Here is a 52,950-nt window from a genome sequence, read left to right as displayed (position 1 = left end):
CAGCGTCATTTCTGTTGATTTATACTGACTAGGAGCGGCCAGGTGCATTTCCCATCGCGTGTTATGGGTCAAAAATCAAGTGTGATATTACACTAAGAAAAAAAATATCAAGTCGGATACCCATTTTCATGAGAATATCAATAGGATTGGTGATTATTTTAATTAAAGGCTATCGATTTAAGTAATAATCAGAATACGCTAATTTACCATATATAATATATTAAAAAACTCATAATAATCACATCAAATTATATTATAATATAGAAGTTATATTTTATAACGTTCGATATATTTATATTTAAATAGATTTAAGGTAATCAAAACATGCTAATAAATTAATTTTAATTGTGTCAAATCTCAAAATTTCAGAGAACACTGCCGAGTATTGATTATTAAGAAAAAGTATATAATGTAAAATTATTACAAGCGTCAATGTAGTTTTTATAATTATTCAAATCAATATGCCTCACAGATATATTAAGAGAATATTAATGATCCATCAACCCTGAAGGGCACTAGGTGATTAAAGATGGGGTTTCTAGTTCTTGGGGTCTAGTTTGAGTTCTAAAAATAACTGTCTTTGATCAATGGAAGTTGGGCACTAGTAAAACCAACGCATCTTATGCATCTTTTAAATAACTCTTCTTAGTCTTTTGAACTTAACTGTTTAAGCGTTGAGACATCTTAAACTTCATTTTTAAAAAGCTAAAATATTTTGTCTTCATTAAACGAAGTTTTTAATCTAATTGAGATTCGCATAATCATGTTTTTTAATTTCAATAATTAACCACTTTAACCTTATAAAATATTTTTTCATTCTAGTTTTTTTATATAAAATATTTATAAAAATAAATTAAAATAAATATTTTTTTACAATATTAAACACCCAAAGGTTTTTAAACTTTTAAAAACTAAAATGCCTAACCCTATAATCTCGAGAATTAATATAAACATTTACATTTAATTGGTTGCTATATCTCACATCAATAGTACACAATTAGTTTTCTCCCTTTCTATTGTTTTAAACGAGTGCATGAACGGATGGACTTGAATGTCTTCCATCTCTAGGAAATCCGGAATGGGTTTAGTGCTCAATTTATTTAAAGCTTTGTAGAATTTTTTTATTAAAATCAATTTAAAATTAATAAAAATAATTGAGACATATATATATAAATCAATTTTTTATTAAAATGCATGTTTTTTTTTTAGTTGAAGATGCAAAAATTATTATTTTTAACTGTAACACAAATATGTTTTTAGCCTACATTTGTTTTTTTTTATTTGAGTCAAAAATCACTTTTGTAGTCTTTGTCTAAATTTTAGATTAGAGATTTCAAATTGAAAATATAAAATAAAATTCATATAAGTAAATTTATTTTGAAAATTTGTAGTATAATTGTGTATGTTGTTAACTTTTGACTTTTTCTTAAGATGTTTTCCAGTTTCGTTAGGAAAGGAATAACTTTTTACGCGATCAGATTCGATACTTTATTACCTCTGTTGGTTTAGAATATTGTCATCAATGTTTGAAATTAATCTAGATTGTTGGTTCAAATCCTTCAGCAATTAGATTACAATACGGATTATTTTTTGGAATGTTTAATAATTTTACTACAGTGACTGCAGATATAATTCTAGTTAAACCATTAGTTTTGTCAAATTAATTAATTAAACGAAACATCAAAATGCTTACAGGCTCAATCAATCTCTAATTTACTTTTTAAAACATTAATTATGCTACCTTTCTTGGATGGATGAAGACTAGAAAAACAACGAAAAAGCTTAAACTCAAAGATTATCAATGATTATTTGGCTCAAATCGTCAAAACTCGGGCGGAAATGTGTTAATCGCATATAAAGTAACCAAATTATAGAAAGCAAAACTAAAATTTTTAACTGATGGTCATTATTTTTTTTCTGTGTGTGTCTCTCCCAATGTCCTCGTGCATTTATTGACGAGGAAAAAAGTAAGAGGTACTCTATGTATTAATACCACCTAGTAGGGTCACCATGGACCCATAAATACCTGACGGGCATGCATGTAGAAGCTCGTTCCGTAAGTTTTGCAAGCTCATAGGTTCTGTTATGGGCAGGTCAAAAGTTGAAGATATCATACACCTAACCTAAACAATTTCACCTCCTAAAAGAGAAAAGAATAACCCATCAAATAATTGGTTTGTGCAATGAACCGATGCACATGGGGATAAGAGAGCGTTATCTATTTGCTATTCTAGAGAGTGAGAACAAAACACATGCATGTCCAATTTGCTATTCTACAGAGTGGGAACAATGTACATGTGTAGTTATACCCAACTTCAACCACGTTGAAATTGCGCTTTCCTCAATTTTCAACTAAGCAATCAAGCTAAATTGGCCTAGGTAATTGCCTCTTAAATGTTAGATACCGACAATAACCTAGTTTGTTTTGCCTTCAAATCAGGTTTATCTCAGATGTTGGACAATGAAAGCTAATGATTATCAAAATATTTGTCATCTTCAGCAAAAGATCATAAACATATGATCCTGGGTTTAGGATATATCACCGTTACGTGATTTCAACAACAAGAAAAGTAGCACCACGCCTCCACCCAACCCATGTTCTGTGGACAGTCTTTTCCCAAAGGCTAAAAGCTTATTCCTAGTTTGTCCACTACGTGACAAATTTAAATTCGGCACGCTTATTATCCCCTAGTCAATCCTTTTGCACATTCTTTGACTATTTGGATCATGTACGTACACTCTTCCCCTATTTCGTTGCTTCGTTTGACCACTTCATCATTCAATCTCAATTCTAGATCCCTGCTTCTTTCTTTCTTGCTTACTTACTACTTCCCTAATCTATATCCCACGTTTAAATATTTTGTTTTTTTCTTATTATTTGCAAGACTATTTACTCCAAAACTATGGTTTGAATCACTAAAATAAAGAGAAGTGCCCACTTGTAATATCTAATCGTGGCCCCAAAAACTTATGATAAATAAAAAAATTACAGAATAGCTTTGTTATAAATCTATTACACAAATGGATCATACACTATTTATGGCGTGAACACGTGGGCAGCAAGCAATAAGAGTAATTATTTGGATCATAAGGTGTTTTCTGTTTTTACCGGGCCAGCTCATCTCCCTAATTGCGATGAAATATGTTGCTAGCAATTATATGTATATCATTTTCCAGAATTGAAAGAAGATAAGTGAAAAATGAAATTGAATCTTACTAATTCGACCACATTATGTGTGATACATAAAGTAGTTAATGGGTAACATCATTTGTTATAATTGTAAGTGTTGGGACCACGCATAAATATAAGCGACTCTCCGCTCTCCCCTCTGCCCCCACCACCACCCATTTCCCCACCCAAAAAATTAAGAAAAAAGGGAAATAATGAAAACGAAAATATGAAAAGGAAGGGTGTCACAAATTAAATTTATAGCTTCGAGTCATCAGTTTCATCTGTGGATTTTCTGCTGCATTTATCAGAGTCCTGTGAAGCTTTTTTGTTCATTGAAGGCCAACGTGGTCCATAAGGTCCAACCCTGAGGTGGATTGGATGGTCATGATTCATGGACTAAGCTACTTTTATTCATTAATGGACCACAGTTAAAGAGGACCACTCATCCAGGGACTAAACTGTCAGAGTCTGTTTACCTGTGTCCGTTGGGGTCCAATTTCTGGTGACATTGACTTGTTTGTAAGCCCTGCGCTAGATTCATTTCATATACTAAAGCCCAACATTTTCTAGAATCAATTTTGTTCACCAAATTTGTTTTTATCTGAGTCGGATTGAATAATCTACACTGTCATTTTGTTCTTAATGGCATGCTTTGACTAGAAAACAACAAATCAAAATATCATTTGGGATTTCAGCATGATCCTACGAAGATGTAAACATGATATAGATGTTTTCTTTGGATGTCAATAACTTTCATTTTCCTTCTCTCAACTCTCACGGAGTTTATTTTTAAAATGAAGTGGGTAATTGAATTGCTTAGTCTAAGAATACTTAACGATCATTTATATTTTAATTTGTTTCGTAAAACATCCTTTTCACAATCTATAAATCTCTTTTCTCCTCTCCAATGAAGTGGTGAGAACGACAAGGATGACTGAAGATGCATTACAATTGTTAAAAGATTACCAGTTACACATGCGTTGGCCTTCTCATCAGCAACAAAATGAGGAGGTATAAACTACCAATTAAAGGTAAAACTATAAGTCCGGAATGACAGATTCTACAAGAACGTGGCATTTTAATTAATTTAATGACAAATTAATTATCTAATTCATTATCCATCCCTTTCTTAAGAATGTGGGCGTTGTAAAAATAATAATCCTGAGAATTTCAAACTTCTTTTTCAAAAAAAAATGAAGAAAACAAGGATTCTTAATCCAAAGCTACTAGGCCCGTGTAGGTTTTTTAGTGGGCCCTGGAATCCTTCGAGTCTAAAAGATGGGCTGCAGAAAGTGAGTAAGCCCAACAAGGTCTCGTACGACGTCGCAGCAAACGTTTTTTCTCGTGCTAGTTAAAGAGACCAGTGTTATCGTCGCAGGGAGCGCTTGATGAAGCCCTAACTGGCTTCGCCGTTACGAGCAAGTGGTTGCGAGAGAGAGGAATATCGATTTTTATTGTGGTTGATGGTAAGTGAAGTAATTTTGTTTTTATAGAATATGGCTTTGGTTGTTAATATTATTATTTGTAAATTGAGGAGTGAATTGAAATTTGAGTCGAAGTGTAGAAGAAGTAGCTGATGATGAGAGTATTATTGGCATGAGCTGCGACAACACTCTGCGCACCGTGTGGTTTTCCGACACGGGTTGTTGTGGCGATGAAGAATGTGCCAAAATGCTAATCTGAGGCATTTTATTTTCATTTTAAAATATCGGTCACTAACTACCCTAACCTTTTCCTTTCATGCTTTTCTTTCGTCCCCTGAATTATTGAATTGGGATTTCGATCTCGTCGCTGCTCTTTTCATTCGCTTGTAAATTATGATCTCACTGAATCCTGATTTGTTATGTTTTTGGATTAAAAGTATGTTTTCCTTATTAAAATTTGCTTCTTAAATTAAAATAAAATAAGGATTTTGTTAAAGTTTATGAAAAAATATATAAATTATAAAAATATAATAAATACTTTTTTTCTAGTAAAATTTTACTATCATTAGCTATACCTTAACAAAGTATTTTTCACTTAAAAGAAATAAAAATTTTAAATTAAAAGATAAAAATTAAAATGATAAGTTATTGAAATTTAATAATTGGAAATTAAGTTAAGATAATAATAATAAATTTAGTTTTTTTTATAAAATAAAGATATTTGCAACGTGATATAATGTTTTTACATTTAAAATTAAAAATAATGTTTGAAAGGAGAATGAATAAAAGATAAAATTAAGTGTTTAATGTTGAAATTATTTAATTTTAATTTAAAATAATCAACTTTAGATAAAAATTGGGAATAATAATTAAAATATAAGTAATTTTTTGTATTATATATTTATCTTTAAATTTATTATTGAATTAAATTTAAAAATAGTTATATAAAAATATTGAAAGGCAAGAACGTAAAAATATTAAAAGTTCATTGACCAAAAAGGACCAATAAGAAGGCTATAAGCCCAACTCAGAAGCACTGCAGATAATTCACAGTTAACGCTTTGGACCTGGGCTTCAAAATCTTTCTCGTTAATGCTGTTACAAGGCACTCTACCTGTTCACTGTTAATTACGATTCTTTTGACCACGACTGTGATCTAATTCACTCCTACGAAAGTAGCTTATAAATAGATGGAGTGAATCATAATGACACAAGCCAATTAACTTGGAATCGAAAAGGATATATACTAAGGAATTTCTGTTCCTAGTAACTTCTATAACCTCACATTTTTGGTTTGATCGGTAGGTTTGACATGTAGTTAACCATGGCATGCATTGACCGGTAGTTTTCACTTATTGTTAGAGCTTAAAAATTGGTGAAGCGTGCTGTTCTATGACTTAAGAATGAAGGAAAGTTGTTGAATATTAGAAGCTCTATATAGGAGCCAGTTTCCCTCCCAAAAATTCATTAGCCTCTGTAGCTCCCCTTATTGTGGTGTTCATTTTTCGGTGCTGTAAAGAGGTAGCAACTTAACCATGGGACCTGGCGGACCAGGGGGTCCTGGTCCTGGAGGACCCGGACCTGGCGGGCCTGGTTGGGGCCCTGGACCCGGCGGGCCTGGTTGGGCTCCTTTCCCTGGTGGACCTGGTTTCTCTGGACCGGGTGGCTTCTTTGGTGGATTTGCAAATGGTTTATGTAGCCTCATATCATCATGGTGAGTCCTAACGTTTTAAAAAAAACAGCGATAACATGATTCAACTATAATGTTGTTTTGTAGAAATCACTGTAAATTTAACACGATATAATGCTTGTTATGATTTTCATGTTGGATCTGATTTCTAATGTTTATTGCATCGTGTCCGGGAAATGCAGCTTCTATTGCTTGTGCTGTTGTTGGTTGCTGCAAGATTGTTTTGGTGGTCCACCCGGCCCAGGCCTAGGCCCAGTTGGGCCTCCTCGTTTCTGATTAGCGGAGTTCAAAGATTTGGATGCTGCTCTGGGTGCCAATTGCCAAGCCCGTTGAGGGAGTTGTGGAATTTGTCTTTCATTTTGACAAAAAAAAAGTTTGTCTTTCCTTGTAGCAATGTGAGGAGGCTATCGTTGTTGTGTATGTCTTATCTATAATTGGTCTTTATTTTGATTACTATATAGTAGATCTTGATTAATGATCATGATTATGGTGTGATTGATTTGCTTGTTCAAGAAGATTTTGAATCTACTCTAATTTGGATAAATTATACTTTACTTAGTCATCTTTATATAAATATTTTTTGTTTCATTTAAACATCTTGAAATACTGCATTTTTTGTATCATTTTATTTCCCATGTCTAAACTTATCAGTAAAAAATGTATAGCTGAAGCTTTCTTTTTTTTGCTTTTCATTTCACTTGCTAATGGTATTTTTTTTAGCAACTACCCGTGAGATCAAAACATAATAATCGCAATTGACAAAAACATTAACGAAATTTTGTACATTTTTTTAAGAACTAAACTCACTTTTTGCTGCCTTCCCTCTTTGATTTCTCAAAGGCTTTGTAAGGATTTATAACTAAGGAGTAAAAATAATAAAACATAAATCCCATCAGTTTACCTAAAGTGTGTGTTTGAACTATAATTTAATTTTAAGTGACCACTATTTTGTGACCTTAATCTTAATAAAACAATAAGTTCACGATGAAATATTTATATTTCAAAATTTTACCCGAAAAATAAAATTGCTGGAGCTAATATTACTTGAATGCTATTGACGAATATCTTTATTGAATATATAATTGCTAAAAGATATAACTTTTATACTTTTCTATCCAAGTTAATCTTATTCTATTCTAATTCGTGATTTTTAAGATGCATAACAACGCATGAAACAAATGTTATAACAGTATTATTATAGTGAATTTAATCAATTAAAAACTTTAACTTGTAGAATAGAAAATACCTATTCGCACGAGAGGTGAAAGGCAAAATACGAGGAAACAAAACAAGGGGAGAACTAAGTTATGGATGGCAATTAAAGTTAAACTCAAACGTGTGTCTGCAAAATAAGAGACCAACTTATTTTCTTTGAATCAGCATAAAGTATAACTTAATTACGGTGCGTATTAGTGTGTCCAGATTCAATTATAAGCTTGGGAATTAAAATTAAAATAGTACAATATAAAGTGAGTGCATGCATTTCAGATAGCGATTCTGACCGTTGCACTGTACCAAAATCTTGGCCATCGTTATGTACGCTCTGTCACGTTTCTAGTCAACGATCCAACACCCACATCATCCATGTGTTTTTCAAATCTTATTTAAGACAAAATTTAACTACAATACTGTACGTATATTTTTTAATCAAAGTTAAAATTTTACCTTAATAATCTACCTAATACAAAAATAAGCATTAAAAATGAGCACATCAAACGTTAAGATGAGGCTCTAACTCTAATAAAACAACCATGCACTTAAATTTTTTTATCTTATTATTTATTATTTCTTATTGATTGACCAAATCATGAGCTTCGTTTTATCAAACCATCTTGTCATTAAAAAAAGGAAGGGTCGTTACATAGTAGTTTCATCGAGTAGTGAAAATATCCTCTCTTTTTTTATCATTGGGCCGAGGAGTATTGGGCCCTGATATTCTTACACGTGGAAGAATATGATAGGTGGAGAGTTGAGAATAGAGACAAAGAAATTCAAAACGAGAGAGAAAGAGAGTATTAATGGTGTAACTCTGGCTATCTGTGTCCCTGGAGTGGACGCTACTCCACCACAGTTGCAGCACAACACAAACACAGTGTGTGTGTGTATGTGTGTGTGAGGTAGGTTCAGAAAGCGATCCCTTTACTTACCCACCACCTTAAAACCACTCTCTCTCACCACTTCAATCAGGTACACTTCTACCCTCTTCGTTTGTACATTCATTTCTGTCATGGGTGTTGCAAAGTCTGAGTCTTTTCTTCCTTCGGTGACGGTTTGCGCAGTGTTAGTATATACTGGGATAACGTTAAAACGATGAAATCTTAAATTTTTTCTAGTCAAAGTTTTTGCAACTCGTGGATTTTTCTCTATTTTATTAAATCTTAAGTTTTTCTCTCACGGGTGGTGGTAGCAATAGTGTTGAAATTACGGGAATGACCTTGCTCTATGAGGTTATGTGTTTGTGTGTTTTTGTGCTGTGTTGGAAATACCGAAGAGGTAGTGTCAGATTCTTAGTCGGTGATGAGTTTGGTGTTTTTTTACCTTTCTTATCTTCTTGCTATTTATTGAGTATGTGATTGGTGCTTTGATACTACTAGTTGATCGTTATGCTTCCGCAATTTTGGCTTGGAGGTCGAGCTTTTTTACTTTTAATTGTATGTTTTGTGATACGTAGGTTGTTGGGGATTACCAAGAAAAGATTGAAGAAGGAGAAGATGGGTGAAGTGATAAAGAATCAAACGTCACACTGGTGGTGGCTTGATAGCCACACTACAGCTAAACGATCACCATGGCTTCAATCCACTCTCGCTGGTATACACTTTTCCTTATCAATTTGCTATCAGAATTAACTAGCTGAAAAGTGGAAAATAACCGTGTTTCTTAGAAGAAAAAGTGAAACACAAGTGCAAAAACATAAAAAGGTTATGGGGGCACCGTTATGAATTATTCGTGTCTTACTTTTCTAGTTCTTTATCTTTTCTATCTTTTCCCCTGTGGATTTAGCCGTTGGAGCAACCCATGATTTAACCTTTTTTGTGCACATTATTGTTGAGAAAAAAAAAGGGATTGTTCATGTCTGTTTGAGAATATACATATATCACTGGAGATGAAAGGAGTTAATATTGCTCTTATAATTTATATATAAATTATATAAATTATTTTAGTTAAATGTAATCTTGACTATTTATATTAATTATACGATTAAGATTTTCTCATGCCATTATGTCTCACTCAATACATGTCCTATATATATGAAATTTGCAAATATACAACTAAGGTGTAATTTGCTAAATACTCATTCTAAAAAAAATAAGTGGCCGTGGTTGCTGACATACAACCACTTATTTGTTTTCTAGAAGGAGTATGTTATCAAGCTATAACTTTTATTTTTTTAAAATATACTTACGGTGTAGCTTGCTAAAACACTCCTTTTAAAAAATAGGTGGATATATGTTAGCAAACCTCTATATATATCCATTTGTATTTGTTGTTTATGGTAAGTGAAGTAATGAAAGGAACTAAGTGCTTTTGTTTGGTTTGTTTTTTTACTTTTATAAATTGATGAGTGCATTGAAATTTGAGTTGAAGTGTAGTAGGAGTAGCTGATGACGAGAGCACTATCGCATGAGCCGTGATAACATTCTGCTCACTTTGGCTTGATGGTTCTGTTTCACAGGCCTGAGCACTAACAGAGAGTTTTCCTCTCTCAAACATACAATCAGAAAAAATGTTTCCTGGAAAACAATTTTCAGAAATGAAAAACATTCTACATATTAAATGCTCCTTTAATGTTATCAATGATAAACTTTCTATTTATTGATTTTGCAAAACAGTGAAAGGTATCTCCCAAAAAGTGATTAGTTCTTCGGAATAAGTTAATCCAACATACAACAAATTTATGTGTGATTGTCTGTTGCATATTTACTGCAGAGTTGAATGAGAAGACAAAGGCAATGCTAAAATTAATTGAAGAAGATGCAGATTCCTTTGCTCAACGTGCAGAGATGTATTACAAGAAGAGACCAGAGCTTGTGAGCATGGTTGAGGATTTCTACCGGACCCACCGCTCTCTAGCTGAGCGCTATGATCAAGTCAAACCTGATAATGGAATTGGACACCTTGTTTCTGGGGGATCCCCTTTTGCTTCTGCCAAGTATCAGTTTGAGAAGTTGATGAGTTTTGCAGATAATGGATATGATACCTATTCTGAGCATTGTGATGTGTACGAGTCTGAGGAATCTGATGTTGATGATCCTGAGCAGGAGGAAGAGGGGACTGAGTTTCTTAACTACACAAAAGAAGAGCAGCAAGCTTCGGTCATGGCTACGAGTGATGAAGTGATGAGGCTTAGGGATGAAATCAAGAGGCTCAATGAAGAGAACAGGGCTCATAGGGATCAACTCAAGCAGAAAGATACCATCTGTGATGAAGTAATGATGTTGAGGGAAGAAATAGGAAGGCTTAGAGATGAGAATGAGGCACAGAAGGAACAACTCAAGCAGAAGGATGAAGAGAAGATTGAGGTGATAAGGCACCTGAGTTTAGCAATTGATGTGCTGAAGCAGGAGAATGTAAAGATGAGAAACTTCATTTCTAAGGAGTCCACCAAGAAATGGAAGAACCCTTTTGAGTTTAACAAACTTGTTGGAGCATTGTCAATGAAGCTGTTCAATGGGACACCAAGGAATCAGCCCAGCGTTGAGCTCTCTAGATGTGGTTAACAAAGTTTGCAAATAGCGTAATTATGTACAACAATCTTACCAAGATGTCTATATTTGTGTTAGGGACTTACCCAAGTAACTTAGGCTAGAGTATACAATATGTTTATGTCTTTTCCATTCCTAGTCTTAGATTCCTAGTGTGCGTACTTATGATATTCTTTATATGTTTATGTCTTTTCCTTTGCAAGTTGTATTTGCTTATTTAAATTCCAATTGTTTCAATTTTTTATTCTCACATGACTGTATTGTACCCCACCCCAATTTCCATTAGTCTTTTACATGCCTCTCTCTTTCATAATGTTAAGTGCATTCTAAAGCAGAGCCATCAAAATAATTTGTGGTCCTGGGGGAAAGGGACTCACTCAGCTTTAGTTTAATAAATTGTCAAGTTGAGAAGAATACTATACAGACACTTCAAAAAAATTGATACTAGGCACCATTCTCTCATCATAAGATGTCTAATATCAAGAAATATCTATATATATATAGTTTCCTAGCACATCATGTACCAATATTAAAGGTTGAAATGGCATGCATATAGTACAACTACACAAGTAGAAATACCAACACCAATCTATTCACAAAACATGAAGCCACATTATGTAAATTACAGGTAAAGTCAGACATGAAATTGAATATAGGGTCTGATATGTATGCTGGAAAGCAGGAGCCAGAGATGGCAAATAAGCCAATACAGTGCCTGGAGTACCCAATACATCTGGGTTTGGAGGGCTGGGACTTGAAGGAATTGTGGGCAGTGAAGAATATGAGGGGGAGTAAGAAACTTCACCAGCACCTGGGGTAGGAAACAGTGGCTCAATATCTGGTGATTGAGTAGGGGAATCCAGAGGAGCACCTGGTAAGATAGATGGCGCTACTGAGATGGTGGAAACTTGCTTATTTTGCTGAGAACTAGAAGCCAAGACTACAGAACAATTGCATGCCACTAAGGCCATCATCAACATTGCCCAGAGTGACCAAAAGGAAGCCATAAATGATAGCAGAATAAATATATTGCCTTGTAATGAACTTAATAAATATGTCTTGAAGAGAAAGAGGAAACTGTTCCCGGAGAAGCTGTGGAGGTGCATGATTGATGCATAAAACAACATAAAAAGAATAATGTTTCTGGATGAGAGGATATTAAGTACATGTATTTTTATTTTTTTATTTATTAAAATTTTAAAAATGTAGCATCATTCAAATAAAAAGGGTCTACCAGAAATGGTGGTGGGCTTCGAATTGGCAATGACAATTGATGACTGGGACCTCTTAAGCATTGTTACTTTCTGGAGTGAATGAATACAAGGTGTCCTTGGCATCTAAATGAACCCCAAAAAGAAGGATAAAAAGTAAACATGGTGAGGGTTGAGAGGGAAAACAAACAAAGGGCTTCAGAAATTCCAAGGCATAAAGTAAACTAACAATTGCTGACAACTGCTTAACCTTACTTGTTTCTACTATTTTTCAGACTGCATACCCAAATATATCACACCTCACACATGATTCAATCATTGTATTTACTGTGCACTATTTTTCATGCAAAATGTCACCGTTTTAATCCAATAATAGATTAGTAAAAAGTGGATACTGATCATAAGAAAGTATGATTAAAGAAAAAGCTTCTCAGTTTGGCGAGGCAATTTTGTAATGTTTTAAAAATATTTTATTTTAATTTCATAATATTTATGAAATATCAAAAAATACTAACTTTAATAATTATAAATTAAAAATTTCTTGATCCAAAAAAAATTGCTACCAAACCAAGTGAAAAATGAATAAGCACGACTAACAGAAAAAAAAGAGACCTCGAACCCAGAGATGAGAAACACGTGGAAAAGGGGGCCGAATAAACGGTAAAAAAACAAACCATAGGTGAGACTGCAGGGTCATTTTTTTTTATATGGGATTTTTTTTACTTAATTACCATAATATGGACTTTAGAAAAAAATTACATAAATATGAGAAATTTTAAAAATTGTCAGTGACGATTTTTGAATGTCAGAAAAAGTAATTTTATATGATGGTAAAAATTGCCAGTGACAATTTTTGAATGTTAGAAAAAATAATTTTATATGATGGTAAAAATTGTCATTGGCGAGTTTTCAAAAATTTTTGAAAGTAAAAATCGTTTATGGAGATTTTTAAGAAGTAAAATTGCCACTGACATTTTTTAAAATCTCGTTCTATATATAGTCATTGCAATTTGTAATAAATTGCACCGTAACCATATTCTCTCCACTCTCTAAAGCTTTTCTATTGCATTTCTGCTGTTTGCATTTTTTTGTTTATCAAATTTGGCTATTCTTTTATAGTTGAAGAAAGAAATGAGTACAAATATAGTGGTGTACTTTAATGGTGAAATTATTACAAACACATGTGAAGGTGTGAGATTTACATGTGAGAAGCCAATTTGTATGCATATTCCTTATAATATATCATATGAAGCACTAAAATATTGGCTTTGTCAATATATTGAAGTGGAGACTCCAAAAATAGTAGAGAGTATAACGTATAGGTGTCCGATTTCTATTTTTGGAGGTTTCATGCAATACCAAGGAGTTGCAATAACAACTGACGATATTCAACAAATGTTTCAAATACATAATGAGCGTCGGGCCCCAACTCCTACCATTGAGCTGTATATTTTTTTTAAACAAATTACAGCTGATACATGTGCAGAAGGTAGCGATGAGGAAGATGAAGCCTATGTGAGCATCGTTCCCAACAGAGAGATTGAATGAGAACAAAACAGCACTGAAAGTGATGACCCTGACTTTGATGAAGACGGTGATGATGAGGAATCAGAAGATGAGGGAGTTGATGAAGACTTTGGGGCGGCAGAGGAATAGGTTGAGCAAATCCATATTGCCACATCACACGGTCAGTTGCATGCCACTCTACAACCTCAAAGCATATCAATGGGCTTACAGTTGACCACAATAAACGTTCTCCTCTCAAATCATGTGGAACAACGGCATCAATCGCTTCATCCTCATATGGTCGCCACATGAACTGCATTTTCAAAAATAATTATTCATAAATAATTTCAAACATGTATAAAAATAGTTAAGAAATGTATAAATATATTAACAAGTACCTCATGTAGTGCCATTTTATCTAATGCTAGTCTAACATTTCCAAGATCCCTATATGGAGTCTTGGTTGGATATCAAAGACGTCTCCATCTGAGTATAAGTGGAAATACTACTGGTTCACCAGGTATTGGAGCCAACCACAGGAGCCTGTGCCATGCCCATACCTGCAATAATATTATGCATCCACAAATTTCTTTGGCATCATGTCGTGAACCACGATCCAAACCTCTATACAGAAAAGCAAGGCATGCTGAACCCCAACTATACATTCCAATTTCATAGACATTTACCAACAATTGGAAGAATTTTCCATCTACCAGGGAGTTGCTCTTGTTTGGCATTAAAACATGTCCCAACAAAGAAAGTACATATCCTCGAGCATGTTGAGCTATCCTAATGTCTGAATTAGCAGGAAGCCAACCAAGGTGTTGTGTGATCCACTTTAATCTTATTTCAGAACCTTCAACATCATTTGATTCGGGCCGACTTCCGAGTAACTGTTCACACATATTCTGCAATGCCAAAGTATTTGGATTAGTAGAACCAGTAACTGCTATACCATTGCATCGCAATCCAAGCAACATCTTCTAATGTTATTGTGCATTCTCCACAAGGAAGATGAAATGTATGTGTTTCTGGTCTTCAACGTTCAACAAGTGCATTTATAAGGCCACCGTTTATATGCATTTGACATAATTGTGCAATACGATCAAAACTAGCATTTCATAAAATTTCATTTATTTCAGGCTTAGGTGACATTATAGATAAGTAACGTAGTCGTAATACTCTCATTACCTGAAATTTAAAAATAGTAATTTATCAGTAATCTATGAATTAAATATATATCAAAATATAAAAAAACTAACTATAAAAAAATGATATGTTTCTACTTAATTATACCCACACATAATATTATTATTATTTTAATATAAATTATGCTTTACTTATTTTTACATCTATTATTATCATTATTATTATTATTTTAATACTATACAATGGCTAATATTAACACTTAGTACGAATAATTTATTATATATTTTTCAATGATAATAATTTTTATTAAAAGTAAATAATATAATAAAATTATCCAATACTAAAATTTTATAAATTTTATTATGTTTTTACTTAGACTAAAATAATTATCTTTATTTTATACAAACTTAAAATAAATTGCATTAATTAAAAAATAAATAACTCAAATAAAATTAAGAAAAAAATTTATTATACTACATTGCATGTATTAAAAAATAAATATTTACTTACATTTTGAGTACGAATACGTTGTGAAATATGTTTGTGCGATTCCATAATCACGTCTTGAGCCATTTTATTCCCCTCTTTGATATTGTTATTCTGTAAGATCCTTCCTCTTTAGCGATTTTCATATTTCCCTTTCTCATTTGCGCATACAGCATGGTGCAATTCTTATTTATAAGCATAGTTCCAATTCAATTCGCGACATTTCAATATGTTACTGTGTTAGTAAAAATCGTCACTCACGATTTTTCAGTTGTAGGACAATGTATTATTGTGCTAATAAAAGTCGTCACTTGCGATTTTACTGACTTTGCATAGTATCTGTACCCAATTAAATATGCGTGCTTGTTTGTATTTTTGCCTGACAAATAAGTCAAAATTAAATATTGAAAAGTCAAAATTAATGGCTTCCAGACATTGCAAACTGGCGATTTTTCAAATACCACACATTCGTAATTATACAGAAAAGTCCATCGATAAATATATCATAAAAACACCATATTAAAATTAAATTCCCGAGACTGCACTAATAACTTTTTTTTATAGATAAATTATCTTAAATTTAATCATTAAATTTAAAGTTATTATTATATATGTTATATTTTTAAAATAAATAAATATTGCTGTATATAATTATAGTCAACAGTAAATTGTAAAATTGTGCAGTATAAAAGAATGGTTCGAATGGATGTTTTGAGAAAATAAAATGAAAAACTTAAATTAGATTAAAGAAATAAAAAGTTGATTTTTGTTTGAATAAAAAATTAAACATATTATTTTATGTTTTTATTAAAAATAATTATGGAAATATAATATAATAGTTGTGAAAATATTTTTTTATTTAATAACTAGTTGACAGATGAATAATGTTAACTTAGTTAAGTGAAAATGAAGAGAAAATTAAATATAAAATAAAGCTCTAAAACTTTAGCCTTATTATTTTTTTATTACTCAGAAAATGCAATCATACCAATCACTACTTTCGGTATTTTTTTACTGAAAATAATTGCTAATATTTTTAATTATAAAAATTTTGTTTTTAAATATATTACTCAGAAAAAATTACCGTATTTTTATTTTGATTGTAAAAAATAAATTGTTACCTTTATATGTATATTTATTGTTATTTTTATATTTTTATTTTTTATAAACATTATAATAATAAAATATTCACCAGTTATTTATATATAAAATATTTTTATTTATTGAATATATAATTTAGAAATTTAAATATTTAATATGATATATATTTTAAAATTATAATATAAATTTATGAGGCTCTTTTTATGGAAATTTTTTTAAAATATTAAAATATTAAAATATAAAATTTTATAAAAAATTATGAAAATATGAAAAATTTTCAAAAATTACTAATGAGAAATTATAGTATTTAATATTCTTTTAAAATATCATTAACAGTTTTTATTTTTATTTTAAAAATTAATAATAATAATTTTTAATATTTTATAATTTTAGTTGTTCCAAACTGATGCAATAAAAATCATTATCAGTAATTTTTAAATTCTTATATTTATATAATTTTTCAAAAATTTAATATTTTAATGTTATTTTTAAATACTGTACTAAAATAAACAAACCAATTTATGACATAATAATAAACTGTTTACTTATTTTTTATAGAAAAATAGAGATAATGAATTGGAAGTATAGCTGTCAGCCTAGGAACAGGTTTCCTATTTGTCACCATCAAACGACGTGTCGTGGACATCAATAACTTCTTGATGCTTCTAAATCCATTCTGATCAAATGGCCACATAATTTTATTGCAATTTTCATGATATTTTTCTTCAATCAAACAGTAATAATATAAAGATTTGTTTTGTTTTAAGAAATTTATGTTTTTATTTATAAATGATCACTTTTTACTTAAAATAAAAACAAAAACAAAATGTTCATGCATATGCAAATCCTTACAAAATATGAAAAATGAAACTTTTAAAATTTATTTTTAGAGGTATTATTCCAAATCAAACAATTTCGTGTTTTTCTTATGTATTCTTCCAACCATCGTAGATACGATTGCTACCGGAAAATGACCAAACAACACAAAGGAGAAAAGCAAACATCGATGACGATAAAAAAAAAAAAAACTAAAAACAAGTAATTTATCATTTCATTACCTCTAAATATTTCATAGAAGACACATTATTATTAAATTAATAAACTAAATTTATTATTAATAATAAATATTTCATCATATTAAATAAGAGTGAATTAAAAAATTAAAAAGATGTTAATTTTAAATTTTAATATTTAAATTAAGATAATTTTTTTAATAAAGTCAATGCTCAATGTGTTAAAAATCACGTGACAAAATAAAATAAAATAAACATTTAAAATACTCTTGTTTTAAGATAAGTTTTTAAAATATTTTTATTTAAGAAATAAAATTTATAAATTATACATATAAAAAATAATTTATAAAATATAAATAAATAAAACAAATACTAAGAGCTTGTTTGATTTAGTTTAAATTTTAAAAAATTACATTTCAAAACAATTTGATAAAATTATTTTAAAAAATAAAATAAATTTTTTTGATAATTTAATTTTTAAAATTATTTTTAGTTAAAATTTTATTAGTTTTAGAAAAAATAGAAAAATAAAAAAAACACCCAAACAATAAGTCTGATTTTTAATTTTAAAAACTAAAATAAAAAATATTTTTAAATTTATGTTAACAAATAATTTTTTCTGTTTTTTTAAATTAAAAATTATATCTAAAAAAAGAAAATAAACAAGTCCTAAAATTATACTTTTTCTTTTTCATTTATGTGTTTTTTCTTTTTTTCACGGTCTAAGTTAAACATAAGAACTTTTTGAGTTTTACAAATTTTTCTATTTTAAACTTGACATATGATTTTTTTTTTCCTAAAATTTTGTAATAAAAAAAAGTTAACCAAAATAAAGTACAGTTTCTTTCATAAAGTCTCTTACTCTTTTTTTTTTTATCACATCTAATCATGTAGCTTGCTATCTTTTACCTTTTTTTATTTATGATTTTAATTTATATACATTGATTTTATACTGTTATTCAATTATAAATTATTATATTAATAAATATTGTTTACTTTTATAATAATTAATATAAAATTATAATAATATATTCTAATTTATTGACAGTATAAAATAATATATTAAAATTAAATGTACTATTTATTATGTAATGACATTTCAACACTTCGTTAAAGTATTTGATTTAAGTATAAAATAAAAATGAAAAACAAAAAAAACAGGGATGCATTAAATAATATAATATAAAAAAGAGTAAATAAAAATTGAATATAAAGAAATAACAAGAAAAATATTATAAATTTAACTTAAATTTTTTATATTATCATTTAATAATAAATTATTCTTTTAGGAATGATTATTAATTTTTATAATAGTTAATATTAAAATATATTTATTATATATTTTAATTAATTAATAGTATAAAAAATTTTAGACTGAAAATATACTAAAAATAAATTTAATATTATTACTGTTTCTTTTTCTTCTCTGCTCTGCGTGGAAACTCCTCAACCACAAAAACAGATCAGGGAACGAACCTCCTCAGTTAATCTAATGGCAGCAAACCACACTTCAGTCATGAAATGACACAAACCATTGATCATCTCTTTTATCTAACCATTCCAAAATCGTCGTTCCTGCAACAAAACCCAGAAAAAAGAAAAGAAAAGAGAAAAATAACATAATGCAAGAAATACCCGTGATAGTAGTTGGAGCTGGAACTTCAGGTATAGCCGCAGCTGCGTGCTTAACCAAGCAATCAATCCCTTACATAATCATCGAGAGAGAAGAATGTTTCGCTTCTTTGTGGCAGAAATACACCTACGATCGTCTTCATCTTCACCTAAGAAAGCAAGTGTGTGAGTTGCCATACTTTCCATTTCCAAAGTCTTATCCTCACTACGTGCCGCGGAAGCAGTTCATAGAGTACTTGGGCACCTACGTGAAGCACTTCAACATCGACCCTTTGTACCAAAGAGCCGTGGAGTTAGTGGAACGTGATGATGAGAAAGGGAAGTGGAAAGTCATGGCTAAGAATAGAAGCTCTGGTGAGGTAGAGGAGTATGGTTGTAGGTTCTTGGTGGTGGCTAGTGGTGAAACGGCTGAACCTCGAGTGCCTCAGGTTTTGGGGTTAGAGAGTTTCAAAGGGAAAGTGATTCATTCAACAGGGTACAAAAATGGGAACGAGTTTGAAGATGAACATGTTTTGGTTGTTGGATCTGGAAATTCTGGCATGGAGATTGCATTAGACTTGGCCAATTTTGGTGCCAAACCTTCCATAATTGTTCGCAGCCCGGTACTTAATTTGTTTAATTATATCTGATTTTGCTAATTCTAGTGTAGAGTTTGGCTATTTAAAATGTTTTTACATATAAGTTTCTTATTTTTATACGCTTAAATCTAACTTTAAAGAGTAAAGTTAACAAAATTGAATTACATGTTGGGGGTATCCATTATTTGGCTTTTAAATTAATTACTTAACTATGACTGGCTATGCTTGTTTTGTACTTCCTTTATCTCCCGTTATGTTATTTAAAAACAAATTATTTATCTCTACTTATTTACTATTTTAGAATATAAAAATATTAATTACTTTTTTTAATAATATTTTTAGTTATTAAGGACAATTTTTGCACAGTAAGTACTCTACTAGTTCTTGGATTAATTCTTATTATCTAATTATTACAATAACTTAAAGATTTTTAATAAAAACATTTTAGTAAAATGATTTATTTAATCATAATAATGAATTATATTTTTTAAAATATATGTATTAGAACTAATTGATATTCAAAATAAGACCAAGAAAGTGTGTGTGAGGAAATGTTTTTGGTTTTACTGATTGAAAGATTGTTTTTATTATTACATATGTAGGTTCATTTTCTTTCGAGGGATATGATGCATTATGCGTCGGTTTTGTTGAAGTATTTGTCGCTAAGCACGGTAGAGAAATTGTTAGTGTTGGTAAGCAGGATCGTCTATGGAGATATGAGCAAGTATGGTGTACCTATGCCCAGTGAAGGCCCTTTCACCATGAAGCTCAAGTACGGTAAGTTCCCAATCATTGACTTGGGAACGGTCAAGAAAATCAAAGCCGGAGAGATCAAGGTACCACCATTTGAAACACAGCAATCCTACCTCTTTCTTCTTCTAAATATGATGAAAGTTTTTATGACAATCAATTACTAGAGTAAACATAAGAATTTATACAAAAATAATAATAATTTTAAATAGGATGACAATTATTATTTTTACATCTCTCTATTTTATTTGTCTTTAATCCTGTTATTGCTCTTTTAAATCCTTGTATTCGATGGACTTTCTTTAATTCTTATTAAAGTAATCGTAAATTATATTAATTTTAATGATAAAATTTACATCAAAACCTATATTGCTATTTTGATTTTGGTCCTAAAGCAAATGCCCACCGAATCACCAAAGGAATCATTTGTGTCTTGTAAGGTTGCATTTCGTGTTTATGAATTTGGCCAATCACTGTAGAACACGTGATTACATTTTTATTAAGAAGAAAAACTAAATTTTATTATATATTGTTTGGTGATTGATAACATTAGAGACGTGTGATAGTTTTGAATCACGATAATTTATATCAGCATAAGCGTGGATGATGGAAGGAAGTGTTTTTCTGAGTGGCATTCTATTATGCTAAGTAGGTGTTGCCAGCAGAAATAGAAAGCATAAGAGGCAACGAAGTGTTTTTTCAAGACGGCAAGTCGCACCCATTTGATTCAATTATTTTCTGCACGGGCTTCAAGAGATCAACTCAAAAGTGGCTTAAGGTTTGTCTCATAATAATAGTTTATGTGACAATTAGTATTGTTCACACTTGTGAAGAGCTATTATGCAAGAGAGTTTAGAATGATACAACAATGTAATTTGTTTGGAACAGGAGGGTGAGGGTGATGATGATCTTCTGAATGAGGATGGTTTTCCAAAGCGTAGTTTCCCAAACCATTGGAAGGGTCAGAACGGTTTGTATTGCGTTGGACTTTCAAGGAGGGGATTTTATGGAGCTAACATGGATGCCCAAAACGTAGCAAATGATATTGCCTCGTTAATTTCTCAAGAAGAAAAAAATGCAATTTGTGTCATGCAAAGCTAGTGCTGTTTGGGATAAATGTTTTAAATGATTTGTTCAAAATAAGGTTTTTAATTTAATTGTGTTTGAGCTATTAAAGTTGAAAAATACAAAGTGAAAAATGTATTGCACTTTTTCAAAATATAATGTGTATGTTGTATGTAACCTAAGTATATGACTTTTATTTATAGCCTAAGTGTATATTTTGATTAAAATTTTGTATCACTTAGTTTCACATGATTTTCTCACCTTTTTTTTTTACAAGCTTTTAATGAAAAGATGATGATCAAAGAAAACATAAAATTATTAATAAAAGAAAACCAATAAATAAATATATATAACTAATTTTCATAAAAAACTTATGATTAAAAAATTATAATTTTTTAATCGAAATATAACATTTTAATAAGTTTTTGACAAATCATAAATAATTTTTCGATAAAATTATAAAGTAAAAAAATGTCAAAATTAATAAAAAAAAAGTTTTGAAGTGCTTTTAAAAAATATTATCTTAACTTTAGTTAATAATTGGTCGACTGTTTCCTTAAAATTGGATCAAATTATTTTTACACGAAAAATTTCAAATATAAATATTTTAAAAAATAGAATATCTGTGTTAATGTTAATACATTATGAGCAGTTATAAATAAAGATACTTGGTAAAAAATCGTACATGATAATAATTATAAGTAAAAATTACAGGCAACTATATTGTAAAATATGTATTTTAAGCAAATATATTATATTTATCTATAAATACGATTTCAAAATATAATTTAAAGGTTTCAATTCTCAACTTAAATATTTATATTTAAAATTTCAATAACTGCGAACATTCTATTAGACTCTGACAAAAACAAATATATTAACAATATTCTATTTTATTAAAAGTTATACATTCATTTTAACTACAATTCAGTCATTTTTTTTAATCTTTCATTATTGTTAAATAGTCATTTCTTTTTACTATTACTTTACTTTAATATTTCTTTTTAATTATTCATTTTTGTCTCTTTCTATTTTATTTCTTTTACATTCTATTTATGACATTATTACTATATTTCATTAAGAAGACGCTATATAAAATTATTTAAAATTTATTTATTTACTAAAAAATTCATTATAAAAAAATAAATTTATTTATTATGTTTGACTGTAAAGTAACCTAATTAGCAACAGAAGCATTAAATATGTAATATGCTGCAATTATTTATTTAAATCATAAGTATCATTTTGAGAAAACAAATTTTATTCGACTTTCATGAAAATTGTCAAAATAATAAAAATTAATAAAGTTGGTTAAATATGATTAATATATTAGACTTCAAACTGAACTAAATTAATAAAGCTCAATCATGTTGATTCGAGAAATAATTTTGTGATTTAAAACCATTAATATATTACTCGAACTAATCGAAGAGTTAAACGGTTGGGAAAAAATTGTTTAGTGAAAAATAACATAGAAAGAAATTGAAAAAAAATAAAAATACAAAGATTTGTCATTTGTGCTTCGTGAAAGTGCCATTTTATCCCTCATTATTTTTTAAAAACAAATTATTATAAGGATAAAACTTCAAATTATATATAATTTATTTATATCTTTTTACTTTTTGGCTATCCATCTTAAAAAACCAAGAACAATTTTATCTTTTATTCTTATTTATCACAGACAAAATGTTTTCTTCATTTTAGTGTATATGTTAAGACATATCAATTAACTGAAATTTTATTTTATTAGATAAAAAATTATTTAATAAAAACAACATTGGCAAAATAGTTGAAATAAATAATTGTTAGTATTTTATAACGCTAGTCGTACATTTTTTAATATTTTTTTATTTTCAATTACTAGCTAATTGAGAATGATTTTTATTTTATTTTTGTCTTTATTATTTTTAAGTAATTCCTTCTTTATCTCTTCAATCTGTTAGACTCTATTTATTTTATTTTATTTTATTACATTAAAAAATGTCACAATCTATCCGAATATATATAGCCAATGGGGTGTTATGAACTATTTTCTATAAATAGCTACATTTAGTCGCATTTACGACAAACTTTTAGGGAAATTACTTTAATTTTTAATGACGTTGAAATCATAAAAAAATATTAAATTTGATTTATTTTTTTATCAAACACATATTTATCAATGTTTTATTAGGATATATAAATATAATTGATTTTATTAATTAACCAATTTTTACACATTAAACGATTACCCTATTAAGAAATAATATGTATACATAGATTTTTATAAAAGATGCTAATATTTAAATTCTAATATATTAAAATATTAATTTTTAAATATTATTGATTGTTAAGTCTTTTAAAGATTAATTTTAATTTTTTATAAAAGTGGAATTATAGACTGAAGTAGATGAGAATCTTACGAGAGAAAAAATTATTTGGTTCCAAAAGTCCCGTTGTAAATGGCTTATGCATGGAGGATAGAAATACTCAATAATATTTTCATGGCAATACCATTGCTCAACCAAGAAGAAGCAAGGTAGATAAGCTAATAAATGATGATGGGGAATGGGTGGAGCAACTAACTGATTTGGAGAGAATGGTAACTTCCTTCTATTCATCTCTTTTCTTTTCTTTTTTTATGCAGGGGCACTTGAACTGTTCTTTGTAAAGACTTATGACAGGTTGAAGTGGGACTTTGTGAAGGACACACTACTTGATATTGGCTTAACAAGACAGTTTGTGGATATTGTGTGGGCAAGCATTTCTTCTCCAAGAATGCGCATGCTTTGGAATGGGGAAGTCCTGTATGAATTTTTACCCTCTCGAGGTATTTGTTAGGATGATCCACTCTCACCATATCTTTTTGTCCTTTGTATGGAGAGACTTTTTCAGCTTATTTCAATGGAGGTCGAAGTAAGCAGATGGCAACCTATCAGACTAGCTAGGGACAGTCCTTCCCTTTCACATCTTGTATTTATCGATGATCTCATTTTGTTCATCAAGGCTTCAATGGATCAAGTAGAGGTAATTCAGGCTTGCCTTGATCGCTTCTGTGCTAGCTCTAGTCAAAAGATTAGCTTGAAAAATACTAGGATATTTTTCTCTAAGAATGTGTCCCATACCGAGAGGAACGATATTGGCTTAGCCTTAGGATTCCAACGTACTAATAATCTAGGGAAGTACTTGGGAATTCCTAATCATCATTTGCTAATTTCGCAGAGTGACTCCCAAAGTGTGATCAATAAAGTAACTAAACGGTTAAGTGGATAGAAAGCCTCTACCCTTTACTTTGCAGGTCAGCTCACGTTATGAAAATCAGTCATTGCAGCTATTCCATCTTACACCATGCAAATGGTTCGTATGCTTTAGAGTATATGTGATGAAGTGGATAAATTATGCCGCAATTTTCTATGGGGTGATAGCTCTATTCAGAAGAAAATTCACACCATTAGTTGGGATACTATATGCATGCCTAAGGAGTGTAGTGAATTAGGACTATGGTCTATGAGAGATGTCAACAACTCCTTCATGATGAGGAATTGTTGGAGCTTACTTACAGAACTTAATAAGCTTTGGGTGAAAGTAGTACGCTCGAAGTATAAATGCCTGGAAGGTACAATATCACGAATTGAGAAGAAAGCTAGTATGTCTAATTTGTGAAAGGTATTTGTTTGAACTAGAAACACACTATTCAGCATGTCCAGTAGCGGGTGAAGGACAGATGTACTACACGTTTTTGGTTTGACACCTGGTTGCCACAACGTTCTCCTCTCATTCAACATACTACTGCTTTTATCCCACTTGTTGAGCTCTTTCGGAAGGTCCATGATTATATAACCGAACAGGGAACATGGAATATTTATTATATTACACCATGGATATCTTAGGAGTTTTTTTAATGGTATTGTATCTCAAACTCCTCCCATGATAAATGCCAGGCCAGATGAAATTCATTGGAGACTTACTACTGATGGTTCGTTAACTATTAGAACTGTCTTTGCAAGCTTGTCATCAGTTGAACCAGTACCCTGTGCTCCAATTTTTAAAGTCATATGGAAATGGCAAGGCTCGAAAAGGATTAGGCTATTCCTTTGGCGTGCTGCACACGAAAGTCTCATGACGAATGGTGCACGTACTAAACGAGGTTTAGAGGTAATTCCTATGTGTCCCATCTACACGTAGGGTTCCAAAGATACCATGCATGTTCTCTGAGATTATAATTTTGCACATGAAGTTTGGAGCAACATGCCTGGTGGCATTACTATTGACCAACCCGTGGAAAGTAATGTTCAAGAATAGATGGTGTTCCACCTAACAAGAAGTCGTACTGGGGAACGAATTGGCCCCTTATTTTTGCTGTCACCATTGATGCGCTATGGCACAGAAAGAATACAACAGTGTTTCAACATTCATTCTCATCGGCAAATCAAATAGTATCTGAGGTAATGGGTCATGCGAAGTCAATAGTCAACACATGCAGAAGATGGCCTAGAATACAACATAATCTGAGGAAATGGAGTTGTCCTCCTACGAGGTTTATCAAGTTGAATGGAGATGGTGTTGTGTCACATGCGGGAGTAAGCTCTTGCCGCGGTATAATTCGAGATTCAAATGGTAGATTTATTATAGCATTTTCAAGAAAACTATACCATTGTTCTGTTATTCAGGCTGAGTTGTGGGCTATTAAATAAAGCCTTCAACTAATTCGTCTTAGAAACTTGGGTACCCGCATTTTGATAGAATCTAATTCCTTGGAGGCAATCACTCCGCTGAAGAATGGATGTCCTCGTCAAAGAGTATAATTCGAGATTCAAATGGTAAATTTATTATGGCATTTTCAAGAAAACTATATCATTATTCTGTCATTCAGGCTAAGTTGTGGGCTATTAAATAAAGCCTTCAGCTAATTCGTCTTAGAAACTTGAATACTCGTATTTTGATAGAATCTGATTCCTTAGAGGCAATCACTCTGCTGAAGAATGGATGTCCCTGTCAAAGAGTATAATTAAAGATTCAAATGGTAAATTTATTATGGTATTTTCAAGAAAATTATACTATTGTTCTGTCATTCATGCTGAGTTGTAGGCTATTAAATAAAGCCTTCAGCTAATTCATCTTAGAAACTTGGGCACCTGCATTTTGATAGAATCTGATTCTGTGGAGGCAATTACTCTGCTGAAGAATGGATGTCCCCATCAAAACACCTGTTTTGATTTGGTACAAGAGATATCTGAGTTAGCAGCTTCATGTGCGGCAGTTTCGTATATTCATATAGGTAGGGAAAGCAACCTAGTGTGAGACTTGTTAGCTAAACATCGTTTCTTAAAGGAGAATATAATTGTTTATGATTCGCCTCCTATTTTGATATACCATTTGTTAGCTGCCAACTTTGCGAAAGTTATGTAATTTTTTGTTTTTGGACTGTTAGCTCCCTCACTCACTAAAAAAAAAAGATTAACAAACACACTAATGGTAATTTTTACAATAACTTTGATAACATTAGTCTTTAAAAATAATTTTAAGCATTTAAAATAATAATTTTAAAAAATATTATACTTCCATATTTTTAACATAATATATTTTTAAAAGTAAGTATTAATTAATATTTAACTTCTTCTATGATTTTTATGCATTTTAAACATGATATCTAGTATTTTTTTAAATTTAATAAGTATCCTTAAATGTATTAGTTGCATAAAATCAGTCTAAAAAAACTGACTTTAACATGTTCCTTTTTTCAAAGCAAAAAAATATCGATTAACTGAGTTCCGTTTTAGAAAAAAGAACACAAACAGGTTCGTCCAGCAGAGTTAAGGAGTTAATTCACAACGTTCAACGTCACTCTTTAATTTCTTTGATTAATTGACTTCTTCAGTTGCCTTAAACAGAAACCCAACCACCAATCAAAGCAGAGAATTAAGGAGTTGGAAATATAGCTCAACGATTTCAACATATTTATTATATATCTTTTCCCTTTTTTCTTCTCAGTGATTCTCTGTGTACTTCCATTATCATTTTCATTATCGATCAAAGTCATATGATAGGTTACGTATCATGAGTATTAATAATGTCTTGTAGTGTAAAAAGTGACTAATTAATGAGTAAATAGGTAATTTAATTCTTAAAAAATAATAAGTTTAAACAAAGATGAAATTTTTAGAAAAGTATAACTTACAATTATTTAGTAACTGAATAATGATAATTACAGATGTAATGTTCTAACTATGCATTTAGTCATTAAATTAATTCTTAAACGGGTCACCTTTGGATTTTAACAGGATTGTGGTTAAGCTGCTTAGAATGTTTTGAAGAACAAGTGTTTAAGATTGTCATCATTTGTATTTATCGAGGGGAGACAGCTTTACACGGAGTCAATATTAATGTATAGGTGTACAAGATTGAGGGGCTTCAAATTCCAGCATGCGTGCCAGTCTTCAGGGACTGAGCAAATAAACAGCAAAATAGAAACCTTCACATGCAAGCAGCATTGATATTGCTTCACTTTTTAGCTTTTGAGTTGCTTATAAAGGAGCTAGCAAGGAAGATCAGGTTCCCCTCAATTAGCATCCTCAATAGGAGACACTAGCTTTTATTGTAACTTTTTTTAGGTATAAAGAGTAGTGTCCCACAAGAACAAGATCTTAATAAGTGAAAAGAAAAAACCTCTTCCAAGCTAACAGAAATCATTCATTTGATGTGATGGGATTATGGCAGGTAAAGATTTACATCATATGTTTAGAGAAATTTTAACAATGTATTTTATGGGATTAATTTATTTTTTTTTAAATTATAACATTTGACTTAAAATTTATCATGTTTTAAAATCTATTATAACTTTTTTTTAAAAATTAAACAACTATGAAAACATATGTTAAAAAATGTATCACTAAAATATTAACATGCTTATGCATAGTAGTGATCATAAAGAGTATAGTATTACCATGCACATCAGTCAAACAAAAATTTCCACTTTGGCCGGTAGATCAATTGAATGGAATTAAATGTATATACAAAGGGAAAAGAGAGAAGCAAAGAAGAAATGATCAGTTTGTTTGTGTTGAATCTTGATTGCTATAATGTAAAGAGAAAGTACTTTTGTTTCCTTTAAAGTAATCAAATAAATGAGGAAGAACCAGTGTTTCTTCTCATATCTGCTTCATTTATTCTTTTCATTGTTATTTGTTTTCATTCTACTTCTATTTTTAAAGTAAATAAGAGTAATATTGTTACATAAAAATTAATTTAATGAGATTAAGTTAGACTGGAATAATTCATGCATCCAAAAATAAATAAGTAACCCAACCCATTTTGTTAAAAAAACTAGTTTTATATAATTGAAATAAATGGTACTAGAGAAAGTCAACTAAGAAAAAATTATAAATAGAAACTGAAGATTTAGTTTGAGTTTATTTATAGTTGCATTTTTTCAGTTTATTGGTTGGCACGATTTATGGGGTTTTTTCATTTACATGGAATATTTTCCTTTAAAGTTTATTAAACTAGTATAACTTTTAAAAAATAAATACTAAAATAGAGAATGACTTATTTTATATATACAAATTTGTGGCGGCTTTTAAATGGTAAAAAATTACTTTATAAATATCGTATCTCTTTATCTTTCTCCTCATCTTGTGAATATCGTAACATTAACTATCAGATTTAATTTCCATTTTTCTAGTGTCCAAATTGAGCCTAACTTTCAATTGTTTATCTTAATCTTATTTTCAATTTGAGAAAGCTGCGTGGAAATTCACAGCACTTTTGAAAGTCTAAACCATATGCATTGGATAACCTCAAATGTCATATACTGTCCCAAAAATTCAAAGGCACAACTTACGGTTCCCAAAAGCAAGCGTGTTTATGATTTATTTCTTCAACTCGAAGAAATCTTGATTAAGGATAGATATGCCATCTGGTCTACTATTTCAAATTCTAATCCTTTATGTCCACAAACACTTTATTTTTCTCTGTCACATGTTTTCTTGTATGTATTAGCCAGTGGGAACACGTATTTCTCATCAACATCGCCAATAAATATCACGAGGAGAAATAAATCATATTTGACTTTTTCTTTCTGTAAAAACGATGTTAAGGATATAATTCCTTTTAATTAATGATAGACCCGATTATTATAGTGTTTTATAAGTTAATCCTCATGAAACATTACAGTTTATGTTTTTGCCTTGTTAGAGTAGACAAATCATATTGTGTCATGAAAAAACCTTTTCATATATTTAATCATCTAATTTGAGCTCATCAAATTAATGAATCTTAACATTATTATCAATAATGTGTTTGAAAGAAAAGAAAAAACTGAGTTTGAATGTGTTACACAAGAATATAAAGTGCCCCACTTTATAACTGATTACATATCTCTACTTTTCTTTTATTTAGTCTTAATATGTTTTTTTTTATGAGTTTTATTAACCCCAACTCTATAATAAGTAGTTAATAATAATAAAATTTTGTTAAAAAAATTTTATTATATTTTTATAACTTTAATATAATAATTATATATTTTTTTATAAATTTTTTTATTTATATATATTTAAACTCAGCACTAAAAGCTGAAGTTTGAAAAAAAAATTAAAACAAGCACTGTATATTAATTTCTCGTTGCTTAATACTTGCAACTTGGCTATTATTCTTTTGTTACCTTTACATATATTTATACATATATACACAAGGATTTGTTTATATTTTTTATTAAATATTATTTTTTTTAAATAATTAAAATTTATATTATAAATATATCAATACACTTTTTAAAAAATTATGCATTTTTATTTATCAAATAAAAAATATTATTAATTTAAATAACATCAGACAAAATTACTGAATAGAAATATAAAATACTTTATTATATACAACATTTTACATATTTTCATATTAAATTCAATTGATTCTCATTATTTTTTAGTTAGTTTTTATAAATTTATAAATTATAAATAAATTTATACATAATTAAACCATATCAATATAAATATGTAAAATATTAAATTATAATTTTTAGTAAATTTTACATGAATATATCAATATAGATAAATATTTGTTTAAACTAATTTTATAAAAAAGTAAATATATATTTAAAATATAATGATTAATAAATATTTAAATAAATAAATAAATAAAAATAAATCTTAAAAAGTAAATTATATTTTAGTAATAATTTATATATAACATATAACTAAGTATTTTAATTGATGATATAAGATTAATGTTATAGTGTAGTTAATTTTATATATATTTATAGTTAATCAATTGCTATTATTTTTTTAGAAAATTTTTATGAATATTAAAATTATAAATTTAATATTAATAATTATTTAAAATTATTATTAATTCTATTTTTTATGAATTAAGTCTGATTTATTTTTATTATTTTTTAATTAATCTTTTGAAAATATTGACAGTTATAAAATAAATATATTTAACTCTAGTTATTTCATTTACTATTATTTTTATAAATTATAAGTGCAGTTAATTTAACATATTTTTAAAAAAATATTTATAATTAGAAAATAAATAAATTTAACTCTCACTATTTAATTTATTTTTATTTTATATATATAACCTTTCCTTGGTCTTAATTTCTCTGCGTCATCCTTACCTTGTCTTTGTTTTGTAATAATCATACAGATCCATAAAACAGTGAGGAGAATGCAGGAACAGAAGCAGGTAGTGATAATCGTTGGAGCAGGCCCTTCTGGGCTTTCAGCTGCTGCATGCTTCACAAAGCATTCTATTCCTTACATAGTTCTCGAAAGAGAAGATTGTTTTGCTTCTCTGTGGAAGAAATATTCCTATGATCGTCTTCACCTTCACCTTAGGAAGCAGTTCTGTGAGCTTCCTCACAAGCCATTCCCACCATCTTTCCCTTCGTATGTGCCAAAGAAGCAGTTTTTGCAGTACCTTGATGAGTACGTGTCCCACTTCGGAATCACCCCTTTGTACCGAAGAACAGTGGAATATGCAGAGTACGATGAAGGGTGTGAGAAATGGAGGGTGAAGGCTATTAATGGGGAAACTGATGAGGTTGAGGAATATTTTGGGAGGTTTTTGGTGGTGGCTACCGGAGAAACTACTGACCCTTTTGTGCCTCAGGTCAAAGGGTTGAGTAGCTTCCCTGGGAGAGTGCTTCATTCAACTGGCTTTTCTTCGGGGAAGGAGTTCAAAGATGAACATGTTCTGGTTGTTGGGTCTGGGAATTCTGGCATGGAAATCGCATTGGATCTTGTCAACCATGGTGCCAAAACTTCCATTGTTGTTCGAAGCCCGGTAATTCATATATAAAAATTGTTAATTAATTTTATATATGATTTTATCAACATCATTTTAAAGTCTTTTATTTTCAATTAAAAACAATTATTTTAAATATTTAAACCCATCATCAAAAGTTTAAACATACAAAATTATAATAAATGTTCTATTTTTCAAAGAACTAACCTTAACAAAGCGGTTAATATATTGATCAAGGTTAGTTTAAGTTATCATAGGATAAATAATTTTATTTTAAGTAAACTAATAAAGTTAAAACATTTTATTAAAAGCTGTATTAATTTTTTATAGGCAAAATATCATTAGTCTGGTTAAAATATGATTATTTACCCAATGAGATAAATATTACACAAATCATATATATTAATCATGTCATGTTTATAAGAATGGGCACCGCGAGGAAAGAGATTAGTTAAAATTTTATTTTAAAAAACTCATCACATAATAGAGTAATCATAACTTAATGATGCATGATTTTGTGAGTATAAATAAATTATGTGTAAGCTTGGTCTTTCTGTCGGTGTTTTGACTTGGTAATCTTGTTTTCTGTTTGTATTGAGGTAAAGGAAATTAAAAGCAAATATAATTATGATTAAATTTGGATTGACTTCAATGGGTGTGTCTGTGACGTATGCTAACACAGTGCAGACAATACAATGTTTTTACAAATAGGTTCATTTTCTGTCGAGGGAAATGGTAAGTTTGGGGTTGTTTCTTCTGAAGTATTTGTCGTTGAGGAGCGTGGACTCGTTAATGGTGATGCTTAGCAGAATGGTTTATGGGGATGTAACAAAATATGGGGTTGCAAGGCCCAAAGAGGGACCCTTTTATATGAAGGTCAAATACGGCAAGTATCCAGTCATTGACGTTGGAACCTACCGCAAAATCAAGTCTCGAGAGCTAAAGGTACCTTTAAAGATAGGTTCTTGTTGGTGTAATTTCAACATGGCATGTTGGAACTTCAAACTTCAATTAAAGCAAAAAATTGCCAAATCATGGTTTGGTAGTACCTATCTTCTTTTAAAATATTTTTTTCATGTTAAAAAATAAAAACACCTAATATTTATATGTTAATTTTATGTTTGCTTGTTGATATTTTGGCTAATTTAGCATCTGCATGTCTGTTTGAACTAAATAAATTTTTTTCATAAGTTATATACTGTTTATGTTTCTTTATTTTATGAAAAAAGATAAATTTATTTTTAAGTTACTAAAGAAGTTTATTTATTTTTATATTATTTTTAAAAAAATTTCTAAACTGGATTATGTTAATAAAAATAATTAATAAGTTAGTCAAATATAATTATGTTTTCCTAAAACTGAGAATAGTTGATAATTTTCTGAGAGGTAGTATAAAATCTGAAATAATAATTACTTAATAATAAATAAAAAAACACTACTAAAAGTTAAACGTACTTTTCAATCTAGTTGAACTTTAGCACCAATAGAGAAAATTAAAGTATCTTTATTCGTGACATATGTCAAAGTTGTTTATCTTTGTCTTTTATAATTTTTAAATGGATATAAATGTCCTTTTATTTAAAAAAATTTATACAAGATAATAAATTATCTTTATTACTAGTGAATTTTTTAAAAAAAATTATTAAATTAATTTCACATAAATTACCCTAAAATTTTATGTCTCACTGATGTTTATTTTTATTCCATCAAGTTGTCCACTTTTACGAAGGTAAGTGCCAAATTTTTTTATTTGGGTTGATTACTTGTAGAATGTAGCGTTCTTTAAACGGAGATCTAACAAATTAGGTTATTTAATTCCTTCAAGTTGGACTATAAAAAGCCCATAATTTTATTTGGGCTACAAAATAAAACTTTAAATCTGATTGAAACTTGTTTTTTATACTTAAAAATTAGATTGGATTAGACCAAACAAAAAAAAGGGACTAATTTAGAATTCAATTTAAAAAGTTTGAATGAGCTAAAAAATTTAAATTTATAATTTATACTTTAGTAAACTTAATCACATTATTTTGATCCTTTCTATTTTTTCTACTTACAAGTGTAGCAAACAAATTGTCTCTAACTTGTGTGTTGTCCCTCAATATATTATATACATCCATATGAACCATAGTTAGGTTAACTGTTTGGTTTTCTAGCTAAAATTAAGTCACTTACACTTTAAGATTCATATGAGGTATAAAGATGGTTTCAGATATTGTTCACCTATTTTAACACAGAAAAGTGCTTGATGTTTATGTTACGTGACAAAACAGCATTGTATTGTGTTTTGTAGGTATTGCCAGCAGAAGTAGAAAGCGTACGAGGCAAGGATGTCCTATTCAAAAATGGTGAATTGCACTCATTTGACTCCATTGTTTTCTGCACTGGCTTCAAGAGATCAACCAATAAGTGGCTTAAGGTTTGTAATTCAATTTAGTACCCCGTAATAATAAAAAAAAGTGTTAACTTCAACTATTTGACTTATATTTATAAACCCATAATTAATTATATAATGATATAGCTAACAATGAATTAATGTTAATGGTAGGGGGATGATTACCTTCTGAATGATGATGGTCTTCCAAAGCCGAGTTACCCCATCCATTGGAAGGGAAATAATGGTCTGTACTGTATTGGACTATCAAGAAGAGGTTTCTATGGCGCTGCCACAGATGCTGAAAATATAGCAAATGATGTAATAAGCTCCATCATGCAACATCCCTGAGAAGAAATTCAACCAACATTTTTGCTAAATGCATGAAGTTTTCAAACATAATTATTATTACCATAAATCATTAATATTTTCCACATTCTCTTGGTTATTTTTTAGCTGCCCATTGATGTTAGATCCTATAATCTGGAAATAATGTGGGCACAGTATATTTATGTATAATCTCAATATACAGATTTATATATGTTAAAAAGTTGTATGTTTTTACACTCTACATTTTACAACACCTTTTTATATCTCTTTTTTTATTCTTTATTAATTTCATTTGCACACTTTTTTTTTTAAATATAAAAATATAATTTTCCCATATCAAGGTATTTGACAATTAAACAGATGTCAATATATACTTGTAACTTTTTCCCGCCTCATTTTTTTTCATTGACAATTGGAATTATATGGAGTATTGTTTTCTTTTTTCCTTTCATTCTTGAATTATTGCCAATAATAAACTTTGATTTTACTACAGCTTAATTTGGAATGTATTTTGGCGCAACCAAATTGATGCCTTACAAAGACTAATTTAACCCAATTCAGACCCTCACTCTCTCCTCATAAACTCACTCAGGAAATGTAGGTCCCTGGCTGCAGGGTGTTAATGGAATGGGTGGCAGAACTATTCCACCTCTGGCCTGTGGTTTCTGAACATAAAAGAGAACAGAATAAAAAGGAGTTTTCCTGTGAGAAATGAATGCACAGATCACAAAATCAATGCATTTAAAGAGCTAACCTGCGGATCAAAATGCTTTTAATTAATGTGTCCTATGATCAATTTCCTCCCAGGATAGATATTCTATTTTAATACTTCTTCCTATCTTTTTATAATAAATATACAAATAATTCATAAAGATGAATAAAAATTAATTGTATATCATAACTTTGTTATCTATTTAAAAATTGAGTTTGCATGTGTGAAGCTTAAACATTTACGCTTATTTATAATTTGTGTATAAAAAAATTGACTAGTTTAATTATTGAATTATCTTATATTATATTTATGATAGTATATATCAAATTTAACATAATTTGTATATTTGTGTGAATATTATTTAAAAGTTGATATTTATTTATATTTTAAAAATATATTAGACGTTAAAATAAAATAATGCAATGAAATAATTATTATTTTTAATAAAAATTTACAAAATTAATTTATATATAAATTAATCAATTTTATATTATATAAAGAAAATATTAAAAATATATGTTTAAGTTTAATACTTAATGTCAATAAATTTTAACTTTTAAAAATAACTGACAATAAATGATCAAATTAAGGACTTACATGTTAAATAAATGAATATACTTCCTTATTACTATAAATATTATAATAAATAAAAATATAAAAATAACTTAATAATTTGTATATATAAGAATGTGTTTGTTTCCTATAATTTTGATAAAAAAAATTGCGATATATAGTTGTTTTTCATTAGAAGTAAAAACAAAAAATATTATAAAAATATTTTTTTATATTTTATTAAATTTATTGAAAATTATAAATATATAAATATAAATTATTAAATTAAAAATAAATTTAATAATTTTTTATATTTTTTAATAATTTTTAAGTAATAATAAAAAATATATAGCTAATAAATTTTTGTTATCTCCTATAGTGATTTTGCTAATTTTTCTAATGTCACCTACATAGGACTTTTGGTGTTAGTTTCACTTGGTAGCTTTCTAAATATTCTACAACTAGAAAATGTTTATCATAATTCCACATGCTAGTGCAGACATGTTATTTAAACATTTTAATTTTAATTATACTCATTTTTTTATCATAATAGTTTGGAAAATATATTTTAAAAATAGGTGAAAACAAAAGCCTAAACAAAAACGTAAAAAAAATAATCACAATTACTGTTCCTATAATTAAACATAAATCGTTTATAGACTAATCAACCGTGGAACTTGCTGTATTCTAAAAAAATTGATTAATATCTTATAAGTCAATAATTGTTAAATGACCACATAATTATTTAGAAAATAACACAAGTAAAATAATCTGCCTGACATTAGTTGATCATTGGTCAATATCTATTGGATTACAATAATTATATTAAAGTATTTTTAAGAGGGTGATTAATTAAGTTAATTATGTTTTTATTTATTTATTTTGACATGTACAGCATTGTACATAACAATAAATTAATTTTTTTTATTAAAAATAATAAAATTTAATGAAATTTCAAATATTAATATTATTAAATATTATAATTTTTAATAAAAAATGAATCAAAGCTTCTTATTCTGTATAATATTGTATCAATTAAATTTTATTCTTTTATTTGATATAATAATTATTTTATTTTATTTTAATTTAACTTTTTTTTTATAATATCATCTATAGTTAATATATATTTTTAAAATTACACCTTTAATAATTAAATAAATTTTTTAAGAGAAAAATTAATATAATATAAGATATACTATAAAATTTTACCATCAAACATGAATTAATAGATACGAAATAATTTTAAGTTCAAATCACATTAAATGTAGATATAATTAAGTAAATGGAGATGTAATTAATTATCTAGAGGAGTGAACTTTGTTAGTTAAAAAAATATATATTATAAATTTTTATCAATAAATTTTATAAGAAAAATTTAATTGTAACTTTTAATTTTTATGTCATAATCTTAAGTAATAAATAAATAATATAAAGAATAATATTTACAGTAAAAATTAAATCAAAATTAAAATTAATATCATGCATTCATTGCATTGCATACCAATACTTGAATCTTTTGCAGTTAAATTTTAATTACACTAAATTCAATATTAACTTTAATAATTTATTATTAGATTTATATTTTTCAAATAAAAAATTACTTATTTGAATAATTAATATTAAAGGAAAGCAAAACACCAAAAACGTAAAGTGACAGCACAAACATATATTAAGGGTTGAATGACGTGTCTGTGAGCGTTGAAAACCGAATAACATCAGGTACGGTCGGACTGCGGCTAAAGGAATTAGTTCTGTCATTTTTGTCTTTTCTCGAATGCTTCAGGCTCTCAATGTTGTGCTATTTCTTTCATTTATAACTGAATTTAAAGAATAAAAATAATATTTTTTATTAAAAATATATTTATTATATTTTATAATTTGAATATAGTAAATTTATTTTTTAATAAATTTTATTATTTTTGTATATTTAAATTACCTTTATGAATTAAATTTAAAAATATTTTTTTATGAAAATTATATTTATTATATTAAAATTATAGAAATATGATGAATGTATTTTTAATGATTTTTTACTACTTAAGTTTTAACCCTAAAATATTTTATGTTATTACTTTTAGTTTTTTTAATGGTAATATTGTTTTCTAATTATAAAAATAAAATTTTAATTTTTAAAATGTTTATTATTATTTGTTATAAGATATATGTTAAAAAGACATTTCTATACTACTCATATTATAATTAAATATATTTGTATTATATGAATATATTTTTAAATTTATTATATCTAATTACTTTTTATTAGTTTTGATAAAAAAATTATTTTTGTTTATAAAAATCAAAGAGAATAGTAGATATCGATTGAACATTTTTAATTTATCAACAATTTCAGATACAAAGAAAGTATTAATCATTTTTTAATAATGAATTTATTTATTTTTACTAATTATCTATTATAATAGCTTTATTATTATTCTAAAATTATTTTTTATCAACTAATTACTGCAATATTCTTAGCACTTTTAACAAATATATTTGAATAAAATTTATTTATTTAGCACAATAATGTGTGTGTGAGTACTATTTTTATTTTATATGTAATTTTAATTCATTTTATATATAATATTGTTATTTTAAATTTAGCTTAAATTTTTATTTTTATTTATTTTTGTTTTGGATTAAATTCTTTATTTTTTTATTTTGTTAACTTTTTTAATATGATTCACATTTTTTAGAAATAAAAAATATATAATGTGATTAGACAATAACAATTATCAAATTAATGAGCTTGATTTGGTTCAAATAATATTAAATATATTTTAATATAAATTCTATCAGAAGTATGATATTAGTGTAAGGCTGAGTTTGGGATCGTTGTTTTAATAAATCGAATAGTTTCAGTTTTTTCAACTTGGACCACATGGGCACAAAGTCTGCATGGAATAGGACCAGGCCAGATAACTCAAATTAACAACTTTAACCAGTCATGTTTATATTATAATCTCACTGATAGCAATTGTTGATCCCGAAACAAAAATGACATTGATTGCCAACTCTGCCATGCTAGATCTTAGGTGGCTACTTTTTTGTATTTACTTCCCATTCTAGATAAGATTTTGCCCCAGGCAAGGTAAAGAAAAGCATAACACACACGTTGATATCAAACTAAAAAGTCCAATTGTCTTTTGAGTTTTTGTTGATCAAAGTTGTATTGATGTTATGTGTTTCAGTGTTTCTTAACACCAAAAAGGCTAAATACATAATAGTTGTAATATAGGTTAGTCCAATCTTGCAACTTAGTTAATGGTTAATCCCAGCACTAGCTAGCTAATAAAAATAACAGTGGAGGAAAACTGACTAAAAGAGGTGAAAAACTAAATTACAACATTCACCTGGTCTTTTATCTGCTACTTGCTTTACACTTCAACCGAATGCTTTCATTTATAGTTATCTTTTAGTAGCTTGGGAACTTCTTTTATCTAGAGGACAAAGATTCTATTCCTTGGTATGATCGTCTCATTAAAAAGAGAATCTTTGTGTTGTGCTTATACTCACTTTACTCTAATATGTTAATCTATTGTATACCCATCAACTTGTAGATAGTCCAGCTTTTCTAAAGCTCATAAAATTAGCAAATAGTTTTGATAACAGCGATTGCGGTGTTGGTGATCATAATGGTTAGGGGTGGGGCAAATTTCATGTCTCGTATAAATAGAATGGAGAAAAATGAGTCCAGATTAGATCTTGGGTCAGGTAAAAGAAAGCAATTTTGATTGAATAATAATCATCAGATTGGGTTCCTGGAATTGTCGTTCATCAGAATTTGAACCCGACCAGAAAGGAATGCTCAATGCCCCCCAGTGAGATTTTTAAAAAGTCATGAAAAAAATATCATTTTGAAATTGAAACTAAAAAAAGTGTTCTCTTTCAATATTTCACTTTGTCTCTTGCCCTCTTGGTCTTCCCTCTCGATTTCTCACCCTCTAGCAATCTCACTTTTCTCTCGTCCACCAACATGATGTTCTTCCCTTTTCTTACGTTGTTGCACCATCATGTTATTCCTTGTCCTTGCATAGTTGTTATGTTATAAGTCTGTGGTGAGAGAGGGCTAGCAAGGATGATCAGTGACAACTAATGGTGGTACAATTTTGGGTGACAGGTACAACGATGATGCTAAGTGTGACTAGGTAGTTGACATTTTCGGTGGTTGACAGTGGCTTAGGGAGGCCGTGACGATGGTTGCTGATGCATATATAGTTGCCAACCTGTTTCAACCCACCAGCAAACCTGTTCAAATGCCACCTAATCAACCGAAGGCACAATTCAGGCAAAAGTGGAACAAGTATTCACGTGATCAATTGCGTAATTTGAGCCTAAAAAATTGATACTAATTGATGTTCAGCCTTAATGGCAATGATTATAACGATAATCAGAACTGAATTCATTTAAAAAATTGTAAACATGATTTTTAAACGAAAATTTGTAAATCCAAAAGTTAATTTTAAGATAAGATTATCCACAAAAGAAATTTACTAAACAATGAATGAGTAATTTAACTTATATCACTTTTGTTATATAAAAAAAAAAAAAGTAATTGCCCGCGACACAAGTTAGATTGTCATCAAAGGCTTAGATTTGTGTAATACGTACGGGGATGAAAATTCACCTAAAATTTCTGACTAGTCCTCTCGTAACCCGTAAAACATTTATTTTGCTTACCTAAATGCTCCTATCCCATTTGATCATTGGAGTTTCCAGTTTGGACATTGTACTAGAAACCTTGATGCTCGAGGCTTGCTAAACATCAAATTCAGCGTTTATTTATTTAGATGGAGTAGCTCAACTCAAGGTAGCTATCCCCTATCCTCGGGATTTTTTTTATAACTAGCAATTTATTTTTGTACTTCTTCCATCAGACAGTCCTTTCTCTAATTACTGAATTCTTGATGTGCCCTTAAAAAAGAAAACTTTATCAACAAACTAATAAAGTCTATAAAATGGTCCATTCACTTAATGTTTCATAGGAGGAAAAACCCAGCAAAAGTTATAAAGTGGTTTGTAATTTGGCTACTTACATATGCATATATCATCATCCGACGTTTATTTTAAACGAAAAAAAGATGATTATTTAAAAATATATAGTTCAAGAAGCTGCTGAATTGATCATGGAAGGTGTCTGATGTGAATTTTGAAAATGATGGGTTTATGTTAAATGTTAAAGCAATTAATAATTAATTATAAGAATGAATTTAAGATAGTGTACTAATGAAATAGTGATGCAGCAGCAGAGGAGGCATAATAGCCTGAGCGGTGTGAATGGGGTGAGTCGTACAAGCATTCTGCAATCACTGACGCCTTACTCTGCATGCAAAGTACCCGCATGCCCATCCCTCACCTCACGTTCCTCTCTTCTCTCTCTCTATTTCCCTATCTCACTTTCATTTTTAATACGAAATGATGATTATTATATTACAATCTATTATCTACATAAACAATTGAAATCAAACGGCTGTGGTTAAGCAGTGAGAACACGCTCCGAGATAAAGAGAAAAAGGAGGCAATGCATGGAGAAGGCGATAAAATCAAAGGGGCCTCGATCGTATCGGCGTAGGTTAGCAAACAAACAACGGCAGCATATATGAGCATTGGATATAGAGAGAGAAACGAGAAAGCGTGGTGAGAGTTGCAACCTGTACGAATGATATATGGTGGAACAATAAAAGCAAAGGCCAAAGAAGGGTCTTACCTTGCACCTGCGCGCACTGGAACGCACGTTCTTCACTCGGCAGTTGAGCTGAGGCGTTACCCCAACCTGGCGTGGTAATGGAAGGTGAGTGAGTGAGAGAGAGAAAGAAAGAAAGAGAGAAACTCACAGATACACATACACATGCAATGGTACTTTGTATAGAGAGAGAAAGAAAGAGGGAACAAGGGTCCGCATTGTGTGAAGCAAACTTGAATGACGTTGTGTGAAACGTTTTTTGTTTTTATTTTTTTCTGCTTACAACACGACACGCCTCAGCTCTTAATTCTCACTTGTCCTTATTTTCTGTTTCTCTTTTTCCCTTTTTTTTATATTTCTCCCTCTCCTCTCTCAGTTCCTTCTGTGCTCTCTCTTTCTCTCTTCTTCACTCTGTTTGTTTCCTCCGCCTGCGTTTTCATTCAATGAGGAGAAAGAGAGATATGGATGCTGCTGCCATAGACGCTCTTTGCCATGAACAAGGTATGTCTCACCCATCCAAGCAGCTTAACTTTTTTATCGTTTCAATCATCAATTAATCATATGGTTTGTGTTAATTATTTGTTTATGGTGATGAATAGGTGCGAATGATGATTTGTATGGTGCACTGTGGCGTGCATGCGCGGGAGCATCGGTTTATGTTCCCAGCATTGGAGAGAAGGTTTTGTACTTTCCACAGGGTCACTTGGAGCAGGTTTCATCTCTTTCCACACCATTTTTCTGTCTTGTTACCTCTTTTTTTGGTTCAATCTTGTTCTCGTTTCTGTGGATGAACTTTGTGTGTGCTCTCCTGTAAAGCGACGATGGGAACTTCCGAGGTTGTCATGTCCTATGCTTCACCCAAAAAAAAAAAAAGTTTTGTCATATGCATATTAAATCTTCACTTTTTTTTAAAAGAAAAAAGTTGTTGAATGATAAATATATTATTTTTATTTTTATTTTTATTTTTAATATAAATGAGATTTTAGTAATTGGTGAATATTTAATATATTAAATTATTTTTATTTATAAATTTTAGTATGTTTTTTATATTTAATTACGATTTTATTATTTTTGTATTTTTTATAAGAATATAATTGATAAAATTATTATTGGTGCCTTCTTGAATTTTTAAAATATTCAACCTATAGAAATAAAAAAATTTTGTTCACGAGTTATAAATCAAATTTTAAAACGTTTGTCAAGAAGGTATATAATAAATAATAATTTTAATAAAAAATATAACATTTAATAATAATATTTTATTAAAAATAATTAAATAAAAAAATTAAATATTTAATAAAAATAAAGGTATTTATTACTTTATAAAAGTTTAGGAATAATATAGTAAGTGTTTTTGTGTTTTTTTTTTTTTTCAGATATTTACTTTGGCGGTGATGTATTTCAATCTTTTGTACGCTACGCAAGTAAAATTTTAATTTTAATCAAAGAATAATAATGAAAATATTTATGTTCCTATACCTAACTTTGTCCTACCTGTTATATTAAAATCATAAAACTATTTATTATTATTTTATTAAAGCAATAGAAACATATAATAGAATCTATTGAATGTTTCTCACGCTGTTACCCAGCATTCTTTATTAACAATTCAATTTTCTTTGAAAATAATCTTCTCATTAAATTTTAACTTGACAATGTTTAAATTTTGGGTAAATACTTTTTCTTAATGGACATTAAATATATTTTTACTTATTTAATGTTAATCGAAGATAGGTACAAAATTTAATTATGACCTCCAATTCACGTAAGAGGATCCGTTTCTTCTTTCCTAATTATCCAAGGAGTTTAATAAAAAAACACTAGAGCGTTTCAATTACAAAGATTAAAAAATTGATCGCATCATTATTTTATTATTTTTGAAGTGTTTAATATATTTTTAGAATTTAATTAAAATATTATGATACTGTTATTTAAATAATTATTGAATCAAGGAAAATTATTATATATTTGATTTAAAATTTATATTTATCACATATCCCAATTAATTGATAGTATAAATTTTTTAATACTGACAACACATAAAAATAAATTTATATTTTTATTAATTATTTAAAGGGTTATTAAATTAAATAATAACATTAGTTGACTAACTTTATAAGATTTACATTTTTCACTTCTATCTTGTAACTTTTATTTGCCCATAGAAGACTCTGGAGTGGCTGAGGCCCTTTATTTATTTACTTTTTTGGAACTGTACATGTTTGGCTTTTTAAAATTTAATAAAAAGCACTAAAGCGTTTCAGTTAAAACAATTAAAAATACGTAGCATTGATATATTTTGGTTTTTGAATATTTAATGTATTTTTTTAAATGGTTCTCATTTAATATCTTTGGTTGATATTAAAGAGGTCTATTAAAATAATATTAAATAAATAAATAAATTATTACACGAAACAACTGTATTTGCCACATTTGTTAGGTTTACAGTTTTCTCGTTTCTCTTCCAATTTTCGCTTTCTCGTCTGTGTTCCCCAGAGAGGTGTAAGCGTTTTAGCTGAAACGATTGAAAAATAGATAGCATTATATTTAATGTATTTATTTTTAAATTTTTTCATTTAATTTTTATTATTTAATTATTAATTTTTAACAATAAATCTATACAAAAAATATTTTTTAGTTTTATTTATTAAATTTATTTTTTATTTAAAAATATTTTTGTATATTATTTATTTATTTCTTTTCACTCATCTAAATAAATAGGAATTCTTTATTAGTTTTTATTTTAATTTATTTCAATAAATTTTATTCTCAAGCTTATGATAAGTTTTTATATATGTATATATTTTAAATGAGTGGTTAATTAAATTCGTTACCCAAACGTACCATGTCTTGCTAGATGAGAACCCTCGTTGACAACTTTCAAATTCTTCTGCTTACTAGTGTGCTTGTTCTGAAAAAACATTGTATTTACTTGGCATAGTTTTATCTGAATATTCATATACAAGTTAAGCTTTACATTAAAATGATCTTCCACTGTTTCCCTAAATTTGGTACCAAGTCCTAAATTATACTAGACTGAACATTTACTTGTGTTCTGAAAAAAAGGTAACTTGTTTGCTTTATATGGTTTTTTTTATAGAAAACCCATATTGTCTAATTTCTAACCATTACCATTTCATGATCTAATTAATCATTGGAATCTGGAATAGGTTGCTGCATTTGCCCAGCATCAGCAAGATGGTCACATGGAAATTCCCGTGTTTGATTTGCCTTCTAAGATCTTATGCAAGGTTATTGGTGTTCAGTTAAAGGTAGTGTCACCTTTCTAATCGGGTTAATTAGATCACACGTTTAATGAATATTGGAAATGATGTACTTTATTTGCTTTTCAGGCTGAACCTTACACAGATGAGGTTTTTGCCCAAGTTACATTACTTCCTCAGCTCAAGGTTATCTCCTTTGTCTTTTTATATTTATGTGAAAAAGTGCACACTCTTGCTGTTTTTCTATATATCTGTTTCAAGTGTAACTATTGTTATTATTATAGTTATGATTAATTAAATTTTTTAAGTATCTTTTGTTGGCAGTTGGTTCTTTCAATTATGTTAAATTAGAATGTGATATAGTTTAATCTTGAATAATGAAATGTGAAATTAGCTTGGACAATGTAATCATGAATAATGTATTAATAGAACTGTTAATGCTTTGGGTCTTTGCAGCAAGATGATTTTAATTTGGACGAAGAAGACAATATTCAGACTTCTCGCAGAAATTCTATCTACTCCTTTTGCAAGATACTGACTCCATCAGACACAAGTACACATGGTGGATTCTCTATTCCGAAGCGACATGCTGATGACTGCTTCCGTCCTCTGGTTGGAATCCTGATCTTGAATTATATTAACAATTTAAATAACTGATCTAATTTGCAGAAAAGCAATGTGCCTTACAAAGGATTTTGCCTTGTCTTTTTGTTTGCAAAATGATGGATTTAAGGTGTTTTTTTTTTTTTTTTTTTTTTGTTCTGGTTTATGGCTTTTGACTGTGTTATTGTATTTTTATATTTCAATAAGAAGCAAATTTCTGCGGTTAACAAGTGGCTTAGATAGATTCGCATGATTTTTATTGATTATTCTACTCTTCATGCTAATGTTCTTGCTCTGCACTATTCTGTTAAAATTTTCTGTTTTCACAGAGCTTTTATCATTTGTCATTTGTGTTTTTGCAAGAATTTGGCTTATTTCAAGGCTTTGATATTACAGGATATGACTCATCCAACACCAACACAGGACCTGGTTGCGAAGGACTTGCATGGGTTTGAGTGGCATTTTCGGCACATATATCGTGGTAAGTTTAAATTACTTTACGCAAAAAATTCCTAATGTAGTTGTAACAATGCACTGATCACTGTTAGTGCTAAATTGGACAAGGGCAAAACTTAGAGATTTTGCTTTCATAGTTACCGAGATGAAATCGGCGATTAATAATATGAGATGCCGATTGTGATTTGTAACTGTATCTAAGTTTTGTCCTTGAATAAATTTAAGACCCTGCCGATTTTGATTAGTTCATGATATCGCGTTTAGAAACTAAATGATTGAAAATGCATGTTAGAATTGAACAAACTTTTAAATTAGAAGATATAGAAGCGTGGTTACCATTCGCCCATTTATTTATTTATTTGTAGTAAGTGATGAAATTGACCTTACAAATATTTTTCAGAAAGCATTGCTCGTTTAGTTTCAGAGTTATTTTCTGAGTTAGATATTTTGTCAAATGAAATGCAGGTCAGCCGAAACGACACTTGCTTACTAGCGGTTGGAGCACATTCGTGAATTCCAAAAAACTTGTTGCTGGAGATTCATGCATTTTCGTTAGGTTTCTCTCTATCTCCATGTCTTTTTTTCTCATCCTCCCTAAATTCTGTTTGTTGGTATTTCCAGTGGAACTCTGGCTAAAATTACGAGCTTTTTTTTCTAATGCATGAAACAAGTTAATCATTTACCAGTTTAGTGTTCAACTTCCAAAATGTAGATTAAGATTTTGAAGGAATAGTAGAGAGCGTTACTAATCGGGAGAGTAATTATCTCATTGCAGTGGGGAAAATGGAGAAATTCGTATTGGGATTCGTCGGGCAATGAAACATCACTCCAATGTATCTACATCTTCGTCTCTGATATCGGGTCATAGCATGCAACTTGGAATTTTGACTAGTGCTTCCCATGCTGTTAACTCAGGATCCATGTTCACTGTCTATTTCCGCCCTTGGTGAGTTGTTCAGGATTTATCAAATTGAAAATTCAATTGGACATATCTACTTTTCTCTCATTGTAAATGTATATATGCACTTTGGGCAGGACGAACCCCTATGAATTTATTATTCCTCTGCAAAACTACATGAAGTCAATTGCACTCAACTATTCAATTGGAATGAGAGTACAAATGCTGTATGAAGTTGAAGAGTCTGCAAGAAGGTGATGATGTCAAATTTTAGCCGAGTCATGAATGGTTTATTTTCAATTGCATCTATCCCCAAGAAAAGAAAAGCGTACAGCAGCTGTTACTGATTATTATAGTGTCTACAAGGAAACTAGTTGTAACCGGGTATATTTTGCCTTTTTGTTTGAGTTAGCAGATATGCAGGTACGATTATTGCTATTGAAGATATTGATAAAATTAGGTGGCCAGGTTCAGAATGGAGATGTTTCAAGGTAATCATATCCTTTCCATGTCTTTAGATTTAGTTCCTTAAGTTATAACACCTTTCTGTTTTATTTTACTTGATAATTGAATTTATATTTCCTCTTAGGTGCAATGGGATGCTGTATTAGATGCATGTCTGCGTCCAGAAAGGGTTTGTCCATGGTGGATTGACCCCTTGGAATCTGTCAACGAGAAGCGCATTCCTATTTTCCCCATTCCAAACAAGACACATGTACTTAACCCGCGCCCTTTGCCTGGATTGAGCGGTGTTGCTGTGGAAGGTCAGTTTTTATACATTGATCGCGCAAATTTGAGTTAACTGTACAAAGTTTCTTTGAGTCAAGGAAGTAACTTTAAATGTTTAGGATAACGTGATCTTGTCTTTAAGCATGAGACTAGTTGACTTCGTTTGTTGTTATCAGACATTATTCAGAATTCGGCCCAGCTTGCATCTCAGAGAGTGGATAGGGACTTACAAGGTCAAGATTACATTGGTGCATGTTCTTCACAGCCCATCCGTTGCTCACAGTTTGGGAAAAATCAGCTTCCCATTCCTATGCAAGACCCGCTTCACCACTCTCTTGGCAGCTCAATGTCATCTCCATATGAAGACTTGTCAACTTCAAGTACAATTTTGAACTCCACTGGTTTTGACTCGCAGGGATGCCATTCTTCTGAATCTAAAGATGAAAATGATGTTCCTTTTGGCCAACCAGGCAGTTATAGTAGATACAAGCTTTTTGGGGTTAGCTTAATTGATAACCAACCGGAGCTCCCTTCACCACAATTTGCTGCTTTGAGCAAGACTTCAAGTCCCCTTTCCAGTCATCCAACGTGTGTTACCTCTGGGAAAACGTGCAAGAAGTGTCGCTTTGTTAGTAGAAGCTGCACAAAGGTACTTTAGCATTTATGATTTAACCATCAGATTGACCTGGTTTTATTGAGTTTCGCAGGAAGTTTCCCATTGTGGTGTAATATTTATTCGCGTAACTTAAACATAGTTAGGATGGAGGAAATGTAGTAGGTTAGCCTAATTAGGGAGTAAAATAGATGATCAACCTTTATTGCGGGTGCTTGACAAAGAATTGGGATAACTCATCATGAGTTTTTCACTTGATAGGACAGTGTGGAGAGGATGGACATAGAGACTTAAACAGCATGCACAGGCCTGGGCATGGTATCTGTGTATGTATATATAATCTACACGGCCTAGTCATGTGGATAATTTCACAAGAAAGATTCCAAATCCCTTACAAAGGTCCAGTTATTCATAGAAGGGGTACTAATGTGTAGGCATGCTAGATCCTTCTTGCTTGACTGTCCAAGCATTTAGGTAATAGGTCAGGAATTGGACCCCGGAGATGCATTGTGAAAAATTACATAACAGGTTGCTAAAGCTGAAACATTTTTAGCTTTAGGCATTCACACATCTGAACAAAGGCAACTATTATCTTTCAGGTGCTTAAGCTGGGGACTGCTCTTGGAAGAGCGGTTGACCTCTCACGTTTTCCTGGATATGATGAACTAATTTCCGAACTTGACTCGATGTTTGATTTTGGGGGAAGTTTAATCAATGGAAGCAGTGGATGGCAAGTGACCTGCATAGATGATGATGGAGACATGATGCTGTTAGGGGATTACCCATGGCAGTTAAGTAATGAATAACAGTATCATATGAAAACAAGATTATGTTGTGTTTAACTTAGATATTACTTCTCTGCCGGTGTTTCCACATCAGCATAAATAGCAACTTTGATAGTTATAAACTCAGCATTTGCTTAAAAATTGCTTTCTGTATGTACAAAAGAAGAAACCCGAGAAGTCTCATAATTGTTTTCTTTTCTCGCATGAATGTTTTTGAAGATTTACCAACAGTCAAGCCTTTTAAGTAATATGCATATGGTTTGTTGCAAAATCATGTAATTTCAGTTGTTTTAACCAAAATAATTGCTCTGGTTGGTAATTTTCATTCATTTATATGAAAATGGTATTCTTTTAGTTATTTAAGTAATTTCTGAAAAAAAAAAAAGTTAAGCGCCTTTGTTTTGGTAAATTACTTTCTTTTTGGCTAACTTTTAGTTTGTACCATTAAACTATGCAGGGATTTCCAGTCCATGGTGCAAAAGATGATAATATGTCCAAAGGACGGTATTAACAATCTTAATCCAAGCTCTTCAACAGATCCTAGAAACCTTTAATCATTGCCCACCCGCTTGCAGGAATAGTGTTTCATATCTCTTCTTTCGATGCAACGGACGACTATGGACTTAATGCAGTCCTGTGTCGTTTCTGGTTCCAATATGTTCTACATTTCTTTCTTTTTTTCTGACAATCTCGGAGATCTCCAATATCATGAGTTTGTGAGGATGCGAGCTTTATAGGAGTATAGTAATCATAGTGAAATTTACAGGATGAAAATATAAAAAATATTTTTCTTGTTTTAAGAACTAGTTCTTTCTTATACTTGTGGAAAGTGCTATAATATTAATGCGACATAAATGGTAATTCCGTCTTCATGAGTGGGCGTGTAAAATCTTATATCATTCCTTTTGCTCTTTGATTAGGTTGCTTGTTCCTATTAGCCAGAATTTTCAGAATTGCGAGTGTCTTGATAATCGAAGCAATTTTTGTTTGGTCATATATGATTTTATTATCCAAATACCAAATGCATGCTTTTCACTTTTAACACTATCTTAGGAGAAGAGTTTAAACTTGTATATATCTAATAATCCTTTGATTCAGTTTTCTTTCCCTGCATCATTTGTCATGAGAAAGAAGCCCCAAGCATGTTTATTATCCTTAGTATAAGCTACCACAAATTCTTCAAGTACAATCACCATTCAGAAATCTGTGGTATCTGTTCACGTCCCTCACAATAATTTCTCTTTCTGAAACTCTTGTCATATACTAAAAAGCCTCATGACAATCCTTACAAATCCTCAAATTCTTCACAATCCTCAACGGCTTCCTGGTGGTGCTGATCCACACAAGACTCCAAATGCAACAGCCAACTTCTCACTATGATACCAAAGAGCCTCCTTCCTCTTTTTCTTCCCCAACATTATGCAACACGTCCCAAATAGGAACATGTCCTAATTAAGAGTGTGAGCGCGTAGGATGAGAGGGTGTGTTTCGAGTATTGGGTTATGAGGTTGTTCCACACTGCACCGTCCTTGGTGTTATGGCTCTTGCGTGTGTCGCGCGAGGATCGCACTTTGATGATAGCTGCTTCGTTGTTTCATGGTCGTCGCATGAAACCATTATTCATCGAACCCAAGGTTGTCAAGGCCCAACAAGTAGTTCTGCTAAATGGTCGAATGTTTCTCAGTTAAATGGTCAACGTGTATTTTATTTTATTTTTTAAAATTATAACGAATTAGTCTAATGCATACAAGGTTATCCAGGCCTGATCCAAAAAGTTAACAGTTTCTAAACGAGTGGTCCATATTGGTGTTTGTGGTGCCTATGCAGTGAATTTTTTATGCGGAGAAAACGAGAGGAGACGACAGCGTCCATGATGACAATCTTGAAATTAAATCTGGGTCAGCACATTATTGTGTCTTCCCACCTTACTCGTTTAATCACATTAGCACCATCCTCCGTTACCGTGTTTCCGACTCACCAACATGTTTTTTGTTCATCAATTCTTGGTTATACTCATACCCACTATCCCATCCTGGTCAGGTCTAATTCTCATCCACTCCCGGAATCCAATGACCAAGTTGAAGACCTTCGGGTTCCTGACCATTGGTTAGACCCATCCATGGCATTGCAGGTACTCCTTTTTGGTTCCTTTCAATCCCATGTTGGTATTAGTTTTTATCCCTTTTTTTTTTTTTACGATTTTAGAGTATAAGTGGTTGAGATGTTCTAGCATGTGTTTGGTTTTTCACTTAGCAGGAATCTGAGTGGCTTAGGGTTACTTTACATAAATGGTTGGATGATGAATACTGTCCAGAAGAAACCAATGGGGAGATAAGCAGGGTTGCTGCCAACTCATACTACAATTCTTTGCTACAAAAGCAAACAGACCTGGGTGAGATACTGTTGAAGATGGCCCGTGAACTCGAGTCTATTTCTTACAAAGAGAGTTTTCATGGACCTTTCTCATCAGCAAATGCTGCTATTGACCTCATTGCCCAACGCATAGAACACTTCTGCCACTCAATTTGAATTTTATTGTTCCACTTGGTTTGGTTTGCTTATACCAATACCGGGATTGAATTTTAGCATCTTACTGCCCCTGTTGTGTAGTACAATTTGTGTTAATCCCCGTGAAATGTAGTACTGCAGGCCATTTTATGGAATCTTACGATCTTTGAGTATTATGATGAATATTTCTGTTTCTCTTCAATTTTGCGCTTATTAAAAAATGAATTGAATCCCATAAAGCAGGGCGTTCATGTTAGACACTCAATTTTATTGAGTTGGTTTACATATAAAATGGGCTCTGATCTTTCTCTTTCTGCTTTAATTAGTCCAGATAGGATTCTTCTTCTGAAAGATTGTGAAATCCGTTAAACTCAAATTATCTTGTCACTAATGCTCACCCTTCAACTCTCTTAATCTATTCAAGAACTAGCATTCAAGTAATGAACCAAAATGTTGTGTCAGATAATTTTGAAGGAAAAGGGCAAGAAATTCTCCCATTGAGTTGCACTTTCCTATGAATGACTAATTCGGCAAAGACAAATCAGAGGGTCTTATGTGAAGTTCTTTAATCGACAAATTGGGATCAATGTATTATTGTCACTATACCTAATTTCTATTTGTATAATTAGTTGATTCTTGAACAAATTTGAATCAGAATTCATTGCATAAAAACAAAACTGATCCTAGTCATTTTCTCTAATTTGGAAACCAGTGTGATAATAATGTTATGGAGCCATCCTAAAGCCTAGAACGGGTTAGTGGGTTCATCTCACTCCCACCCCACCCCGGACTTAAATGTTTTTTAGGCAATGGGAATCAAGTTTTGCATAGGTTTTTCAGACTCAAGACTATTTATGTAAAATAAATCAAAATGACCCGGATTTGTACAACCGTTTTTCTTTAGTTCCAATCATTAGCAGATTCCAGGCTAATTTAAGTTATGTTTGATTAAGCATCTTTTAAAGTGTTTTTCCATTTGTCAAGTAGTCCATTAGTGCTGTAAATGCTATCATAAAGAGGCCTACTAATAAAGGAAAGCTGGTTGGTTACAATACTGGAGTATGAGGCTTCTAGCATGTGACATGTCAACAGAGGTTACAATAAGATGTACCCAGTACTATGAGAATCAAAACCTCTCATATTTTCAAAGTTGAATATGACTATAAGCATCTTTTTATATGCTAAAAGTCTAAAGATAAACGTGAAGGATCTTATTCTTGTACCATTATGAAGGATCTGAAATGAATGCTGTCATAGACCACTAGTTCAATCCAACTCACATGAGCAAGTGGTTCATGACCACTAGTACAATGAAATTGTTCAAACCAGAGCCACAGCAAGCATAAACAGAAGGAAAAAGCTGGAAGTCTAAGTGTTCTTAACAATGAAAAACTCACATTTGTTCGGGCCAAAGAAAAGAGAAGTTGCAAATAGAGAAATTTCACTTACTACTCTAAGTTCACTTATTATTTGGTGCAGCAAAGAAACTTTGCCTCTGGTGCCAAAAACAGGCTGCTCGGGTTGTCGTTTCCGACTACCACTATGGTAATCATATGAAGTATATATAATATTTATCTGATTCACATCTTGCTCTTTTTTCTTTTTGTTCAATATAGACTGAGAGCAAAAGCTCTTGCACAATATCTGCCATATGAATGTGCGGATAGATTCTCTCCAAAAAGGAGGACGATTCTTGCAAATGCTTGCTTCTTCTATTGGAATGGAACCAGATTCAACTTAAAGTCCCATCACAACAGTTCTCCTTCTTTCGTTCCTTTAAATAGA

At 30.1% G+C, this 52,950-nt stretch overlaps 6 protein-coding genes across 8 annotated transcripts; all 6 read left to right on the top strand.

The window, feature by feature from the left end:
- The first annotated feature begins 6,084 nt into the window (after window positions 1-6,084).
- LOC113863934 (cuticle collagen 2-like) lies at window positions 6,085-6,593 on the top strand. The gene is made up of 2 exons (XM_027497727.1): window positions 6,085-6,310; window positions 6,469-6,593. The coding sequence occupies exons 1-2, from the start codon at window positions 6,132-6,134 to the stop codon at window positions 6,560-6,562; spliced, it is 273 nt and encodes a 90-aa protein (XP_027353528.1). The 5' UTR covers window positions 6,085-6,131; the 3' UTR covers window positions 6,563-6,593.
- Window positions 6,594-8,333: 1,740 nt separating this feature from the next.
- On the top strand, window positions 8,334-11,257 carry LOC113863449 (protein NETWORKED 3A-like). Of its 2 annotated transcripts, none has more exons than XM_027497034.1 (3): window positions 8,334-8,473; window positions 8,958-9,094; window positions 10,214-11,257. In XM_027497034.1, the coding sequence occupies exons 2-3, from the start codon at window positions 8,998-9,000 to the stop codon at window positions 11,002-11,004; spliced, it is 888 nt and encodes a 295-aa protein (XP_027352835.1). In that variant the 5' UTR covers window positions 8,334-8,473; window positions 8,958-8,997; the 3' UTR covers window positions 11,005-11,257. The 2 variants fall into 2 exon arrangements, with proteins under 2 accessions (XP_027352835.1, XP_027352836.1); XM_027497035.1 differs by lacking the exon at window positions 8,334-8,473 and adding an exon at window positions 8,771-8,779 and having other exon boundaries at window positions 10,214-11,207.
- Window positions 11,258-18,938: 7,681 nt separating this feature from the next.
- LOC113862722 (probable indole-3-pyruvate monooxygenase YUCCA10) lies at window positions 18,939-21,715 on the top strand. The gene is made up of 4 exons (XM_027495871.1): window positions 18,939-19,689; window positions 20,268-20,501; window positions 21,068-21,193; window positions 21,304-21,715. The coding sequence occupies exons 1-4, from the start codon at window positions 19,078-19,080 to the stop codon at window positions 21,514-21,516; spliced, it is 1,185 nt and encodes a 394-aa protein (XP_027351672.1). The 5' UTR covers window positions 18,939-19,077; the 3' UTR covers window positions 21,517-21,715.
- Window positions 21,716-31,065: 9,350 nt separating this feature from the next.
- On the top strand, window positions 31,066-34,643 carry LOC113863348 (probable indole-3-pyruvate monooxygenase YUCCA10). The gene is made up of 4 exons (XM_027496904.1): window positions 31,066-31,740; window positions 32,413-32,646; window positions 33,995-34,120; window positions 34,250-34,643. The coding sequence occupies exons 1-4, from the start codon at window positions 31,123-31,125 to the stop codon at window positions 34,424-34,426; spliced, it is 1,155 nt and encodes a 384-aa protein (XP_027352705.1). The 5' UTR covers window positions 31,066-31,122; the 3' UTR covers window positions 34,427-34,643.
- A 7,149-nt stretch (window positions 34,644-41,792) lies between these two features.
- LOC113860990 (auxin response factor 24-like) lies at window positions 41,793-49,223 on the top strand. Its single transcript, XM_027493587.1, has 14 exons — window positions 41,793-41,850; window positions 41,949-42,061; window positions 44,520-44,621; window positions 44,703-44,759; window positions 45,030-45,185; window positions 45,573-45,657; window positions 46,098-46,188; window positions 46,408-46,578; window positions 46,668-46,784; window positions 46,943-47,021; window positions 47,120-47,294; window positions 47,436-47,908; window positions 48,472-48,662; window positions 49,115-49,223. Exons 1-14 carry the CDS (start codon window positions 41,793-41,795, stop codon window positions 49,209-49,211), a joined length of 1,965 nt encoding a protein of 654 aa, XP_027349388.1. The 3' UTR covers window positions 49,212-49,223.
- Window positions 49,224-50,442: 1,219 nt separating this feature from the next.
- On the top strand, window positions 50,443-51,492 carry LOC113863477. 2 transcript variants are annotated; one of them, XM_027497071.1, is made up of 2 exons: window positions 50,443-50,788; window positions 50,911-51,492. In XM_027497071.1, exons 1-2 carry the CDS (start codon window positions 50,495-50,497, stop codon window positions 51,184-51,186), a joined length of 570 nt encoding a protein of 189 aa, XP_027352872.1. In that variant the 5' UTR covers window positions 50,443-50,494; the 3' UTR covers window positions 51,187-51,492. The 2 variants fall into 2 exon arrangements, with proteins under 2 accessions (XP_027352872.1, XP_027352873.1); XM_027497072.1 differs by having other exon boundaries at window positions 50,445-50,788; window positions 50,914-51,484.
- The last annotated feature ends 1,458 nt before the right edge of the window (window positions 51,493-52,950 follow it).

Source organism: Abrus precatorius, unplaced genomic scaffold, assembly GCF_003935025.1.
Source record: "Abrus precatorius isolate BTA unplaced genomic scaffold, Abrus_2018 Scaffold3, whole genome shotgun sequence".
Taxonomy (NCBI): domain Eukaryota; kingdom Viridiplantae; phylum Streptophyta; class Magnoliopsida; order Fabales; family Fabaceae; genus Abrus; species Abrus precatorius.
Note: the sequence above shows the minus strand (reverse complement) of the source record. Positions and strands in the feature narration are given on the sequence as shown.

Excerpts from the sequence above, each read along its gene's own strand:
- LOC113863934 (XM_027497727.1), top strand. The coding sequence starts at position 6,132 with ATGGGACCTGGCGGACCAGGGGGTCCTGGTCCTGGAGGACCCGGACCT. Across the intron at positions 6,311-6,468 it reads TGTAGCCTCATATCATCATG|CTTCTATTGCTTGTGCTGTT; the intron begins GTGAGTCCTAAC and ends CGGGAAATGCAG.
- LOC113863449 (XM_027497034.1), top strand. The coding sequence starts at position 8,998 with ATGGGTGAAGTGATAAAGAATCAAACGTCACACTGGTGGTGGCTTGAT. Across the intron at positions 9,095-10,213 it reads GCTTCAATCCACTCTCGCTG|AGTTGAATGAGAAGACAAAG; the intron begins GTATACACTTTT and ends TATTTACTGCAG.
- LOC113862722 (XM_027495871.1), top strand. The coding sequence starts at position 19,078 with ATGCAAGAAATACCCGTGATAGTAGTTGGAGCTGGAACTTCAGGTATA. Across the intron at positions 20,502-21,067 it reads TCAAAGCCGGAGAGATCAAG|GTGTTGCCAGCAGAAATAGA; the intron begins GTACCACCATTT and ends TATGCTAAGTAG. Across the intron at positions 21,194-21,303 it reads CAACTCAAAAGTGGCTTAAG|GAGGGTGAGGGTGATGATGA; the intron begins GTTTGTCTCATA and ends TGTTTGGAACAG.
- LOC113863348 (XM_027496904.1), top strand. The coding sequence starts at position 31,123 with ATGCAGGAACAGAAGCAGGTAGTGATAATCGTTGGAGCAGGCCCTTCT. Across the intron at positions 32,647-33,994 it reads TCAAGTCTCGAGAGCTAAAG|GTATTGCCAGCAGAAGTAGA; the intron begins GTACCTTTAAAG and ends TGTGTTTTGTAG. Across the intron at positions 34,121-34,249 it reads CAACCAATAAGTGGCTTAAG|GGGGATGATTACCTTCTGAA; the intron begins GTTTGTAATTCA and ends TGTTAATGGTAG.
- LOC113860990 (XM_027493587.1), top strand. The coding sequence starts at position 41,793 with ATGAGGAGAAAGAGAGATATGGATGCTGCTGCCATAGACGCTCTTTGC. Across the intron at positions 44,760-45,029 it reads CATTACTTCCTCAGCTCAAG|CAAGATGATTTTAATTTGGA; the intron begins GTTATCTCCTTT and ends GGGTCTTTGCAG. Across the intron at positions 45,658-46,097 it reads TTTTCGGCACATATATCGTG|GTCAGCCGAAACGACACTTG; the intron begins GTAAGTTTAAAT and ends AATGAAATGCAG.
- LOC113863477 (XM_027497071.1), top strand. The coding sequence starts at position 50,495 with ATGCGGAGAAAACGAGAGGAGACGACAGCGTCCATGATGACAATCTTG. Across the intron at positions 50,789-50,910 it reads ACCCATCCATGGCATTGCAG|CAGGAATCTGAGTGGCTTAG; the intron begins GTACTCCTTTTT and ends TTTTTCACTTAG.